Below are 57,316 nucleotides of genomic sequence, written 5' to 3'. Positions count from 1 at the left end.
AATGCGTTGAATCTTTCTGACCAGTTGATCACCAAAAGGCAGATCACACGAAGCCCTGTTTAACAGCTCGTTTGGAAGTACTGTTAGTTTTTCAAAGAGCAGCAGGATTGTGGGGTCGCAAATTTTAAAGGCTTTGCAGAATTTCTATAGGCTGGAAAGATGTTGATTCAGGCTTTTGGAACACAATTGAAACCAAAACACAAAATCTACAGGAGATGAGTGAAGTGTGATGCCAACAGTTTTATTGAACATACAAGATTAACAAAGATTTAGAAGAAAGAAAAGCCCACTAGGGTGTTCGCCATAAGTACATGCAGGCCAAACACCAATCAAGATAAATAAAGATGAAGACTCCCGGGACTCTTCTGAGGTCCTTTTACAAAACAACAGCTGGGTATCAACAGGTGTTCACATAACAGTAGTGCAAGCTATGTTAAAAATATGAATAATAAATGACCTAAGTATATGGGTCACAAACAATACGAGAACTTGAATCAACCGCCTAACATTGTCATTCCCTAAAATATTTCCTTTCCATCTACAAAGCACTTCCCATTAATGTCAATCTAGTGTATAAATTCATTAAAAAAAAAAAAATCCCAACAGGAGTTCTGGCAGTGTGCAAGTTAGCGAACAGTGTACAGTTAGTAAACTGTCTCATGCTTTAAACACCTTCAAACTGTGAACTTCAGAGAAAAAACTGATTTCAATAAAGGCTACCGCATGTACACGGGTAGTTTTTTTAAACTGATATTTCCAAGTGTGATTCTGAGAAATAGTTCTTTTATGTCAAGACCCAAAAATATCTCAAGCACTGTTGAGGCCATGCCAAAGAAAATGAAGAAACTTCAGTAAAGACAAAGCCCATAAACAATAAAAAATGATGTCAGAAAATGTGATAAAGGTGCAAACATTTCATGTTGCGAGACAAACACTTTTTCTTGTCCATGTGTGAAAAAAGAAACTGAGCTTCTGAAAACCTTTTCAAAATGAAGTTTTTTTTTTCCGAATGCTCATTTTTAAATGATCCAAACACTGTTTATGTGATCTGCCATCACCATTTTCTAAGAATGAAACTTAGCATGTAGGATGGTTTCCGAAATGCATTTTCAACTGTACTAAAGTAATACAGAATGTGGCTTCTCACCTGTGTGAATTCGCATGTGCATATTCAAGTGACTCTTCACAGTAAATCTTTTCCCACAGGTGCTACAGCAATGTGGCTTCTCACCTGTGTGAATTCGCATGTGCATATTCAACTCACTCTTGCTAGTAAATCTTTTCCCACAGGTGCTACAGCAATGTGGCTTTTCGCCTGTGTGAATTCGCATGTGCATATTCAAATGACCCTTCACAGTAAATCTTTTCCCACAGGTGCTACAGCAATGTGGCTTCTCGCCTGTGTGAATTCGCATGTGTGTTTTCAGATTTGATTTTACATGAAATCTTTTCCCACAACTACTACAGCAATGTGGCTTCTCACCTGTGTGAATTCGCATGTGTGTTTTCAAATTTGATTTTACAAGAAATCTTTTCCCACAGGTGCTACAGCAATGTGGTTTCTCACCAGTGTGACTTCGCATGTGTTTAGTTAAGTCTGACTTCCAAATAAATCTTTTCCCACAGGTTCTACATAACTTAGCTGTCTTGGAATTTTGAACTGACAAGCCTGATACGATTTGCTCCGACTTATTTCTGTGTGAGTTACCATCCTTGCTTTCATCCTCATCTGTGTCAGAAGAGTTGTGAGAAAGGCACTGGTCACAGCATGGTTCTGATTCACTGTGGTCACTTTTTTCACGAGATGGAAAATTTGCAGTCTCCTGCATTAGTACAAGCGGTTTTTCCTCTTCAGTGGTACTGAGTTCCTCCTGTTCCCCTTTAATCTGTGAAGGATCCTCCTGGCCTAAACTGGAGTTCTTCTCCTGGTTACAGACCTGCTGATTTGTGAGCCCCTCCACATCCTTACAGTCATGTTGTGGAAAATCTGAAGGGACAGATCAAAAAGCATACATTTTTTGCCTTAACCATTAGCAAATCTCCACATGGTAAGCATGTTGCTTAGATATACCAATGAAAATCATGTTGTGGGGAGAAACAGTTTTGCTGACTCAGTGAAAACCATTTTGGCTACTCATTTACAAACTCTACAAATAATATAAACAGACCATCTACGATGAGAAAATAAAGACGATATATAATCAAACAAAACAAAGTCGTATCCCTGAAAATTTTTAATCAAAGTGCACAAAACATTTAAAAGTTTATTTAAAATTAGTTAAAAACTTGTGAGTCTTCAACCTGGATTTAAATAAACTGAGTGTTTCAGCTGATCTGAGGCTTTCTGGGAGTTTGTTCCAGATATAAGGAGCATAAAAGCTGAATGCAGCTTCTCCGTGTCTGGTTCTGACTCTGAGAACTGATAAAAGACCGGATCCAGATGACCTGAGGGATCTGGAAGGTTCATACTGGGTTAGGAGGTCACTGATGTATTTTGGTCCTAAACCATTCAGAGCTTTATAGGCCAGCATCAGAACTTTAAAGTCTATCCTCTGACGGACAGGCAGCCAGTGTAAAGACCTCAGAGCTGGACTGATGTGGTCCACTTTTTTGGTCTTAGTGAGGACTCGAGCAGCAGAGTTCTGAATGAGCTGTAGTTGTCTGACTGATTTTTTAGGTAGACCTGTAAAGATGCTGTTACAGTAATCAAGCCTACTAAAAATGAATGCATGGACTAGTTTTTCCAGGTCCTGTTGAGACATCAGATCTTTTATCCTTGAAATATTCTTGAGGTGATAGTAAGCTGATTTTGTTATTGTCTTAATGTGTTTTTCTAAGTTTAGGTCTGCATCCATCACTACACCCAAATTTCTCGCCTGGTCTGTGGTTTTTAGATGTATAGATTGAAGTTCTCTGGTGACCTGTAATCGTTTTTCTTTGGCGCCAAAGACTATTGCTTCAGTTTTGTTTTTGTTTAGTTGGAGAAAATTGTGGCACAACCAGTCATTAATTTCCTCAATGCATTTACCAAGAGCCTGTACAGGGCCTCGGTCTCCTGGTGACATTGTGATATATATTTGTGTGTCATCTGCATAGCTGTGGTTGTTTATTTTGTTGTTCTTTATAATCTGTGCCAGTGGGAGCATGTAAATGTTAAACAGAGGGGGTCCCAAGATGGAACCTTGGGGAACTCCACATGTGATACTTGTCTGCTCGGATGTGAAGTTACCTATTGATACAAAGTATTTCCTGTTTTCTACGTATGTTTTGAACCAGTTTAGTACAGTTCCTGAGAGACCTGCCCAGTTCTCCAGTCGTTTGAGTAATATGTTGTGGTCAACTGTATCAAATGCTGCACTGAGATCCAGCAAAACTAGGACTGACATTTTTCCACTGTCTGTGTTCAGACATATGTCATTAAACACTTTTGTCAGAGCGGTTTCAGTGCTGTGGTTCTGTCTAAAACCTGACTGGAAGGCATCGTAGCAGTTATTCTGTTTTAAGAAGTAATTGAGCTGTTGAGAAACTGCTTTTTCAATGATCTTACTTAAAAATGGGAGATTTGAGATCGGCCTGTAGTTTTTCATTTGTGTCTTGTCAAGATTGTCCTTTTTCAGTATAGGTTTGATTACAGCAGTTTTTAGTGGTTCTGGAAACACACCTGACATTAAGGAAAAGTTGACGATCTGTAACAGGTCTGACTCTAAAGTCTTTGAGACCTTTTTGAAAAAACTTGTTGGCAGGACATCTAAACAGCAAGAGGAGGAGTTCAGTTGACCTAAGATGTCCTCCAGGTCTTTGCTGTTAATCGGGTGAAACTCTTTGATGGTGTTTAAACAGTTTTTCGGTGGACACAGTACATATCCTGGATCTGCTGTTGGTGTACCAACTGCTTGTCTAATCTTTTGGATTTTGTCTGTGAAGAATTTGGCAAAGTCATTGCAGGCCATGGTTGAATGAAGTTCAGCTGCCACTGGCACAGGAGGGTTTGTTAGCCTGTCAACTGTAGAAAATAAGACCCAAGCATTATGGCTGTTTTTAGTGATGATGTCAGAGAAGTAGGACCTTCTTGCACTCCTCAGTTGTAAATTATAATTGTGAAGTTTCTCTTTATAGATGTCATAATGAACCTGGAGGTTTGTTTTTCTCCATCTGCGCTCAGCTTTCCTACACTCTCTTTTTTCATTTTTCACTAGTGTGGAGTTTCTCCATGGAGACTTTTTCCTTCCAGAGATAACCTTCACCTTAATGGGGGCAATAGTATCCATTACATTTAACATTTTTGCATTGAAGCTATTGACGAGCTCATTGACTGAACCTTTGGACAGGTCAGGTGTTAATGGGAAGACCTGGTTAAAGATCTCACTACTGTCTTCAGTTATACACCGTTTTGTGATCACTGCTGTTGATATACAGTGGGGCAAAAAAGTATTTAGTCAGCCACCGATTGTGCAAGTTCCCCCACTTAAAATGATGACAGAGGTCAGTAATTTGCACCAGAGGTACACTTCAACTGTGAGAGACAGAATGTGAAAAAAAAATCCATGAATCCACATGGTAGGATTTGTAAAGAATTTCTTCGTAAATTAGGGTGGAAAATAAGTATTTGGTCACCTCAAACAAGGAAAATCTCTGGCTCTCACAGACCTGTAACGTCTTCTGTAAGAAGCTTTTCTGTCCCCCACTCGTTACCTGTATGAATGGCACCTGTTTGAACTCATCATCTGTATAAAAGACACCTGTCCACAGCCTCAAACAGTCAGACTCCAAACTGCGCCATGGCCAAGACCAAAGAGCTTTCGAAGGACACCAGGAAAAGTATTGTAGACTTGCACCAGACTGGGAAGAGTGAATCTACAATAGGCAAGCAGCTTGGTGTGAAAAAATCAACTGTGGGAGCAATCATCAGAAAATGGAAGACATACAAGACCACTGATAATCTCCCTCGATCTGGGGCTCCACGCAAGATCTCATCCCGTGGGGTCAAAATGATCATGAGAATGGTGAGCAAAGATCCCAGAACCACACGGGGGGACCTGGTGAATGACCTGCAGAGAGCTGGGACCAAAGTAACAAAGGTCACCATCAGTAACACACTACAACGGCAGGGAATCAAATCCCGCAGTGCCAGACGTGTTCCGCTGCTGAAGCCAGTGCATGTCCAGGCCCGTCTGAAGTTTGCCAGAGAGCACATGGATGATACAGCAGAGGATTGGGAGAATGTCATGTGGTCGGATGAAACCAAAGTAGAACTTTTTGGTATAAACTCAACTCGTCGTGTTTGGAGGAAGAAGAATACTGAGTTGCATCCCAAGAACACCATACCTACTGTGAAGCATGGGGGTGGAAACATCATGCTATGGGGCTGTTTTTCTGCCAAGGGGACAGGACGACTGATCCGTGTTAAGGACAGAATGAATGGGGCCATGTATCGTGAGATTTTGAGCCAAAACCTCCTTCCATCAGTGAGAACTTTGAAGATGAAACGAGGCTGGGTCTTCCAACATGACAATGATCCAAAACACACCGCCCGGGCAACAAAGGAGTGGCTCCGTAAGAAGCATTTGAAAGTCCTGGAGTGGCCTAGCCAGTCTCCAGACCTCAACCCCATAGAAAATCTGTGGCGGAAGTTGAAAGTCCGTGTTGCTCGGCGACAGCCCCAAAACATCACTGCTCTCGAGAAGATCTGCATGGAGGAATGGGCCAAAATACCAGCTACTGTGTGTGCAAACCTGGTAAAGACCTATAGTAAACGTTTGACCTCTGTTAATGCCAACAAAGGTTATGTTACAAAGTATTGAGTTGTATTTTTGTTATTGACCAAATACTTATTTTCCACCCTGATTTACCAATAAATTCTTTACAAATCCTACCATGTGGATTCATGGATTTTTTTTTCACATTCTGTCTCTCACAGTTGAAGTGTACCTCTGGTGCAAATTACTGACCTCTGTCATCATTTTAGGTGGGGGAACTTGCACGATTGGTGGCTGACTAAATACTTTTTTGCCCCACTGTATTTGTGTGGGCTGAGATTTTACTTTCAAAGAAAACACAGTAATGATCAGATAAGCCCACATCAGACACAGTAATGTTTGAAATGCTCAGGCTCTTGGAGATCAGTAGGTCAAGAGTGTGTCCTCTATTATGTGTGGCCTCTGTTACATGCTGAGTCAGCCCAAAGTTGCCCAGAGTGTTACTCAGGTCTTTAGTCCCTTTGTCCTGAGGGTTGTCCACATGGATGTTAAAATCCCCAACAATAATTACACAGTTGAAATCAACACAGATCACAGACAGCAGTTCACTGAGGTCATTAAAAAAGTCTGTGCAGTATTTGGGAGGCCTGTAAACATTAAGAAACACAACTTTGGACGGGGCCTTCAGCTGTAAAGCCACATATTCAAAAGACTGAAAACTTCCAGGAGATAGCTGCTTACATTGAAATGATTCATTAAATAAGACAGCAACCCCTCCTCCTCTCCTGCTCACCCTGGCCTCACTGATAAAACTGTAGTTAGGAGGGGTCGTCTCGATGAGAACAGCTCCACTAAGCGAGTCATGGACTAAAGTAAAACAGTATGTTGGATGTGCCATGCAATGCTCAATTACATGGGTGGGAACTAGTGTGTTAGCGCAGTTAGCTCGTTAACGTGTTGGCCGTCTAGCCCCATGCACGGGGCGATCGGTGGTAGCTCGTTAACGGAGATTTGCCGTGTTGTGGCGTTAAGGTCATTTCAACGAGATTAACCTGAAAGCACTAGTGGGAACACAACGACTATGACTGCACATTTACGCCGACATCATCCTAGTGCAAAGACAAAAACAACAAGCATGCTACTAACTATAGCCGAGTCATTTAGACAGCTGTTAGCACATGATTCTCCTTATGGGGACCTGATATGTTTAATATGCTGCTGAGAATATAGCCCAGAAGAAGCGGATAGTATAGCTTTTATTTTGGAAAGAGACATTTCTCTGTAATAAACTCTCTTTTCCAAAGATGAGTGATTCCTCAATCAGATACAGGGCTCGCAAAATCGCTAGCCCGACGTCCTGGGGCTAGCAATTTTTTCAGTCGGGCTACCAAAATCTATCTCTTCCCTGCCCGTCGGGCTATTGTAGGAAGGAAAAATATATGTCAATGCTTTTGCATTCTTTCAGAAATGTAGCTGGGTAATTATGTCATTGGCATCGGTGAGCCACTGTCAATATGTGACATATTGAAATCCCGTTTGAATTTGCGCTTGTTTTTTTGCTTTCACTTTGCAATCGTGCGAACTGTGTATAGAGAGCGACAGCACTGATCTGTGAGTGATGATAATTTGCGCACCAATTCCTCTGACATCGTCTTATTAATCGTTAGCTCACTATGCAAACATGACAAGTGAAATCTCCCGCAGCTTAAACATGTGAGAGGTTGATCGCGCAGAGAATCGCTGAGCTTATGTGAGTGCGTGTGTAAAAGCAGGAGGATATATATTTGACTACGATGACCTGGATGACTGAGAACCTTCACAGACAGATATATATTTTACTTCTGCTGAGCCAAATAAGACAGGTCAGGGTGAAGAAGTGACAGCCAAAGAAAAGCTTACCACAAAACGGAGAAGTTATGACAAATCAGACTATAAGGCAAAAAGAAAGTGCAGCTTTATGGTTTCATGGACAAAAGAATTTCTGTGGCTGCAATATGACGAGCTAAATAACCAGGGCTGCACATAAGTGGTCCGCAGGTGCGCATTCGCTGTCAAAATAAAAAACACGCACAAGGGTTAGGGTTAAATTTAAAAACTGTACTTTTGAGTTAAAATATATATTTATAATTTTAATAAATGACAAATTAAAAAGGCATGAACATTTTTTTTGTATCGAAAAAATATCGAACCGTGACACCAAAGTATCGAACCGAACCCAACCGTGAATTTTGTGTATCGTTGCACCCCTAATATATATATATATATATATATATACACACACACACACATTTATACACAGGTCACGGTGATAATTGAACAAAAAGCACAAAGATCAGATGTTGACTGGATTTGTTTTTGCTCCATCTCCCTTTCAAAAAAAAGCAATTCAAATCATCCACAATGCAGGTTATAGGGAACATACAAACTCACTATTTTTGCAGTCGGAAATATTGAAAGCACAACAAACAGCACAAATTCTATTCAAAAAATAAAGAACTGCCAAGTAATATTCAGAGTATGTTTGTTTTGAAAGAAGGAAATTATAATTTAAGAGGTTTTTGTAACTTCAAAACAGGGAATGTACATACTACAAGAAAGAGCTTTTGTTTTTCTGTTCATGGAGTGAAACTGTGGAACAGTCTGAATATGGAATTAAAGCAATCTCCAAACATAAAACAGTTCAAAAAGAGTTATAAAAATATGATCTTCTCGAGCTATAAAGAAAGGGAAAATATTGAAATTATGTGAACGTCCCTATTTAAAAAAGAAAAGAAAAGAAAAATCATGACGTGATAGTATAGGATATAGTATATAGTATATCAGAAATCTGTTCACTATTTTTATTACAAATTATATCAGTAAGGAAGCTGACTAAATATTAACTGATAATTTATGGCAAAGGGGTGGGATCAAATAAGTGTTTACTTCTTCCCACTCCCTTTCAACATGTAAATGAATCAGAATGGTAGCAATATTGAAATGTATTGATTTTCGTAGAGTATTTTTTTCCTCTCTTATTTTCTTTTCTAAATGTACCTGTATATTGTTAACATGTCTGAAATAAATAAATAAAATAAAATAAATATGTGCTTTTTTTCTATAGACCTGTATAGCACACATGAGAAAACACTGTAGCACTGGTATAAAATTATACACACATTCACATACCTTCATGTGGTTAATGTCGGTTATCGTATTGGGCTTCCTCTTTCTGTTGTCACCAATCGTCATGTCTTGGTGCCTTGAAGTTAAGACACACAGTCTTGGTTTTTTTAGGTGCATAAATTGTCAAGCAGACTGACACTTCCAAGCACTGAAGTGGAGAATACCTCTCGCTGTGCAGTGTCACAGGGAAGTAAAGGAACTGTCCGTCGTGACATTTCTCCCATCATCCAAAAATGCCTCCATCAGTTTCATGACCACGTTGTCTGCCAGCCTCTCTCCCTTCTGACGACTGGGGTCCTTTCCCAGGTAAGGAGATGCATTGGAGACATGTTTGGTCTCCAAATCTGTGGCCATCCAGAACTTGATCCCAAATTTGTCTGGCTCGGTTGCGATATACTGTGTGGATGGACAACGAACCTTGGTAGGGAACAGCTGTTCATCTATGGTCATGTGTTCTCCTGGAGTAAAACTCTTAGCACAGTTCTCGTTGAAGCGTGTCCAGATGTCGGAGATCGCCACAAATTTGTCTGTTTTCACCCGTTCTGCCTGCGTGTCCTTGTCATCAAATCAAAGGTGTTGCATAATTGAAATGAATCTGTCTCGGGGCTTTGATTACCAGCACCAGAAATCTTTCTTACCAGCAATCCACAATGGCACCAACGGGACACATGATTGCTCTTACAAACAGAACTGAAATGAATGCCATCAGTTCATGAATTGACAAATTCCAGTCCGGCTCTGTTCTGTGGGCTTGATGGACCGTACGCTCCCTGATGGTCTGCTGCATTCCCACGTCTAACAGCAAAAGGAAGCTTTGGAGCACACTTAATTTTGCGCTGTTGAAAGATAAACAAATAAATCTCCAAAAGTTGATTCTGTTCATCTGGACGTAGCGTTTTGTGGGAGAAACGTTTCGTCACTCATCCAAGTGACTTCTTCAGTCTCAGCTGACTGCAGGTTTCCCCAAATCTTATAAACAGTAAATTTGCATAATGACTGAAACCAGCCCACTGAAGGAACAATGGACTGGGAGGTCAGTTCCTTAATCATAATTATGCAAATTCTCATGACCATTGATCAACAACTACTGACCAAAACCCACTGATCAAAGACCACTGATCAATGGCCATGAGTACCATTCACAGAGAGTTGGGGAATGGCTGCAATCACAGCATTGTAAGATGGCAAAAGATGTACCCTTAGGCCCCCTCCTCGATTCAGAGATGGTCTTTCCCTTTTCACATAAATGGCCTCCTTGACTCCGCGCTCAAACCAGCGTTCCTCCCTGTCCAGGATGTATACATCCTCATCATTGAAAGAGTGTCCACTGGACTGCAGGTGTAAATAGACTGCAGAGTCCTGGCCTGACGAGGTAGCTCTTCTGTGTTGTGCTATCCGCTTCGCCAGAGGTTGTTTGGTTTCCCCGATGTATAAATCCTGGCAATCCTCCTGGCACTTAACGGCGTACACTATGTTACTCTGTGTCGGGGGACCCGATCCTTGGGGTGGACCAATTTTTGGCGCAGCGTGTTTTGGGGTTTAAAAGCCACAGAGACCCGGTGACACACATATGGGATCACTACAGATTTTCGCTTGGGCAGCGGTTGTCCTTCTCTACTGGGTCGGCTGGAGCTTTCTTTAGATGCCTTTCCAGCTTTGACAAAAGTCCAGCTGGGATAACCACATTTACTCAGGGCCTTCTTGATGTGCTGTTCTTCTGCCTCTCTGGCCGCTGTGTCAGTGGGGATGGTGTTCGCTCTGTGTTGTAGCGTCCTGATGACACCCAGTTTGTGCTCCAGTGGATGATGAGAGTCAAACCTTAGATACTGATCCGTATGTGCAGGTTTATGGTACACGTCAGCTTTTAGATGTCCCCCATTCCTGATGGAAATCTCGCAGTCTAAGAAGGCTAACCTGGCACTTTTCATATCCTCCCTGGTGAATTTGATGTGTCGGTCCACCGAGTTACTGTAATCCGTGAAATGTAGTACGTCCTGGGATTTGATTTTCACCCAGGTGTCATCCACATATCTGAACCAATGGTGTTCCAGGGTAGGATAGCAAAGCCCTCTTTTCCACTTGACCTCCCAGTCCAGTAGTGATGGGTCGTTCGCGAACGAAATGGCTCTTAGAGCCGGCTCTTTGACGTGAACGACGCGAGCCGGCTCCTTATCGCGAGCCGTCACGTGGTTTTTGTTTTTTTTTTTTCTTTCTCTCAGCCTCTCTCTCGCACTTTTTTTCCGCTTCACTCTGCACGCGAGCCTTGTGCTTTACGCTGGGCAGAGGGGGGAGGGGCGGTAGTTACACTCAGTAGCACAGGAACAGAGCCAGAGAGAGAGAAAGAGAGGCAGGGACAACAACATTAGAAAGGTATAGTAATCATCCACAACTATTTTCGGTTGCAGATGATAAAGGATTGAGAAAGTTTATTCATGCAGGTCCATATGACAGAGAATATGCATGTTCTTTTAGTTTTCATATTATAATTTATATTTAATTGTGTTGTGGTTTGCAGTGTTTTGTGTTCTTTTCACTTTAAATTTGTGAAAGGAAAAAGCTGAAAATTTAAATAGTTAAAACTTGAAATGTGAATAGTTGATTTTTGTATTATATGATTTATTTATTAAATTTTATGTGGAGTGAATAAATAAAAGTATATTTACGGTGGCCCCTAGAGACAAAGCACATACAAACTTCAAATCACGTACGAACTCTGAAGCATGTACAAACTCCAAAACACGTAAAAACACGTACAAACTCCAAAACACGTAAAAACTCCAAAACACGTAAAAACACGTACAAACTCCGAAGCATGTAAAAACTCAGAAGCATATAAAAACTCAGAAGCACATAAAAACTCAAAACACGTACAAAAGACAACAGAAGTGCTCCAGGATGCTGGGCACAGTGTTGAGCCTTTGTTATCTTGTGGCTACACAAGCCAGCAAGTACCAACGACCGGATTTGGTGTGTGGTAATAACAGGTAAATGAACTTTTTTTTAAATTATTTGAATATATATATGAGTGCCTGTGTATAAATACACAAACAATACACACATGCTTTCAATTGTGTGATTTAAGTGATCTAGTAGCTCTGCTTTGGAAGTTCAGTTCATGCTAGAAATGTGTTTTGGAGTTTATACGTGTTTTGTCTCTAGGGGCCACCGCATATATTTATATATAAACATATATAAATAAAACCACTTGTTTTTACGTTAGTGATTCCTTTTGTGCATAATTTTATATTATTGTTAATAATAAATTAATTAAAGCAACAAAACAACCTGAAGAGCCGGTTCGGAGCCGAAAGAGCCGGCTCTTTTTAGTGAGCCGAACCAAAAGAGCCGGAAATCCCATCACTACAGTCCAGTGTTCCTTCAGTGGGCTGGTTTCAGTGTGTGAATGTGTGTGTGAATGTGTGGATGACTGGATATGTAAAGCGCTTTGGGGTCCTTAGGGACTAGTAAAGCGCTATATAAATACAGGCCATTTACCATTATGCAAATTTACTGTTTATAAGATTTGGGGAAACCTGCAGTCAGCTGAGACTGAAGAAGTCACTTGGATGAGTGACGAAACGTTTCTCCCACAAAACGCTACGTCCAGATGAACAGAATCAACTTTTGGAGATTTACTTTCCTGGATGATTGAGAATGCATCAAGACATAAACAAATAGAGAATGGTAAATTTACATGAACCTCACTCTAAATGGCTTTATTTTAATTAAAAGACTTTTAGAACAGTTTGAAATCAGGAAAAACCTGGTGGGCTGGATTTTAGATTTTCTAACTGACAGGTCACAAAGAGTGAGAATAAATGGGGTTCTGTCTGACCCAGTGTTCTCCTCCACAGGTTCTCCTCAAGGCTGCGTCCTATCGCCCTTATTATTCACTCTCTATACAAACATGTGTCAGGGCAGACATGAAAACAGGGTCATTATTAAATATGCAGATGACTCTGTTATTGTCAGCTTACTGAAAGAGGGTGAAATTAACCACGGTCCAGTCATTGATGACTTTGTTCAGTGGTGTGAGGAGTCTTATCTCCAGCTGAACATATCTAAAACAAAAGACATGGTTGTTGATTTTAGGAAACAACAAAATGGGCACGGAGTCACTTTAATTAAAGGTCAGAAAATAGAGCAAGTACAATCATATAAATATCTTGGGACCATAATCAATGAAAAACTGAACTTTGATCAAAATTGCAAATCAGTTTGTAAAAAGGGTCACCAGCACCTTTATTGCCTTAGGAAACTTGTTCATTTCCACATTGACCAAAAAATTTTAACTTTGTTTTATCGTTCTTTTATTGAGTCCGTTTTATCCTTTTGTTTGGTGGCATGGTTTGGTCAGACCTCTGTCACAGAGAAAAACTCTCTAAATCAGATAGTGAGATGGTCCAGTCGTCTGATAGGTGAGCCACAGTCTTGTTTAGCCTCCCTGTACTCTAAGCAGGTACAGAGGATGGCTTTATCAATCCTTAAAAATGGTTCCCATCCTCTAAGGGGTGAATTTCAGCTTCTTCCCTCAGGACGGAGGTTTCTATTTCCAAGATGCAGGACAAAGCGTTATAAAAATAGCTTTGTCCCCGTTGCTGTCACTGAATTAAATAAGAACTGTTTTTGATTCGAAATATTAAAGTATGTGTCACAGTGAGTTTTATATATTTACTAGGTATGTGTGTTTTTAAGGGGATGTCAAATGCTGTCATTTTTCTGTAAAGCAAATTTACCTTGCCTTTAGGTATAAATAAAGTTACCTTACCTTACCTTACCTATAAATATCATACGTACTATTAGGGCTGCTCGATTATGGCAAAAATGATAATCACGATTATTTTCACTGAAATTGAGATCACGATTATTTGACGATATTTATTTAACCCTTTAAGACCTACTATAGAACCAAGTCCACCAGAGCTTATATTATTTTTTTTACATGCTGTAGTGCCATTTGTGGGAGCATTTCAAGTTGCTATACATCAATACAACTGTTATAGCCCATATTTTAATAATATGTATGCATTAAGTGCATAGTAATTACATAAATTGCAAAAAAGTGCAATAAACTACAAAAAAAATTGAAAATCGCTTTTGTTTTGTTTACATATATTTCTACTTGGAGAAATTTAAGAGGCTTATCCCTCAAAACTTTAAATACAATAAAGTTGCAAAAAATAGTTTCCCACCACAGGAAATTTATTTTGAGTGTCTTCATAGTTTTATTTTGGAGATACAGCAATTTTTATATACTGCAGGGAAAACAAAAAACAATCCTATGATGCAAATTTGCAAAGAAAACAGCATGTGCATCATTTCACTGTGGGAAGTGTTACGAACAGCTGATAGGAACGGCAAAGCGTGTTTCTGGAATATTATGTTTTTGTTCCTGCAAGCGCTTTTTATGCAATTTTTGCAAAGCTATATGTGGAACGAAACCGTGACCGAGGACAAGCTGATGGCATCAGATGTAAGTACAACTCCTCCGGTTTCATATGCAAAACAAATTATTGCGCTAGCTTACACGGTTCAGGTTCTACAGGGATTTAAAAATAGTTACGCAAAACGGAGCGTGCTGCTCTGACCGGCTTTAAAGGGTTAACAATGACTTTAAAAAAATAATATAAAATAGTGTGCAACACCACTGAAGTTTGTTTTTTTTTAAACTCTCTTTTCAACCAACGGCAGTCACTCTCCAAATAACTTCTGCTTAGCTTTCCGAGCTTCCCTCGGGTCCTCTTAATCAGCGGTCTCCAACCTTTTTTGTGCCACGGACCAGTTTATGCCCGACAATATTTTCACGGACCGGCCTTTAAGGTGTCGCGGATAAATTAGGGAGGGGCTAATAATCGGCTCAGTCATTTTTAATGATCGTTGAAAGCCCAGATCGTAATCATGATTAAAATTCGATTAATTGAGCAGCCCTACGTACTATGGCAATGACAGACCTTTGCAGACTCTGTGGGTCCAGCACGAGTGAAGCACGAGCGATTTGCTACTGCACTGGGCATTCCAATGTCCTCCTCTACCCACACAGTGCCGTCTTTTGCCGTGTGGCTCAGACTGGGCTTCCCAGTACCACGGTGCCTCTTCCATGGAGGCATGTTGGGTTCTTGTTCCGTCTCCTTTTTAGATTCTTCTGAGGAGGTATCAGTGGCCTGCTGGACAAATGAAACCTCTCCTCCATCAGATTCTGCTTCATCCATTTCCTGAAGCAAGGAAATGGATGCGCGCCTGTTGCGCGCAGATGTTCTTCCTGTGAGGCAGTGATACAGAGGCCATCCTGATGTGCGTTGTCAGAAATGCGAAGAAGAAATGATTCTCCAGCCTGGGCTGTCTGCTTTTATGCACAGCACTGTGCTGAAGTAATGCAATGCCACTCCCTCACATACACAGTCACAATGGAAGATCTGTGGTGAGAGTCAAGGAACTGCATTGCTGAATGCTGCAAACAGACTATGACACAGACAGACAGACTGTGTGGGAGAGTAACCTAAGACAAAAGGCAGAAAGATGAAGAGATGAACCAACCTGGAACTGAGGGACAGAATTAATTTTTTATGTTTTGCTATTTTTACATGAACAGGCAAAGGAGAGAACATGCAACGCTGGGGAGATCACACATGTCACTCATGTCATTGTATTAGCAACTTTTCATTCTGTTTTCACACAATTTTTTATAAATAAAACAGACTTGTGTTTCCATATATTGTGAATGTGTCTTACACATTTGCAGGTCAGTCAATGTGTGGGATATTTTGTATAGATACGGCAGGCATTTCTGAAGGTTGTAACACAGAGGTTTGGCCTGCCTTGGATCTGAGCTACTCTGAGTAAACAAATGCAAACTTCTCTATAGCTCGTAAACATGAAGCAAAGACAGCGCTTTGTATGTTGCAGACATTCATCAGCAGCTGCTTAAAACAAATCCTCCGTATCCAGTGGCCAGAGAGGATTACAAACTGTGGACAAGTACAAACCAGAAACCAATAGCAATACAGTTCTGAGAGAAAGTGGTGCTGGATTGGCCACACAATCAGGAAGTCCACCAATAACATCACTACACAGGCCTTGTGCTGGAATCCAAAGGGAAAGAAGAAGAAAGACCCAGAAACACATGGCACAAGGACACACCTATCATAGTGTTGTGTGGTTTGCTAAAAGCTTAGTTTCAAATCGATATATTTTATTTTTAAATTGATCGTTCAGTCCTCATGGGGATTGTTATGTTATCCACAAAAGGTTTAGTGGATGTACTCAGTCATAATGTACAGGGGCGGCTCCAGAATTTTTTCATATGGGTGGCCATATGGGGGCCACTGAAAACATTGAGATGGCACACCAAAAACATAATTTAAAGTTCTTTTTTTTGTTTTATTTTTTTATATGCTGTTGTCAAATATAGGTCACTTGAAAAATGTGGCCAAAAAAAGAAAGAAAAGTACATGCCTAGTTAATTTCCTGTTATTAAATTTGATATTCACTGTAAGTGTGCCTGCAGGTGCAGGGGCGCAGCACAGGTGAAGGAGTGACGACTGCAATTTGGAGGGACAAACAAAGTGACCATATGAATGACAAATATGAATATGGAGGAATAAATAACAAGCTGACGTTTCAACTCATTGTAGGGTGTCTTCCTCTCTCTTGTACTCAATTATTTTCAACATAAGACAGTCCTGACAGGGGCGACACTGGGAGGGCTAGACATTTTGGCTCTTAGAATATTACGTCAGTTTCCTTATTGCAGTCGGTCTTTAAATTCTTCATGTGCCTCTATAAAGTATATTGGAGGTCTGATTAGGACCCAACATGAGTTAGATTTCTTAATACAAAACTGAATCTATCTATTAAAGTTTTGCATACCTATTCTGTGCAACTTTACTTCAGGGTTCCACATGATGCCCAGCTCCTGCCCGGTCCAGATGATGATGCCTTTGGTTTCCTGCTTCAGTGCAAGCTGCTCTCCTTCCTGATTGGTGGAGATTTCCTCCTGTTCCTCTTTAGTCTGTGGAGGATCTGTGTTCTGCTGGTCCAGACTGGAGTTCCTTTCCTGGCTACAGACCTGCGGGTCATCCAGATCCTCATTTTCCTTACAATCATGTTGCTGTGGGAGGTCTTGATGGACAGAACACACAAGAAAAAAGTCACACTGTGAGCAGGTCTCTCAGATATGTGAGCGATATTTAAATATTCTCTCTCATGTAGCGAACAGAGAAGAATTCTGTTTACATGCAGAAAGTCATCATTTATGAGGCGTACAGCTCACTACTCCAACTTGGTCCTTGTGGCCAATAATCCACAGTTTTCATTGTCTCAACATTTTTCTACATTCTGCGTACAGTTCTGGGCTAACATGACTTAAATCTGAAACAGAAAACATGTCTCCAGTGAGGCAGTATCCCAGGCGGTAATGCACGCCATGTGTCTTTGTGACATTTTGTTATAAGTCATATTCATTTCTATATTATGAAATCTGCTTATTACACTTTTACATACCAAATCTGGTCAGCCGTGATCCAGGTTTCCACAACAAATCCAGCTGTTCTCCGGTCCAGACATTAATCCCTTCATCCTCCTGCTTCAGTGCAAGCTGCTCTCCTTCCTGATTGGTGGAGATTTCCTCCTGTTCCTCTTTAGTCTGTAGAGGCTCTGGGTCCTCCTGGTTGAGACTGGAGCTCCTCTCATGGTCACAGAACTGCTGATCATCCAGACCTTCGTGTTCAACAAAAGGACACAAGAAAATAGTGACTAATGTGATGATAAGAAAGCTCAAGAAGGATGAAAACGGTCACCTATTGAGAATTTAGCTTGCGTTTTATGTTGCCACAGAAACATTGACTGATAGTCATTTGTTCACTGGATGATGTTGATAACCTTACAGCTGTCTGGGGTCTGATTTTTAGATGTGACTGCCAGTGATCATCACACACTGTGAATAGAGAGTGATATTATACCCCTTTCGTCAAAAAAAGTGACAGGTTACTTCCGGAGCTCCGGAAGTAATTAAATTATTCATGAGCTCCGGAAGTCCGGAAGTAATTAAATTATTCATGAGCTCCGGAAGTAGGAAGTAATTAAGTAATAAAAATATGATATTCATAAAAATATGATATTCATAAAAATATGATATTCATAAAAATATAATTGATTATTTAGAAAGTTTCTTATATATCAAAATAGCATTCTTTTATTTCTTTAAGCAATTAAATTTTATTTTTATTTTTTTTTATGCTCAAAAAACGCCATCTGGTGGCGGGTCAGTGTGTGTGGGCACGCGGGGGCGCGCCCGTGTCTCCGGACCGTGCTCTCTCGGGCTCCGTGCTCATGTGTTTAAAAATGTATTAAACCATATTAAAATTGTTTAGTTAAACTTGTGCTTTTGTAACGTTCAGTATGGCCACAAACACATGCTGCATGCCTTGGGGGAAAACTTTATTTAGATTTATATGCATTTGTAGATTTAGAATAAAACTCATACTCAGAAAAAACTCGCGATCCCCTAACCCTCCTTAGATACATAAGCAGGGAAAACTCCTTAAAAAACCCTCCGCGATTTCTCCAAAACCCTACAATAACTTGTTAGGGTACCCCCTCTATTCCCAAAACCTTATATTCGATAACAGGGAAAATCCTGAAAAAATCCTTAGTCTTTTTTCTCAAATTCAGCGCCCCGCGGCTCCCTTCATGCTCAGCCAAACAAAGCCAAAACTCCTTTTAAAAATTTCTCCGCGATTTCTCCAAAACCCCTAGAATAACTTGTTAGCTACCCCTCTATTCCCAAAAACCTTATATTCGATAACAGGGAAAATCCTTATTCTTTTTTCCTTCAAAAACTTCCCTCTTACTAGCAAGCTCTAAAATTCAACCCACACTCTAAGTTCTACCTCGCTCTTAATCTCCGATCCACAACTTCTTGCAGAGCACAATTTTTTCCTGCTTGTTCGCTCCCCGCTCTGCTCCCTAATGCGCTGCTTACCTCGTTTGAAAATTCCCCCCTTAGACCAACTCCGCCTCACTGCGCCCCGCTGCCAATCACATAACCCTTGCACCGCTCCCTTCGCACCCCGGTTAGCCAATCCGCTCCAGGTCTGATTTTACGATCTCCCGCTGATGTTAAGACTATCTTCGAACCCCCAGAAGACATCTGACTTCAGACGTATCAACAACTGGAACCGCTCAGACTGCTTGCGAGCTCAACAGCCATGAAACCAGGGATCAACAACTACCTTCGCGTGCCCTATGTGCATATCACTCGGTAAGTGTTAATCTTCCTCTCTAACTACATTTTCGCATTTTCCTTTTTACCATTCTGTCAATCCTTTCATCTTCAAAAAAGCCATGCAAATAGGCTCTGTAACACTTGGAATACACTTTTTAAAACATATATAAGCTCCCCTCTAACACTCAGAGCTAAAAAGTGCGTTTGTAAGTTAAACTATAGCAGCGATCATGGCCTCATCAGGTACCTCATTTTTTCTCACTCTTGTTCATATAATGTTTATATTTTTACTGTTTTTTCCCCGTTTGTAAATACTCGATGTTATTTCTTTTCAGACTCTGAGATAAACCTGCTCAACTCCTCTTTTTTTGAGTCTCTCGATCGAATTGGTAGGTTTGGTTCATTCTTGTTCCCCTTCTTAACAGCTAATTGTACAAGAAAAAACAAAACATTTACCCTCTTTTTTCATTTTTATCAAACTTTCTAGATATCTCTGACTTGGACACCTTTATTGGTACGAGTTCCCCGAATTCTTCACCACCAGTGCTTGTGCGATCCACAGGAAAGAATATTCGTCTCTCCACACGGGACAGACAGCATTTGCTCTCTACGCTAGGTCTGGCCCCAGTTCCATTCCCGTCGGAGCTTGTTCTCTCCCGCAACCCTCTGGGAAAAACTTGCGCCTGTCCGCCGGGGACAGGCAAGATTTGCTCTCCGAGCTCACTCCCGATGCTCCGGCCGATCGGAGCCCCAGAAACGCTTCTTATTCTCCGCCATCAGACACACGAAATGCACAGCGCCTGCCTTTGAGACCCAATCACGGTCAGTCTCTCTAGGTTCTCGCTTTTTTCTCATTTCTTTTTTAAAATAAAAACTAACCCTTTTCTATTTAACTTTACTAACTGTTTGTATCTTACCCTCAAATTCTCAGGGCGTCTCAGAAGGAGGAGTAGCAGGACCCGCAGGATCGCAAGGACAACGAGGACAACGCGAACACGCACCCGAAGGCAGCTGGCTTCAATCGCTCTTCGCGCGGTATCTCTGTTCGCTGAATTAGTTCAGCTCATCTTATAAAAACTTTGTTTTTGATTTTTTTTTCATTTTGCTTTTCAAACATACTCTCTTTTGTGGTTTTTTGTTCTTTTAATATATTCCTGTTAAACAATAATAATAAAATAAATGGATAACCAGGAACAAGATATTACAGACCCATTTCTTGCTTTAGAAACAGCGTTAGCTAGGTTAAATGAAAATATACACCATTCTCAGATTACATATTCACAAAACAGTGAGCAACCTGAGGTGATCAATAATAATGATCCTTTAGAATTGCTTAATTTAGCTCTTGCCCGATTAGCACCCAATGAAAGTGCCTTTCAAAATAATTCTTTGAGTTTGGGATTGGATCATGATGAGATCCAAACAGAGTCAGACGCGGTTCATTCACAAATGAGTCTGACACAAAACATCTCCTCTTCTGATCCGTTTTTAGCAATTAATAGAGCTTTAGAAGCTTTGGCCCAAATACAAAATGAGGTTCAAATACCGTCAGAGTTATTGAGTCAAATAAACAGGCTAAATCAAAATCGTTTCATTGATTCTCAAAGCCAGCATTCGCTAGTCTTTTCCCCAGAAAATGCGTGTCCCCACGAACCGCTCAGCCGCAGCCCCCCGATACAGCTGTCAACCACTTTCAATGACTCTAATCCTCATCAATCACTCAGCTCTCCCGCAGACATTGTCTCTGCGAACGAGCCACTTAACCCAGTAAACCATGATCACTCCTTTCAACAAGGGGGTAATCCAGACCAGAGTTGCGCCAGTAATTCAGCACAACCCTCTATAGTTGTTAGAAATAAATTTAATAACGTTGAAATTAGAGAAATTTTGAATTTTCCTCCTCCAAACGATATACCCGACTATGCGCATTATTGTCAAGGCGTAATGTCTAGTGCACGTGAAATATTAAACAGGGTTTTCTCTCACGCACGTCCAGGTGATTATATCCAGTTAGAATTGATAGGCCAGCAGTTACAAAATAATGTTTCAGTGATTTTACGTGATAATCATGATTTATCTGAATTTGAAAATTTATTCTTGAGAGCGGTACAGTCAAACTGGTCAGTAATGTGTGATGGCTCGTTGGAGGTTGTAGCTCAGATTGTTACACCCCCAAATGGCAGTGGGAAAAGATTGCTTAAACACATACTCGACAGCGAAATTGTGAAAAAGAAAAGACGTTTTTTATACGTGGTCCATAACCCCTCGAATAAGTTGTGTTTTGCTACAAGTGTTGCCCACCTTCTGCAACCCGATTTTAATGACTATCAAGCACAAACATTAGCTAGAGAAATTCAACAAAAAGCTGGTCTAAATGATCAAACGCCTGTTGGGTTTAATCAAATAATTACATTTGAAAGGTTACTAGGATGTAAAATTATAGTATTTTACCGTAACGAGCATGATCGCACCCTTTGTAAATTTCAGACTAGTACAGTGAATAGCGCAAAAGCCTTGTGTTTATTTTTATTTGACAATCATTACTACGCTATCAAAAATCTTAAAGGATTTTTGGGCACAGCGTATTTGTGTACTCATTGTTACATAGGCTTTAACCATGTGTTATCCCATTTCTGCCCTGCTCGTTGCTCAGTCTGTATGCAGCCTGACTGCAACGATCATTTCCTCTCCCCTATTGTATGTACCGATTGTAATCGCACCTGTAGATCTCGTTATTGTTTTGAGAGCCATAAAAAACTCGTTGAGAGGCGTGAAAGGTCTGCCAGCAACTGTGACCTCTACAGGAAATGTATCAAGTGCTCAAGGCTATATTACTTAGCAGCACATGAAAAACCTCACAAATGCCAAAAGAGAAAATGCCAAATCTGTCGTCAGGAAATCTCTAGTGATCATCAAACACATCAGTGCTATATGCAGGTTTTACAACGCGAAACAAAACATAATAACAAGTTGATTTTTTATGATTTTGAAACTTTTGTTAACGAACACGGTGAGCACAGCCCTTTTCTGGTGTGTACAAAAACATCAGATGGTAAATCTTGGAGCTCTCAGGGCGAGCATTGCGTTGAAAACTTTCTTGCTCATTTTAGACGCCCCCTCTTCAAGGGCTCAATCTTTATCGCTCATAATGCAAAGGGTTTCGATGCGTACATTATCCTTCGCGGGTTAGTTATGCGAGGATTAAAACCAAACTTGATAATGCAAGGTTCCAAAGTGATCAGCTTTACAGACCCAGACTCGTCATGCTTCCTACCTATGCCATTGTCAGCTATCCCGAAAGCGATGGGATTTTCAGATAGTGTTAAAGGTTTTTTTCCTCATTCTTTCAGCTCCAAACAAAACCTAACTTATGTTGGACCGTACCCTCCCCCTTCCGCATTTAGTCTCGAGCGCATGACATCAGAAATTAGACAGGAATTTTACAAATGGTATGATTCAGTCAGCTCTGGCCCCTTCAATTTCATGAAACAGGCACTGTTATACTGTAAAAATGATGTTGAAATTCTAGCTCGGGGTTGCACATTGTTTAGAAACGGGTTTATTGAAGAGACAGGAGTAGATCCTTTCAGTCGCAACACGCTTGCAAGCGCTTGTCTTAAAATGTATTTGACAAACTTCATGCCTGCCAATTCTCTGGCCCTGCCCTGTCCTTTAAATTACCATAATCAGGTAAAATCATTTTCCTCATCCTCAATTCAATGGCTCGAATATCTCTCGTGTACGCAAGGTGTTTTTATCAGACATGCGCTCAATCAAGGAGAAAAACAACTCGGTAGTTATTATGTAGATGGATATTCCGAAAATAATGGTAAAACATACGCGTGGGAATTTTTGGGCTGCTACTTCCATGGATGTATTAAGTGTTTTTCCAATCAGTCCGATGTTAACCCCCTGGTAGGTTCCTCTTTTGCAGAGTTAAACAGCGCCACTCAAGACAGGCTCGCTAGATTGAGAGCTGAGCATAATGTCTCTCTTGTTATAATCTGGGAGCATGAGTGGACAGAGTTAAAACGTAGTGATGAGAGTGTAATCAGCTTTCTCAAACGTTATGATCCACCAGAGCCTTTGATCCCCCGCCATGCTCTCTGTGGAGGCCGTACAAGCCCAGCACAACTTCACTGTAGTGCTGAGGCCCCGTGAGAAAATCAACTATGTCGATGTCACATCCCTGTATCCATATGTAAATAGTACATGTAGTTACCCCTTAGGTCATCCTCAAATAATCTTTCGAAATTTTCAGCACCCTAAAAACTACTTTGGGTTTATCAAAGCCGTCGTTTACCCACCACGACGGCTCTATTTTTCCTCACTCCATCCGATGTGACCTTTTGATGCTAATATTCTACGCATTAGATATTCAGTGTTTCTCTCTTGATGAGGAAGCAAATCTTTTCTCACAGGTGCTACAAGAATACGGCTTCTCACCTGTGTGAATTCTCATGTGTCTTTTGAATGTTGATGAGGAAGCAAATCTTTTCTCACAGGTGCTACAAGAATATGGCTTCTCACCTGTGTGAATTCTCATGTGTGTTTTGAATGTTGATAAGTCAGCAAAACTTTTCCCACAGGTGCTACAAGAATACGGCTTTTCACCTGTGTGAATTCTCATGTGTTTTTTGAATGTTGATGAGGAAGCAAATCTTTTCTCACAGGTGCTACAAGAATACGGCTTTTCACCTGTGTGAATTCTCATGTGTTTTTTGAATGTTGATGAGGAAGCAAATCTTTTCTCACAGGTGCTACAAGAATATGGCTTCTCACCTGTGTGAATTCTCATGTGTTTTTTGAATGTTGATGAGGAAGCAAATCTTTTCTCACAGGTGCTACAAGAATACGGCTTCTCACCTGTGTGAACTCTCATGTGTGTTTTGAATGTTGATGAGGCAGCAAATCTTTTCCCACAGGTGCTACAGGAATACGGCTTTTCACCTGTGTGAACTCTTAGATGTGTAATCATATTGTATTCATCCTGTAAAGTTTTTCCACACACTTCACATTGTACAGACTTGTTCTTTGTGTCCGTTCTACTTTTACTCGATGACACAGGAAGGTTGTCTACTCTTTGACTGTGACGTCTCTCATTCAGCTCTGTATTTCTAGTAGTTCCTGAGACCACATGCTGACTTTTTTCATTATCTCGGGTCTCTGCTTCAGGAGAGCTGTGAGAAAGGAGCTGCTCACTGTTTGGTTCTGGTTTACTGTAGGCACTTTCCTCATAAGCGGGTGTCACCATGAAGGTATCAGCCTCCTGCTTCAGCCCAAGCTGCTCTCCCTTCTGACTGCTGCCAAGTTCCTCCTTTTCCTCTTTAATCTGCGGAGTCTCTGGGTCCTCTTGGTCCAGACTGGAGTTCCTCTCCTGGTTACAGACCTGCTGCTCATCCAGATCCTCCTCTTCCTTACAGTCATGTTGTTTTGGGAGGTCTTGAGGAATAAAGAAACACAAGAACAATAATCACTATTGTGTGATACAAAAACTATATATTTTTTATATTTAGTGATTGTTACGGCCCTAGCAGGGCCTCCTCCTGAAGGTGAGCTCTGGGCCAGAGTGCCATGTGAGTGGTTACAGCTAGTGAGCTGAGAGTTTGTGGTGTTTGCCGCTAGTGAGCTGTGTTATTGTGGTTTGCAGCTAGTGAGCTGCTCTTTCTTTTTGGCTTATGTTTTACTTTATTGACCAACGCCTGAGTTTTGTTTGTTTTCTTAAATGGTGATAGCGGCTCTTTTAGTTGAGCTACTTTAATAAAACTGTTTAATTTAACCCGTTTGCCTCCTTAACTCTTTTTCCTCACCCGGACACTTTTTGTTACTTCCCCCTCACCACCTAGACCCCTCAGGGGAACATAACAGTGATATAAAAACTAATATTTTTAAAAGCATGAATCAAAAACCAAGAAATGGTGATCAGCCTTTCATATGACCCATTACGAGCCCCACGCACACGCACGCTCAGGGAAATAGTTGTGCACACTCACAGCAAGGATCCTCACTGTGAGCAAAGACACAAAGTTCACCAAACTAAAATGCAATGTGACCACCATGAAAACATCAGTGTGTGTAAGGAAGAGGACTCCCTTACTGTATTTATTTATATTGTATTGTCTGTATAGCACTTTAGAGCACACCTTTCACTTTATTAAAAGCACCTTATCAAGCAATTTATGAGCATTGCACTTTAAGCATGGATTTGCACACAAGAAGTTTAAATATTTGTTGACTATTTATTGGGAATTTTAGGGTCAGTTGGTGGCCTTGTTTCAGATCCTGCACAGCTGTTCCTCGTCAAGGAATGTGGTGGTTGTCTGTCAGGAGAGAAGAATGGTGATTGAGATTGTGATTAAGGTTTACCAATAAGGAAAACTAAGGCAAATGTGTGTGTGAAATCTAGGGATAAAACTGGTGCAAATAAGTGTTTGTAAGTTAATGATTACTCACCTTTCTTGCCTGTGTCTTCTTCAAGGTGTTTGGGCAAATGTTTCCCCTGGGGTCCAGACACCATTTAAAGGTTCCGGGAGAGACCATTGGTAAAGAGAGTGTGGTGAATCTTTTTGTGCTTGGGTTTCTGGGTTTTTATAATATTGGGTTTGGGGTAACATTAAAGTGTGAAATATTTATTAATATGTAAATGTGAAAATGTATTTATGTATTTATTTATTCTTATTGATATATTGTGTACTGTGGTGGAAGGTTGGGATTTAAGAATTGACCTGAGAGTGGAATAATGGTTAAGTCTGTGACAGCTGAACATATTTAAGGCTGCCAGTTGTCATTAGAGGGTGGATTTTTTTTTGTGCTGTGCAGAAGCTCGACAAGTTAATTGTTGTAAGGAGAGCCATACAGCAAATAAATACTTTGTTCCACTACACTTGCCTTGGTCTGTCTCACTGTGTTTCCAGCCGCTAAGGGCTGCCCTGTTACAGTGTGTAAAATCCTTTTTTAAATGAAACTTCACTTCAACTTCAGAGAAGGCTGTTAACAACTTGTTAAATGTGTATTCCGCTGACATCTAACTATATTTTACTGCACAATCTCAGTGTTTACAGATGATCTAAAACACTAATGCCTGATGTACTCAACATTGGAATCTGTTAGAGAAAAAATTGAAATAAATAAATGAATTAAAATGTATTAAAACCTAACCTATCAGTGACCATCGACCTGCACCAGTTCAACATAGTCCATCACTGAACATTGAACTACAGCACTGATAAATTCAATTTATTTATTTATATAGCGCCAAATCACAACAACAGTCGCCTCAAGGCACTTTATATTGTACAGTGGATTCTACAATAACAAATACAGAGAAAAACCCAACAATCATATGACCCCCTTTGAGTGAGCACTTTGGCGACAGTAGGAAGGAAAAACTCCCTTTTAACAGGAAGAAACCGCCGGCAGAACCAGGCTCAGGGAGGGGCCGGGCCATCTGCTGCGACCGATTGGGATGAGCAAAGGATACCCAGTTTAACATATTCTAGTAAAGCTAATCATACTGAAGAATCTCAGCTTCAACAGCACATTGTTAAAAACATGTCCATACCTATGATGTGTGAGTTTCTGTCAGGTTTCCGGTTGATATCCTGTCTGCGTAGACGGTCTCCTCCTCATACTGGATGATGGTTTTTTGAACCTCTGAGAAGATTTCTTCATAAACAGCAGTTAGTCTCTCCTTGATGAACTCTCTCAGATACTGTACTGAACTCATTGCTGCTTCAACTGAGACTGGGCGGATCAATACAAGCATCAATAGAAGTGACACAGATGTTAATATTGGTATCAGATCCACACTAACTTGACGGGATCAATACTTTAGCTTCTGTCTCTTCTCTAGGTTCAGTCCGCTTCTTCAGCAGCAGCTATGTCTGCAAACACACTGCTCCACTACCACAGTAGTGCTGTCCTCCTCCCTTCTTCTTTGGGGGTTGATGGCGTTTGACATATCAGCTTACAGATGCATTTATCCCACCTTCTGGACTGGAGTGTGAACAGGAGAATAGCAGGGAAGACAATTATATTCTTTCATCAGTCTTATAATTCAATACTACAATTTTCCATTTACGCCTAGATTTCTGGGTTTAATGTTTTCCATAACACGTTGTATGCCTGTATTAACCCTTGTCTGGCCCTTAAAAATGCATCCTTTTACGGCCCTGGGGACCAAAAATGGTCCCGCCCCAAAAAGTGCAATAAAAAGATTATATATTCATATTTTTTTCCACTTTAAATTGGGCGAAGCCGCTGCTGCACGCCGGAAATGAGGCTTCATTTCCCGCCTGTCTGTGCAAGCGGCCCGCTGTTTTCCAGCAGGGATCAAATGTGGAGCAAGGGCGCCACCCGGTGGACAAATAAAAAAATTACAACTCTAAGGCCTCTTCTACAAAACAAAAACGAAACCTAAGCCGTCACCCAGATGTTAACGGTAATAATTCTGCAGTGAAAAATAGCGTTTATAATGGAAGTCAATGGGCCAAAAATGGTCCCTAGGGCTCTAAGGGGATGTGTATTGTTAGCTTAGCCACTGAAGCTAATTTAAGGAAGTCAGACTTGAATTTTGAAATGAAATTATGCCAAACTTTTTTTTAGAGAATTTGGCTATATTCCATTCAACACAGTGCAAATGGCTTGTAACCGAAAAACTAAAGGGACCAAAAATGGTCCCAGGGCCTAAGAAGGTCTCCCAACGTGCTTATTTATTGGTGTTGCTGCTGAATCTGGTTCCACTCACCAAACGACGGCCATTCTGGATTTTATGATCACTTGAAATCCCTCCTCCCGTTATCTTATTTCACCTCTACATCATCTCTCCCGCCATCTACTTCTGCTCTCCTTTCACTTCCGTCACATCACTTTCCCGCCTGCTGTCCAGTCACAGCCTAACCGGCCAACCGCGCCCCTCCCCCTCCACTCCTGCTCTGCTGTGAGTTGTTGTTGTGTGGCCAAGAGACTAAACAGACGCCTTTGTTTGTTTGTTTTTGGTTTACAAAACTTATAGAGACAGTGTAAACAGGTCCGTACAACAAACCTGCGACATTACCCACAAACTGAAAGGTTAAGAAATACACTTTATTAACCTTGTTATTGATACAGTATTTATTACAGGTGCTCCATGCATTCTCCTGCTGTATATCATTAAGCAGGGCTGCCCGTTTGTCACCTATTCTGTTCGTAATTATTTTTATGGACAGAATTTCTGGGCGTAGCCAAGTGGCGGAAGACTTTCACTTGGGTGGTCTCAAAATCTCATCTCTGCTTTTCGTAGTTGATGTGGTTCTTTGGCTTCGTCGAGTGATGGCCTCTGGCTCGCACTGGAACGGTTCGCAGCCGAGTGTGAAGCGGTGGGAATGAGAATCAGCACCAAATCTGAGGCCATGATCCTCAACAGGTGGTGTGCCAAAAAGTGATTGTCTGCCAGAAAGTTGCTTATAAAGCTGCAGCGCCCAGATTACGCACGTTGACAGCTACTTCCGTGCGACTGATTATGAAAAAACAACAACATTTATGCATTTGTTATTAGACACAGGTATGCAGTTATGAAACTTTAACGTTTCTTGTAACCGAATTATGACGCTTGTCAGAAGTTTGCTTTCAGTGTGTAGCGCAGTCACGAATAACTACACGCATGAAATAATTAATGCCTACAGGTTTAGTATATATACTCTCGTTTATTATATTTGTTTTAGTATTTTATATTTCATATGCATTCATTTTGTTTTCTTTGTTCTTTTTAAACATACTGTAAGAAGTTTGTAAGAATAAATCATTCCCATTGCCATACACGGGAGGTAACTCTAAAGGTGGTGGAAATTACGGCGGCTGGCTCGAGTACATAATGTCAGTGGCACAGGAAGGGCGACAGTATTGAGTGACCTCAAAGTGATAGTGCAGTAATGCGCCGAAAAGGATGCCAGTTGCCGTTAAGCACCGAAGAAGAAGGGGGGAAAAACACTCGAGTTGGTATGAAGGAGCAAAAATGTCGCGATTAAGAAATATTTTTTCTTATTCTAAATTGAAAGAAAACATGTCCAAAAGAACTCAAAGACAGAGAAAACTTTCCGGAAGCTATATAGAAGGGTAAAATGGCCTGGGTGTAGGACCAAGTTCGTCTAGAGCCTCTAAACAAGAGTAATTCACTTTTTTTAAATAAAAAAATGGCAACTTTGCTAAAGCTAAGTTTCGTCTTTGTGTTAATTATTTTTTTAATTATATTATAATTTAAAATTATTGTTTTTGATTGTCAAAAAGACTTCTGAATTATCAGTTGGTTTCTTTTTACTCAGTTCAACAAACTTCACTATTATTCATTAAAGTTCTGCATTCTACATTTATAAAATAACTTTTATCCTCAAAGTATGCAAGGTTTTATTGTTATTAATTATTATTTTGGGGGCGGGCGGGGGCTGAAAAACGCAACACTTTTGTACAAACACAAACACTGCAAGAAATCTACAGTGAGGGGAAAAAGTTTGACTGGAAGAACCTAACGCTAGAGTTGTAGAAATATCTTGGACTTCTACTATACATGGCTGTCATACGGCTACAGATATTTTGCTATGTATAACGTTAGTGTTTCTGAAAATCCTAAAAAAAATCTATTTATTAACAAAATAAACTAATAGACTTTATTATATTTTATAGTTTTAAAATTGGATAACAACTGACTTGAACATAATATGAAAAAATGTGTTTTCACCATGGGAACACTGGGAACATTGATTGCTTTAATAAAGTTATCTATATTTTTATTTTCGTACTTTCCATTTGTATTTAGATGGGGCGATGCATGGCAGATTCTCTGATGTTTCTCTGTTTCTACCTGTACTGATGCTAGCACGACTAAAACTAGCCAAGCAGCATTAAATATGTGAAGCAAGGCAGAAGGATATACTCATAAAATGAACAGAATCATGAGAATATAACACCACAACACTGCAAATGTAACAAAAATATGTCAGTATCAACTGGTATGTTATTTAAAATCTATATGAACACTCAACAGCTTATGCTCCGCGGCTGTTGAGTGACCCCTCATCTGGGACTCTCCTCAGCTCTTTCTGGGATAGTGGTGCTGCAGCCCCTCTTTTAGTCTTCCTTGGTCTCTTGTGTTCTGAGGGCCTCTGGATGTCTGGAGTTTTGATCTCCTCCATACCTGCTTCATGCCCTGGTGGACGGGGCTGTGGCCCCCCCACACCCTCTAACAGATCATTACATGGAACCTTTTAAATACAAGCGCGCTCATGCTCACAGGTGTACACACGGGTGCTCATACACACAAACTACACCCTTTTTGGCTCCTACCTTAAAGCACACTGTGCGCTGTCGATCTTACGTGCTGCACAGTAATGTTTAACATTTAGTATTTACTGTTATATTCCCATAGATCATCGTGATGTTGTTTATTCTATTGCTCTAGTCTTCTTCTGCTTCTTTTCTTTTTTCTTTCTCAACAGGTGATCCAGGAAAAGAAAAAGAGAAAAAAAAGGACACAAAGACAAAGGTGATGAAGCAGATTTTCATTGTCTTTTCTCTCTATCTCTTTTCTCCTTTTTCTTTCCCTCTCCTTCTGTTAACTTTCTTCTGAACTTTTCTTTTTGTTTTTCTTTCCCGTCCACGAGTCTGGCCTGATTACAATAACTTAGAATAAAAATAAGTAATAAAGATCAAATAAACTATGACAATCAAGTGGACCAGTATAGCAAAAGGCCCACTTGGGAAAGTAAATCTGTTGGGCATTTTTCTTGGCCTTCAGACAATAATTCTGATTGCTACAGTGCCAGACAGGACACACACACACACACACAAAAAAAAAGACTATGACATTAGAGGTTTTGTGCTTTGAAGTGATTGGTTACATGTCAATGGAACAGCCTTTGAGCTTTAAGTTATCTCATGTGATGCCATCACAAGCTTTTCTTTTGATGTGTGTTGATTGGAAGTATTGCAAAATAGTTGATTATATAATTATATAATTATAAAATAATAATTGTCCAGAAATAGGCTTTTAAAGGCTTTTATTTTTTTTAGTATATGCTGAATTAACAGTATAAGAGCCTCTCTACCAGAGTATCACTAAAATATAAAGCAAAATAAAACGTTTAAAGGAAAACATGAGGTTTAATAAATGCTTAGGGTTCCCCCCCCCCCCCCCCAATTGAATGCTTTCTTTTAATGACATCGTTAACATTTCTCAACAAAAACACATGAAAGTATCACGGATAATTCAACAATAAAATCGCTTCATGTTGTGGCCATCACACAATGTTTTCCAAAGTGATTCACGAGCTGAAAGTGCGCAGATTTAACGTATATAATCCTTTGTTAGGTTTATTATTTTCATTTCACACGTAAAACACATTTATAGATTCATCCACCACTCCACCACTGTTAGTTTTGGATGCGCTCGGCTCCAACCAATCAGACCAATTTATGCAGACGGCGCACTAATCCCGTAACTGCACACTACCCATAATCCTCAAACGCCGTTGCTATAGAAATGAAGATAACAACAGCTTGGTGCTACCCGTTATTCCTTTATTTACTCTAAAATAATAACCAGCGATAATACGAAAATAAACTGGCCCAGTGTTTAATTATGTAATTACAAATTGCAAATTTTATTTTTTTATTTTATTTTTTACAAATTGCAATATTTATCTACAGCGCGCCTTTAGTGACATGTCAACAGATCTTAAGCAAGGCGATTGGATGGTTTTTACTGCAATGCATCTTGGGAGTCGTAGTAAATGTATCTTTCAACTCACGGTCCTGCAGCGAATCTTTCGACTCGACACGAGGCAGATCCTAGCTAAGTAAGTTGTAATAAACTGTGGGTAATTTGCATGTTAAACTGATATTAAACTTGAAATGTTTTCACAGAGCAGTCTGTGTACCAAGAGAACTACTTCTGCAAAAGTTTATTTAATTTTTTTTGGTGATGTATTCTCATGTGTAAGACACTTGCTTGGCCACCCAGCTAATGTTAGTGCTGCTCGATTTTAGCAATGTATCTTTTCTGTAATCAATTCAGTTTTTTTTAACCCTATTCACGTAATTAACTCAATATTAACGACTTTAATCTCGTAATTGATTTTTTTTCTAAATATGGTGTAATACTGCCTCGTAATATAAGTTATTTCTTTGGTCATAAATTATTTTTGTAATCATTTCACCAAAACAGACCTGAAATAATCCCTACATGTTCCATTTTCATTTGCAGAAATGACAAAGCCAAAAACCAAACCATGCCCTTCCTGTCAGGCTCCAAACACCTGCAACAGGAAGACATGCAGTGGATGTCTGGGCAGCCTGAACGTAAAGGAGGGATTGAAAAAAAACAAGAACAGTTTAAAAACAGTAACTGGGCTGCCTCTGTTAAAAACAACAGAAATGCGAGCAGGGTGGTTAATTCAGCCCAGTTGTCAGTAAGTTTAAAAGTTCTGATCTAATAAGTGGTTGGTCTGCTAGACAATTCTTTATTAATCACAGTTGTCAATGTTTTCTTGTATATCATGAAGTAAGAAACTAACAAGGCATGTATATACGCATAAAATATTAATTTATAAAAGAGCATAAATAAAAAAGTTATTCACATCAGAATAACATCATCACACTAAAGACATCAAACTAGAAAAAACTTGTTAAAAACTATGAGGAGACGACAGGAACAGTCAAGCTAGGTCGCTTAATCCAGAGATGGAATCACTTCATCCTCTACCAGCTCTTCCAGGAGACACAGGAGCAGGAGGATCCACGGGCCTACAGGACGACCAGGAGTAGGTAAAACACATCGTTGTTGACCTGCATTCTTACTGGACACTGTCCCAGTCTTATCATTATGTTTGTTTATAAATGCAGAGTTTTCCTTCTGGTTTCTGAAACTGTGATTTGTGTTTGTGTTGCAGTTCTCTGGGCTCCTCTGGCGACTCTGTCATTAGAGAGCTGTTTTGTTCTGAAGTTGAGAACCGCAGCCCGTGTCTCTGTGGCATAGAAACAGTCTACTCCTCCCTCATGTTGCTGTTCAACATGCATTACCCTGACTCTCAAGGTGAGTCTGAGAGCACTGAGAGCATGGATATCTGTGACTGTGAATTACTCTGTCTTTGAAACTTGAACTATTAATGATTACATAATGGTTTGAATTAATTTAGTTTTTGAATGAGCAGAGGGAAATATCTGCTTGATTTGATGTATACACTGATATTCATTGTACTTTGACACTTCAGGAGAAAGAATAAAGGAGCACGACTTTGCTGAGATCCTGAAGAAAAGCATCTGCCTGCAGCAGAGATCTCACACATGGTGTGGAAACTGTGACAAGTATCATCCCACAGTGAGTTACAGCTTTCATTCACTCATAATGACAATTAATTTATGGTTGATTGTTACCTGTTGTGCAGGGTAATCATTTCTTTGTGTTACACTGTAGGTGCAGACACGCAACATTCGACGTCTCCCAGATGTTTTGGTGATAAACTGTGAGGTGAACAGCAGCAAAGAGGCCGAATTCTGGAAGGTTCAGGCCGAGGTAAGCCACTGATTCACTGTGTTTAAATACAGTTAAAAGAAAGTAATGATTTATCTGTTCATTATTTACATGATTGCCCATGTTTCTGTTTTTATTGTACACCTTCAACAAATCCATGCAGAAGACAGATCAGGATCAGCGTCACGTGTGGATCCCCGCCACTCTCAAGATGTCCCTCAGCAAAAGTCAGAGACTGGAGATCAGCAGCTGGCCTGAGGGCGAGGAGGTGAGGACTTTAGATTTTCAGCTGATCTTTGCACTTGAAGAAATAATTGAGTAACTTTTCATCACCAAGTTAAAATGTCACTTCAAGATTAAAACCATATTTCCAGGAGCAATATTTTTAAAACATTATTACACTAATCTGTAGATATTGAACTATAGGTTGGTTTTAGTGTTTTTGTTTCTGTAACACATGAATTTTGTGAAATGAAAAAGTTTATCTTACAATTATTTGCACTTTCTGTTACTAGTTAAGTGCTGCTGAACAGGCGGAGGGAGCTTCTCTGTATGACTTGGTGGCGACGGTGCCGCACATCCTGGACGCTGGCGCGGGTGGTAATATGGTCGCACACATCAAAGTGGGTGAGACCTACCATCAAAGAAAAGAGGTGAGCGACGCTTAGATAAGAAAAGTTTGACATCTGCTGACTACAAAAAGTTTCATTTTTAACATTCAAAATGATTTTATTATTTCAGGGAGTCTCTCGCCAGCAGTGGTACCTCTTCAATGACTTCCTCATTGAGCCGATTGAGCAGGTAAGGATCCTAGATAAGATTCCTGCTTGTTTATTCATGCTAACTTTAATGTGTGCAGTCATTTAAAAATGTTTCTCCTTTTGTTTTCAGACTGAGGCTGCACAGTTTGATGTGAGCTGGAAAGTGCCAGCCATCCTGTGTTACGCCAAGAGAAACTACCACACCAAATACGACCTCCGCAGTGAGTGTCAGCACAATCAGTCTGAAGTCAAATCCGACTTATATCGGACTGAGAAGCATAGCAAGACAGACGCCACTTTCATCCCACTCACAGTCAGTGAGATGCCGCAGGCTGGTGACCTGGTGGGGCTGGACGCTGAGTTTGTAAAGCTCAGTGAGGTAAGTCTGGCTATGATACCATCATTTATTATAATATAGGATCAAAAACAATTTTAAATATTCCTAGTACATATTTTCAGTAGTTCAGCTAATCTGACTCAAGTATTTAAAACAAATTTGACCCCTGAATGTGTGCGTTTGCAGGAGGAAGCAGTGCTGCATAGCGACGGCACCAAATCGACCATCACGCCCAGTCAGATGTCTGTGGCCAGGATCACCTGTGTGAGGGGTCAGGGGCCCAACGAGGGGGTCCCCTTCATCGATGATTACATCTCCACTCAGGAGCAGGTGAGAAGCTGCAGAGAGAAAAGACCACGATGACCTGAAAGAATGAATATATAATGTTTCAAGGATCCACCCGCTAACTTGTCAATTTGTTCTTCCAGGTGGTCGACTATTTGACAAAATACTCTGGAATCGAACCTGGAGACCTGGATGCCACAGTATCCTCTAAGCACGTGACCACGCTGAAGTCGACCTACCTGAAGCTACGCTTCCTCATCGATGCAGGAGTTCGCTTCGTCGGCCACGGCCGGCAGAATGACTTTCGTGTCATTAATTTAGTGGTACGTTATTTCATCAGTTTTAAATTTCAAATTAGTTCATATCGTTTAAAGATGTGATTTTTTTTTATAGATGTGCTTTGATTTTAATGTTTTTTATTTTCTGTTTCTTAAGGTTCCCAAAGATCAAGTTATCGACACCGTGCACCTCTTCCGATTGCCCTACAAGAGGATGATTTCTCTGAAATTCCTTGCTTGGTATTTTCTTGGTAAGTTAGTAGAAACAAAAAAAACAAAATCAAATCCAAATAATCCAAATATGAGTCTGTAATCGAATTAAATCACATTATTACAGCGAGAGGGATTAGGATCCAAATATGTAAACTGGATAATCCGCTCATATTACTGTCAGTATTAAGTTAAGTATTCAGTATTAAGTCAGTATAGTTCATGATGTTTTAGTTGTCATCAAACTCATCTTGGAATTAAATCTGAACAACAAAGTATTTAGAGGCTTTTTTGAGTTCATGCACTAAAGCGTACGTGTCAATTCCTCATATCCACACTGTAATCTGAAGCTGAACACTTTCATTTTAATCATTCCTGATCTTTTTTTCATGTCCACAGGCCTCAACATCCAGGGAGAAACCCACGACAGCACGGAGGACTCATGCACGGCCCTGAAGCTTTACAGGAAGTACCTGGAGCTGTATCAGGAAGGAGGGAATCATTACGTGACGAAAGTGCTCTACGAAGTCTACGACAAAGGCTTCCAGCTGAACTGGAAAGTCCCGGATTCAGACATGAGATAGTCCGTCTGAGTGGACTGAATGCGCTCTCCTTCCATCCACGGGTGCTGCTGTGCTTCCCTCTGTGATGGGACTGTGAGCAACACCATGACCTGAGGATGCTCGGGCTGCTTATTTTGTATCATATTTTATAGTTATTTGCTTTGAGTCAGTGACTCAGTTGTTTTTATCATATCTAAATATAAGCTTTTTATTTCAGAGAGGTTTACAGGGGGGAAAGTGATCATTCAAAATATGAATTTGAAGCATTTTGTTTTTGTTTTAAAGGAAAAAGTCAAACTTGTTGCATGTAAATGAAGTCATCCTGAGCACTGTAAAATGTTTGTTGTTTGATACCAGGAAGTGGAGAATGTGCACGAATCCATGAAAATCTTGATTAAAACAGATTCCAACCACAATGAATTTAGTTTTTTTTTTTTCACCAGATTCTGTGAAATCTGTTGCACTGTTCATTTTCCAGCTAACTTTTTGCAGCTTTCTCAGAATTCAGATCAACGTTCAATTTTTCAAAAGCTGTTATTTCTCTTCTATAAATGACACATTTAGCAAGTTTGAAAAAATTGTCCTCAATATTTCACCTCGACATCTTTAAAATGCTCTAACTGGTAAGGACTGTGCTTCAAGTGCAGAATTTACAGCCACCACCAAAAGTAGTAACTATACTTTAATAGACGTGCTTCATTTAATAAAGCTTTAAGTCACATTTGAACGATTTTTTGATATAATGGTGCCCTCTGCTGGATAATATGCACACTCTTACCGTTCACTCTTACAGTTGTTTTTAAAGGTTTATGTCATTATTTTCATTGTTTTTCGGCTTGTTTTGTTTTGGGAACCATAAAATGAAATTGTTTGAACTCCTTGTCTGGTCTTACCAACAACTCTACAAGTAAAACTAAACATACAGTTAGTAATGATCCAGGAGATATGTTAAAAAACTACACAACACAGTTATTTCAATGTTCCACGAAAGAATGTGTAAATCTACACAGAGTATAGTAATCCTGTTCAGCTGGATATGTGGAGGTCAGGGATGAATGTGTTGTGTAGTCTCAATAATATTAAAGCAATAGTGTGATCACAATACTGATAACTGGGAGGCTTAAAAACGAGCTATTACAGTCTCAGAAATATTGTAATATCGACAATAATACTAAAATAAATCAGTACGAATATTGTTGTCAATATGTGGCGAGTAAGACAGTCAAGGCCTTTGAACCAGTTCAAGGCTCCGAAATCAACAGATTCTGTGAGAGAGAGGAAGCATTTTTTCAGGGGTATAAAAGTCCAAAGAAAGTTGTAACCTTTTCCGTGCCAGAGTATTGTTTAAACTTAAAAGTCAGTCAGAAGTCACCAAACACTCGGGACTCTTCAGAAGATCGTGAAGTAGACTTATAACACTACGAATGGCTGGTGTGAAGCTGATATCCAGGTCCAGATTTAGTAAGTAGAAATTTCCTTGGGGTGATGCACAGTGCGCTAATTCATGTGATTCATATACGAAGATGTAAATATTTAATTTCAACAATTCCCAGCCAAACGCAGCGCAAAGCAGCGGCTTACACATGAGCACATCCGCATCCACAGCAACAACCAACATAACCACAAGTAACAGTAAATAATAAATATTGAATGTTACTGAGCAGCACACAAGTCCGACAACACACACCTGTGTGCGTGTAGATCCATATATTCACAAGGGTTCTCCGTGTAACTGTCTAATAGTAGGTGTGGGGAGCCCTGCCCCCCAGGACATGAAGCAGGAATGGAGGAGATCAAGGCCCCAGACATCTACAAGCCCCCCAGAGCACGAGAGCAGTGTAGCAAAGTAACTGCGCGAATTGCTCGTTATTTTCTGCAGGCTGTGTGAGGCTGTGTCTTACTGGAGTCTGACACCGACAAGGTCACACTAACAGCTGCATTTTGATATTTGAATATCGTGGTTATGTTTTGACTGAGAGAAGAAAAAAAAACGAAGTAGACGAAAATCGCTCCAATTTCAATTATGGGTCGATCTGTGTGAGGATATTAAAAAAGAAAAGTTCATCTCAGTTTTGCTGTTCCATAAAAGATCAGTATTATTTCTGAAGAGCAGAAACGGAGAGACAGAGAGGGAGCACAACATTTTGATCCCAACCCTCATATTTACCTATTAACAATTAAAGAATGCCTAATTGGGACCTGACTGAAAAGATGTTTAAATTGAGAAATGGACCCTTTCATTCAAAGCAGGACACAAATGTGTTCAGTTAGTCACAGCTAAACATAAAAGTACAATAACAAAAATATGAGCAAAGATTGATGCTTGACTTTAATGGCAACTTTGACAATTAATTCTCATGGATTTCTGTCAATTTGCAAATTATATGTACTATGTATAAAATTTGTCTGTTTAATAAAAACAATTTGTTTTATTGTGCATATCTATGAAATATAATGTGGATAAATGGGACAAAGGTTGAACTGAATCTTAACATTTATCAGATCACAGGTGAGGCTGTGTTAAAGCAGCAAGGAAAACATTTTTTGAGACACTAGAGGATGTTGAATTTCAGAGGTCCTAAATATGCATTATTTAAAGGTCTTAAAGGTCTTTTCTGAGTTTTTGCTTTTTGGTTGTGCAAACAAACTAAATACAGGTATGTCTGTGAAGGTTCTCAGTCATCCAGGTCATCATAGTCAAAGGAGCTTGCAAAGAAAAGCGTCTGGACTTCTTTAAGTTACTTGAAGACTGTGATGGCTGCACTTACAGCCACACAGTGGTAATACCCACCATGTTAGTGTAGAGGCTTATAAGTAACATTGCATTCACATTTCTTTCTTTAAATATAGGAATTTATTTACAGGACAATAAATAACTGGTTTTGGTTTAGTTAATTAATATATCCACATAACGCTGCATTCTAAAATAAGTGCACACATTTTAGTTTACACTGTTATGTATGATTAATCTTTTGTTTTCTGAGTTACCTTAGTTGCAGCTGTTCCAGTCCCTTGATTAAGGAGCCAAGAGGTGGAAAAGGGGCAGAGCGAGCTTTAAAGGAAGGCTACAAATTGGTTCACGCCATAACTCAGGACCATGGGGGGGGGGGGGGGGGGGGATTGGAGTTCATTATGTTTGGTTTAGTTAGGTTTTGTGTGTTTTACCCCTTTTCCTGTTTTTGTGGGCTGATCAGCCACTATTTAAGTTTCCCCTTTGTCTCATTAAGTTAGGTCAGTTTGTTTGAGTTATCAGTTGTGTTGTTAACTTTGAGTAGAGTTTTGTTAGTTTGACCTCTTTTATGGGCCCAAGATTTTGATTCTTTTTGCATGAGTTAACCAATTATGTTTTTTGGGTTAAATAAAAAATCTTTTTTTGGACTTTAACCTGTGCCTAAGTTTCCTTCACTGCTCGGTCCATCACAAAGACGTTGTAGCCGGTGTATCAGAAAAACTCAGGAGAGTTTTCTCCAAGCATGACATCCTGGTGCATTTCAGACCCAGCAACACGCTCAGACAAAAACTGGTTCACCCGAAAGACAAAACGCCAAAACATATGAGTGTACAATGTGGTGTATGCTGTACAGTGCAACGAGGAATGCCGAGACCTCTTCATTGGAGAGACCAAACAGCCACTTCACAAGCGCATGGCACAACATAGAAGAGCCACCTCCACAGGACAAGACTCAGCAGTCCATCTGCATCTTAAGGATAAAGGACACTCTTTCGAGGATGCCAATGTTCACAGTTTGGACAGAGAGGACAGATGGTTTGAAAGAGGAGTGAAAGAAGCCATCTATGTCCACTGTGAGCGACCATCTTTGAACAGAGGCGGGGGTTTACGACACCAACTCTCTGCCATCTATAATCCAGTTTTGAGATCCCTTCCCAGATGCGTTAACGCCCACTCACATCCTTTTTTATTTATTTATTTATTTTTTGTCCCGTTTGGATCTATAGCCATCAGAATTGTTGTCTTAATTGGCCTTAAGAAAGATGCCAAGCAGATTTATTTTACCAAGTGGATCATCATGGCCTTGCCATATTGGTCCATTTGATTGACCTTTATTATAATTATGAATTTATTTTATTTTCAGTTGCTACAAAAGGGACAGACATGACTGGGGGATAGGACAGGGAGAAAGAATGAAAGAAAGAGAGGGAGAGAAAGAAAACCAAAGGGGAGAAGAGACGGGGGGAAGAAAGAAAAAAAAACCCAAACAAACAAAAAAAAAAACACCTGGGTCACCTGTATGGAGAAAAAAAACAGAAGAGAAAGCAAACAACAAAGAGCAACATAATAAAAAAAAAAAGCACCATCACAATAAACTAGCTAGCAGTAGATATCAGTACTTACTAAATAATAAACGATAATGTGCAGCACGCAAGATAGAAAGCGCACAATGTGCTTTGAGGCAGCAGCCAAGAAAGCTGTAGTCCACGTCTGTGAATATCCAACACCCACTCACATCCTGGGCCATCTGATCTCAGGAATTCGCATGATAAGGTGGGGCCAGGTTTCACAATGAACTCACCCGAAACTCTGGCTGATTGGGACCCACACCCAGTTTCACACCTTGGCTCAGGCATTTAGAGGATCATCAGGGGGTCCTTTTGTCCCTCTGTGGGGGGTTAGTCCCACTAGGTTTATATCTGGGACTCTCCACCATTTGACCTTAGAACTGAAGAAGCTTCTCGGATGAGAGGTGAAACGTCTTCAAGCAACTTAAAGAAGTCCAGACGCTTTTCTTTGCAAGCTCCTTTGACTAAATACAGGTATGTTACTTTTCCTGGAGGGCAGCCATTTTTAAAAACAAGATGGCAGCTGAAGTGTAAGTCAGACTGTGTCAGACCTTCGTCCCGTAATGATTCTCTCCTTCCTGAAACAGTTCCAGGAACTTCCTGTAAAGCTTCAGGGCCGTGCATGAGTCCTCCGTGCTGTCATGGGTTTCTCCCTGGATGTTGAGGCCTGTGGACATGAAAAAGAATGATCAGAAATTATTCTCCTTTCTTTCTCTCTCAGTCTATCTTCCACAAGCTCTTCTGGAAGCTTTGCTGATTTCAAATAACCCTTATCTTCACCTTACACTCTCTTGTTCGTGAGCATGGAAGAGCCTTTGCCTGCCCTGGATCAATTGTTTGGTCTTTTTCACTTATTTTCCTAACTTAGTAGAGTTGAAATGCCTGCTCAACGAGAGAAAGGTAAGATGACATTTTTCTTGCAGACATGCTTGTGGCTCAAGAAAAAATGAGTATCTGTGTTGCATCATTTAGACATATAATGCTTATGAAACTACACATTGTGAATTCAAGAGGGAAATTTGTGTCACACGCTGAAGAGTATTTCATGGTTCTCATGGAGTGGTCACTTTTATCATGAAAGGCAAATGAAACTATGCGGAGAGCAGCATCTGATGAAGGCAGTAGATTCCATGTTGGTTGGTGGAGAAAGATCCTGAAAGACGTCCACTGTTAAAAATAAGCATAAGTGGAGAGACCTGAGTATGGTTTTCATCTAAAGCTAGTCCACCTTCCAGAGGTCGTCTAACTTCCAGGATTATTAATGGTAAACCAAATCAACAGTCAAGTATCTTTTGTCATTAAGTGTATTTTAAATGAAATTCAGCTTTCTGTTGGCTAAACAGCATATAGTACAATTCAGCACCTGGAAACACAACACTTACCAAAGAATCAGTACAGTGGTAGCTTAAGTCAAAGTGAGCCTGCTCAGCACATCTGTGAAACATCCAGCAAAAATCAGCAGCACAATCACATTCAGCCAAAGAAATATGTCTAGTATCTCGTGAACATGGTGGCAGAGTCTTTTTGGTGGCTGCCACTAATCTTTAGGATAACCTCCCCGATTAACATAAGAGCTGTCTGATCATTTTAAGACTCTGTTAGAAATCAGTTTACTCTGACTGGCTTTCAGCTTTAGCTGTTTCAGCTGTTTTATTGAGTGTTATGTTTTTATTGTGTATTTCTGTGCATGTTTGTTGATATAGTGATCATAAATGTACATTTTTTTATAGCCTGTACAGCAGGTATTTTAAATGAGCTTAAAAAATAACCCTAGTCTTGACTTCTCACTGAGTAACAAAGGCTTCCCCTTAGAGTTGTTTTTCCTGAGCAGTAAAACCTGGGCTGTAAAGAAAACATGGCAGGGAAAAAGAAAAGTGTCTGACTGCTGTCAAGTGCTTTGCAAAAAGTTTTATTATGACAAGTTTTATTCAGTTTAATCAGCAGCTGGATTGAAAACGTTATATTTGCTTGTAGGAGCTGCACTGAGATCAGAATAAACGCTGAATTTGTCTGTGTTGATGTGGTTTGGTCTTAGATTTTTCTTTCTAAGTTTTAAGAGGCGCTGATCTTGACTATTAAAATAATGCAAGAAGCTCTTTTTAGATACTGTTTTATTATATAATTTAATTTATGGTTGATTTTCACATTTGCTTCATTTAAAATGTAAGTGATTCTCTTGCTTCAGACGTTATATCGGTAACAATAATAGATCGTATTAAAGATGGATGTGTTTTAGGTTTTTAATAGTGAAGCTGACACAGAAGTGTCTTAAAGCTGCATTCTTTCTTATGCTACCAAGGGGCAATACCTGGCTGAAAGATTTGTTGTCCTGTCTGAAGTTGTTTGTTTGATGTTGTTTGAAGTTTCCAGATCCAGATGCTCCTTCAGTCCCCACAGTCAAAGCAACTGAGGCACCTCTGAGAGTTAAAAACGGTCTTTCAATGTGCAGCTGTTCTCAGAGGTGTTACAATAAGGACTTCACCAAGTTCAGTGGAGTTAGAAGTTCACATGAATTTAGCAAGTTAGTTTCAACCTAAATATGATAAACCATGTTCTAACTAAAATGTACAGCTCTACCCTCATCATACGACAGGGAGAAGACACCAAAAACCAATATCACTCACTCATGAAAGGGAACAGCCATGGAATTTATCCATCAGGGTCAACTTTATTTAGCATCAGTAGGAATTTGAATAATGGAGGAACCTTCATTTGATTTTAATGTTATTGAAACACAAAAACTCCCAGGGCTTATGTGGCTGGTAAATTAGCCAACTAAATTAGCCAACTATAAAATTATAGCTTGCAAAAATGATTGCTAGCTAAACCATATCCTTTTATTCTCTTAACTTGTGTTTTATGCAGTCACCAACACATTGAAAAAACACAAAAGTCTCCTTTCTGCAACGTTACAAGCTGTCAGGAGAGATATGTTGAATTTTAACATCCTCCTGGATGTCCAGCAGTTGGTTGTCCTGTCAACCGCAGCATAAACAATGTGGCCAAGAGAGGAAGCAGGAAAGAAAAAGAAAAAAAAAAAAAAAAAGGAAAGAAAAAACCCCACGTTGCATGTGACAACTTAGTTCAAGCTATGCTGCTTCTTCACAATACGGTTATCTTCAGAGAAGGGGAGATAGGAGAATTCACCTGTGTGAATTCTCATGTGTGTTTTGAATGTTGATGAGGAAGCAAATCTTTTCTCACAGGTGCTACAAGAATATGGCTTCTCACCTGTGTGAATTCTCATGTGTGTTTTGAATGTTGATGAGGTAGCAAATCTTTTCTCACAGGTGCTACAAGAATACGGCTTTTCACCTGTGTGAATTCTCATGTGTGTTTTGACCTTTGATAAGGTAGCAAATCTTTTCCCACAGGTACTACAAGGGTACGGCTTCTCACCTGTGTGAACTCTCATGTGTGTTTTGAATGTTGATGAGGTAGCAAATCTTTTCTCACAGGTGCTACAAGAATATGGCTTCTCACCTGTGTGAATTCTCATGTGTGTTTTGAATGTTGATAAGTCAGCAAAACTTTTCCCACAGGTACTACAAGGGTACGGCTTCTCACCTGTGTGAACTCTCATGTGTGTTTTGAATGTTGATGAGGCAGCAAATCTTTTCCCACAGGTGCTACAGGAATACGGCTTCTCACCTGTGTGAATTCTCGTGTGTTTTTTGACTTCTAATGAAGTAGCAAATGTTTTCCCACAGGTGCCACAAGAATACGGCTTCTCACCTTTGTGAATTCTCTTGTGTTTTTTGAATGTTGATAAGTCAGCAAATCTTTTCCCACAGGTGCTACAGGAATACGGCTTTTCACCTGTGTGAACTCTTAGATGTGTAATCATATTGTATTCATCCTGTAAAGTTTTTCCACACACTTCACATTGTACAGACTTGTTCTTTGTGTCCGTTCTACTTTTACTCGATGACACAGGAAGGTTGTCTACTCTTTGACTGTGACGTCTCTCATTCAGCTCTGTATTTCTAGTAGTTCCTGAGACCACATGCTGACTTTTTTCATTATCTCGGGTCTCTGCTTCAGGAGAGCTGTGAGAAAGGAGCTGCTCACTGTTTGGTTCTGGTTTACTGTAGGCACTTTCCTCATAAGCGGGTGTCACCATGAAGGTATCAGCCTCCTGCTTCAGCCCAAGCTGCTCTCCCTTCTGACTGCTGCCAAGTTCCTCCTTTTCCTCTTTAATCTGTGGATTCTCTGGTTTCTCCTGGTTCAGACTGGAGTTCCTCTCCTGGTTACAGACCTGCTGGTCTGTAAGAACTTCCTCTTCCTCAAAAGCATGCTGCTGTAGGGCATCTGAATGCACAAAGGGGAAAAGATGATAGTAAAACAAACATTTGAGAAAATATTTACTGGTCTGAACCATTAGCAGGTCTCTACATAGTGAGCCTGTTGCTCACATATACCACTAAAATTAAAGTCTACAAACGTGACAAATTATTTGGGCACTGATGCAAATGTTTAGTTCTGACACTCTTATTAGCAAATTTCAAAGTTCAGCTTCTTATGTCTTTGATATATAAAATAAATAGATGTTGTTTTTTGTTAAATGAATGTGGATGTCTGAATTGGCCGCAGTTACAAGAAGGCATGCTGGGGAAGAGCTCTCTTACACAGTAGTAACCGTTTTGGCTGTGCTTGAAATGCCATGAAAACACTCTTCTTGTCTAACAAATTTAACTTTAGAAACTCTGAATTCCATATTTTCCAAAACAGAATAGAAATATTTATTCATATTACCCAGACCTGTAAACTGTTCAAATTTACCATTTCCATGCTGCAGAGGAAACATAATTCTTTAACTTAAACTGATAACAGAACAAAATGAAACTTGTGTTGTTGACTTTGTGTCTCTGTGTAGATTTTGTCTGACCAGTGAGTGGAAATTTGAAACCCAGATGTTTCACGTCTTTCATTCTGGTGAATTTTTATGTACTAATTTTCACCGTTTTGCACAGGTTAATGGTGGAAATGTGTTTAAATAAAGAACAGAAAATCAGGCTGAAGAGATTCATTCATGTTGCTTATTACTTTTTGACCTTCAATTCTCTGACAGTTCATCAGTCTGTCGGAGGGTCAACACAGAAACACAGACAACTATTCACACTCATATTCACACCTATGAGCAATTTAAAATCACCAACTAACCTAACCCGGCTGTTCGTATGTCTCTGGATAGTGAACAAGGGGAGAACATGCAAACTCCACACAGAAAGGCTTGGCTACTTGGTAGAGTCAAACTCAGGACCTTGTTGCTGTGAGGCAACAGTGCTAACCACTGGTCCACTGAGCTGTCTGTGAGTTATATTCACTTTTATTAAATCAACATAGTTTTACATACCTATTCTGTGTAACTTTATCACAGGTTTCCAGATGGTCTCCAGCAGTCTGAGCTGCTTTTTATCAGTCCAGACAATAATGCCTTCAGCCTCCTGCTTCAGCCCAAGCTGCTCTCCCTTCTGACTGCTGCCAAGTTCCTCCTTTTCCTCTTTAATCTGCGGAGTCTCTGGGTCCTCTTGGTCCAGACTGGAGTTCCTCTCCTGGTTACAGACCTGCTGGTCTGTAACCAGTGTACAGTGTGTAGTGCATAATGTTGAAGTTCCAGTAGTGAAGCTGAGGTGTCTATGACGTGTTTTAACTTCCCGTTCAGTGTTCTCGTTTCTAAACACTACTTTACCCAGAGTTTGTACAAGGCTTCATTCTCACCCCCGAACAGTTAATAAGGTGATAACGAGCAAAAGAAGTTGATAGAAAAGTTAACATCATTTTATCCGTTAGTAAAAATCAGTGTGTTTGGACTCGCTGGCTGATATTTTAGGGAATCGAGCTCATTCGTTCCCTTGCAGAGAGCTCAGTGTGGTATCATTCATCAGTTCGAGCAGCCAGTTTGGTTCTAAAGAACATGCAGCTGACTGAATGAGGCGTTTCATGATATTTAACCCACCGACAGCATAAAACAGAGTCGTTAGCTGATGAGCAGACTCTGGATTTTCTGTTGTTTGAGACTCGGTCATAGCAGCGTTTCATGTTAAAGTAAAACATGTTAGACTGGACTGACCTTGACCTTTGAGAGGTCAAACTGAAGGAAGCCTTTGTGTTTTACCTTCATTTTTCTGTTTATGAACAAAGACACGAGTCTGCAGAACATATCGTCGATCAGGCCTCTGTTCCCTAGATTTAGACACATTTCACACCCCTTCAGTGAGTCTTGATCATTTCAGCTGTGTTCTGAAATGAGAAACTGAACCCTTGAACACATCAGGGAACTGTTCACAGAGGTCCCAGAGACCTCTATAGGGCCAGAAGTCTTTTACAGACGCAGGGGTCGCCCCCTGGTGGCCTGTAAATGGAGTACAGTTTTTTTGTTTTGTTGCTTCACTTTTCCAACCTGGCAGCTGTGTCAATGTTCTGATGTCTGTGGTCCTTTTTGGCAGTGACGTCATTCCCGAGTTTGTGCATTCCAGCAGGAAAGTCAGAAAAGCAAAGTAAGATGGGATTTATTTTAGCTGCAGCACGTTCATTGATAGAATGTGGTAAGTGCTTAGCATGTGGCTTATATCATGAGTCACAAATACAGGTGAGTGACAGAGCAGATTATGTTTATGTTCTCTGTCACCATCTTGGATTGTTGAGGCTGCCTGCTCTGACTTTCCAAGAAGGAAATACTAGTTGAGGGGGAGTTCCAGATGAAAATTACTACTGGGAGCTCAGGAATTCCGACTTCCGACTCAATCTGGAATGCACCGTAAGCCAAGGGCCAACAAGACAACAGCAGATATTTTGACGTCGCCCCCTGGTGACAGGACAAGGTTACAGCACCATTGTACAACCACACCGCTGCCTTCAGTGACCTTGCTTTTTAGGTGTAACCACTTTTCTGTATCTCTGTTGACACTTAATCGCAAAAAAAAATGTTGTTTGAAGTCAAAAATAGTCTGATAATTATGGGGCGCCGTTTGTAAACTGAAACATGCTGAAATTAACGGCAACATTTTTCCACATTTAGCTCAAAACCTTACAAAAACATGTTTTTTCGAGTAATTTTTTACAACATTTAGTAAAATATTTGTAACTTTTCATCAAATGTTAAATATTAAATCTAAATGTTAAATATTAAATCTAAATATTATATTTAAATCTAAATGTTAAATGTTAAACCTAAATGTTTAGGCTAATATGCAAATTTATTGTACGAATCAACGGAAATACCAAAATAAAAGCTTCCCGAAAACCTCCGGTGCAAAATTGTGTCTGTTCTCACCCCTCATTTCTCCCCGCCATGTGCTGCTTCACTTCTTGCCTACGAGCATGTCCAGCGATTTTGCTGGACATGCTTGAGGATTTTGTTTAAGTGTGGTAATGAGATGATGATTCTTTTTTCTGTATAGCTGAACAGGCTCTTGAGATCCTACATGTGCTGCCATCACTCTTCCCATCCACCTCTGCTCCTCCAAAGAGGGCACGGGATGCGAGTGAGGCTCTGGTGCATGTCCTTGAGGTGAGTTGTGTAAAATGTAGTAGTTGTTTTTTGTTTTTGTTCTTTTTGGGACAACAGTATTAAAAAATGCTTCTGATGAGTGCCAAAGTATTTTATATTCACATATTATATGTTCTAAGCCTTCAAAAGGCACCTAAAACACATTTTTGGAATGAGGGTTCTCACAGGTTAGATCTCTGTGACCAGTAAATACAAACATGGATGCATTACGTGGTAGCACATTTTTATCACCTCAATGATACCTAATTAAATGTAGCCTTGGTTTTCTGTTTTTCAGGAAGGCTAGACAGATGTGAACAGTAATTCCATCGAGAATAATTAAAAGTAGCAATTTCAGATGTGTTTTCTCAGAACCTCAACTTTTGTTGTAATTTAGCTTTAGTTATGTGTTTGAAACAAAAGTGCATCATCCTTACAAAAGTATGTCTGTGTTATGTGTTAAAGGACCAAGAAGACCCTAATACCTATCTGATGAAACGTCCTCTCTCCTGCCCAGTCCTGATTGTGAGTCCATCCAACTGCATCCTAGCGGTAGGAGATGTGCCAATAACCACATTTCCAAAAGACTTGGTTACCGAGGGTGCTTTATACCTTATGGCCTACTATTACACCCTTCACCTTACATACCCAAAGTGTGTAGCCACTCTGCTTTCCGTCATACAGACGGAGGTTCTCTTGGACAAAATCCATGAGAGAGATCTCACATCATCTTACAAGAAGAGCATGGCTGAGTGGACTGCTTTTATTGGCCAGTAAAGCCAATATGGTCAGATGGACTATAGGAAAGGACTTCCTCTCTCCTTCCACGGCTACTACAGTCCATGTTGGTTGTGATTGATTTTTGTTTGTAATTTGGCCAGGTTAGCCCAGTGTTATAATTAAGGGTGCACGATAATATTGGCTAACATGCCGACATTTTGTGTTTGGTTTGTGCAGTGCAGAGACAGCCTCGCTTTTAGTTAATTTTAAGATTTTTTTTTTTTTTAATCTTGAGTTTAGACAGAAGACTATTCAGAAAATAGGCTCTACTGTGAAAGAGTAAATTGACTAAGCTGAGACTGACTAGTTTGGTATAAAAGTAAGAATTGCTTTATTGGGTATTGGCTAGTACAACTGTAAAATATTGGATACATCCTTACTCAAACCTATAGACTGTTACCAGACAGAACCGCAGCTGAAATAACAAGGGAGAGTGAAAACTTCCCTTTATTCTTATGGTGTTTACCTAGCAAGAGTTGAAAAGTCCGACATGCGGCTTATTGTGATCTGGTCACCCTGTGTGCATGTCTGGTATGGCTGCTCAGCAGCCATACATTACAGGGAATGAAAAAATCTTTTCAATTTGTTATTGTTGCAATTGCATTCTCTTAATAAAACCCAGTATCTACAGTGCAGGCTCTCCTACTGAAAGTTTTTGAGATACATACATAAAATGTCCAGTTCACCAGCAGTTTAATGCTCTAAAGATTTATTTCAGTCCTTCATGTTCGAGACTCAGATGTTGACACATGGCAGTACTGCACTTTAAAGATTTTACGTGGACTCTGCTGACTCCATTGCTAATTTCAGAACATCTTCAAGTGGCAGGAAGTCACGAGGAAAGGTGTACTCAGTCAGGTTGGAAAGTCCGGACATCACACAGCAGCTCAAGTCTGTGCGGAAAATATCCATGTCGCACGCCTCATACCACTCATTGGTTAAAGCGGTGTAGTACTCGACGTCCGAAGTGGTGGTGAAGCCATTGAAACCCCCGACGACAAAGAGGCGATCATCAATTACCTCAATGCCAAAGTTGCTGCGGGGGGTCAGCATAGAGAACACGAGGTTCCACGTGTTGGTATGCGGGTTGTAAGCCTCAGCGGTGCGCAGATAGTTGTTTCCATCGAAGCCACCAACCTAAAAGTAAATACGTGGCTCAAATGATTGAATGTAAGTGTAACCAGCTTCACCGTACCCCTGTAAGAAAATGCACCTGCTATATGTCTTTAGCTGCTTTTGCACAGATACTCCAGAAAGTGACGGAAGAATTAAGTTGCAATATTGTCCAAAGTTGCCCTTAATATGTAGCAGATACAAGGAAATTGTTTACCTTAGGTGTGATCTGACTACTGGAAATACTCTGATTGGTTTAGGGTTTTACCTGGATAAAGCGAACAGCTACCTGACATATTCTCATGCTGTTATATGGAGTTTACACATAAAAGTTGTTTAAAAAAGGCCCATTAACGTCCCAGTATTTGCATTTTCACAGGCCCGCATTTGTTGGGAATGTCTAGAAAAGATCAGGGTGCAGTGGTGTGTGAAAATGACTTCTGAATTAAAAGGAGAAAGTAAAATAAAGTAGAAGCCAGCTGTTGTGGAAGTCTGTATGAGACCTTTTTTCACTCAAGCCTCAACTACAGCTATTAAAGTGCTGTTGTCTATTACACCACGCTATTATCAACAAAGATGAATAGCCCTCGACAAAAAGTATTTGTGTTTTCAGTATAAATGTCTTCACAGCTCTTTTGCCTTTAGTCCAAAAAGGAACACTGAGTTCCAGTCCTTTCTTCCTATAACAGATTAAAGTAGCCCTGACAGGCTATAAGTGCCTATAAGCCTGATCAAAGACCCTGAGGTCAGCACCAGGGTAAGGTCACTGCATTCTGCTGATGATAACTTTTCCTTTTTTTGAATAGAGACTTAGTCTGAATAGAAAATAAATACTAAACGGTAGCTAGCTAAATAAAGAAGTGTGTCTCAGAAGGTGAGACTAAAATCTTTGCTTTTTACCAAAGGGTGCAGCTGCAAAACAACTAAATAAGTGGTTTTAAGGCAAATAGCAAGATAAATTTACAGCTAAAAGGCCTACCGTCCCCAGAGGATGAGTTCTAATCACTTGGCTTATTCCCTCATTTTTCTAAAGGTATTGCAGGATAAGTTTGAAATTGTCTCTAACATATGTCCTCTATGGAACGATGAGGATGACAATGTTGGTTTTGAATAAGTATTTCTGTTGTACTGAGTGAAATGTGAAATCATCAAAGACACAACATTTTGGGAATGAGGCACATGAAAAAAAAAAGAGAGGCAGAAACATCACTAATCAGTTAAATTAATACATAGAATGAGTAAGAATGCCTTCTCTGAACCTGTGGTCAGGATAGGAATCTGATCATTGATAAATACAAAACAAAGTTAGCCAAATTCTGTGTCAGCCAAATCTGTGTTAAGCCTTGCTGATCAAAGCACATTACAGATTTGATTTGTATGTTACGTGAGTGTCAGCACTACTTTGTGGTCTTACTGCAAAGACATGATCCGCATATGCAATGACACCTATCCCGCTGCGGCGGCTGTTCATGGGACTGATCATCGTCCACTGGTTGCTCTCTGGGTTGTAATATTCAGCTGTCTGCAGACACTCGTTGCCATTGAGTCCACCACAAATGTAAATCTGAAAACAAAAAAGGGACATTAAAAATTTTTACATTTCTTAGATTTCAGTTGGAAACAATGTTACCTGTAAGTGAAATGTTTCCACATCATTTGTGAAGTAAGACCGATACTCAGTACCCAAGTGTCCAACTGAAAAATATGACAATTAACAAATGTGTGTGTTTTACAATTTTTTTAATATCTGTTATATTTTAGTTGACAAGTCAACTCAAATAAAGTACTGTACATAAATGCAAAGATGCACTTGTGATCAGTTAGAAACAAAATAGATATATATTAGTATATTTTTCAACTTTTTAAACTATACTTTTAAATTTGAAAACATGAACATAGAAACCAGTTTGTGACCTATCTTGCACCTCGCTTCACTGTAAAAATGTGTATTCCCTGACTGGTTGGCAAGTGGTTGCTGGAGGTTGATGGCTGTCACTACTGTGAAATTGTAACCAGGAAGGTTTTGCACCACAAGCCTCCTTGTGTTTCCTTTGGTCGTAAGCAGACTGTTGAGGTTTGCATGGAGTACTCTGACTTACTGCAAATACTCAAACTATTTGCTGTAGAAATCTGTAGAGTCTTTCATACAACCACTGCCTAACCAGCTGAGGAGTACACATTTTCCCCTAGCAACTGGTTGTTACCAAAGGTTGCTGACAGGTCTCTAGGCCTGTGTGCCTTAGACCCTACTCTATTTCTCTGCTACTGTTTTACTTCACCCACCCGGTTGTTAAGTGTTGTGCAGCTGGCGTGGCTCCTCTGTTCGTGCATCGGTGCAATAAGACTCCACTGGTTGATTTCAGGTTGATAGCGCTCTGCACTGCTGAGTCGTACATGCCCGTCGTGGCCTCCCAGGGCATAGATGAACCCGTTCAACACAGTCACGCTCACATAGCAGCGGCGGGAGTGCATGGGCGCCACCTCATTCCAGGCGTGAGTGGTCAGGTCAAACCTACGGACGCTGTTGAAATGCTCCACCCCGTCGAAGCCACCAACGGAGTAGACGTACCCGTTGAGGAAGGCGGCTCCATGATAAGCACGAGGACACTCGAGGTTGTTCGTTACGTTGACCCAGCGGTTAGCCCGGCAATCGTAGGCCTCGATGCCGTTAGTTGGCTCACCACCACTCCACCCCCCAATGGCCAGCAGGATGGAATGAGGCAGGCGGGGACGAGCAAGAGGGTGATACAAGGCAGACATGAAGGGTCTGCTTCCTAGATCATGTATGTCTAAGATGGCATTACTTATCATGGACAGGCACTCAGAATTGGCCTCCACCAGCTCACTAGACAGCACATTGTCCTTTAGGTAGTCTGACGTCATCAATCCCAGTCGGACCTATAGAGAGATGACAGAAGAGAATGTGACTATGAATTTCAACTACATCAGTTTTAGTAAACTCAAGCTTCTTTAGGATAATGCTCCTAATGTTGTTTAATTTTCTTATTGCTAGCAAGAGAGCGACCAAAGTCAGACACCATTAGCCTTTTCGTCAACAGGGACAGTTTTTAGTCATAGCCCTAGCAACTATACTTAATAAATATAATTTATTCTATAGTATGTGTGTAGAGATCTGATACGGTTTTAATGCTCTTGAAGAGAATTTCTTAAATGTGGTTTGGCTACACCTGAAAAGAGCAACATCTCAAGATATTAAAGCATCCTTATACCCAGATGGATCGACTCAATCTATGACTTAAATGCTGAAGATTTAAGTCCAAACTAAATGTAGTAATGAAAGTTTATAGACCTTGGACAACAGAGCGGTGAGGTGTTGTTTCCGTTGTACAGGTACATGGCTAATCCACTTTGTAAGCGCTTCATACAAAGTGGTCTCCCACACATTGAGGTCCTCTCTATCAAGGATGTCAGCAAGTTCCTCCACAGTTAGGTGCAGGAACTCCTCCTCAAGAACAACCTGCTCAAAGTTACTGATGATGTAGTGGTAGGCCTTGGTGCGTAGTTCGGGTGATAAGCATACTTTTGTGAACTGCCAAATGCCAACGCAGTTCTCTGGGCACAGTTGCTCCCCGAGGAAGTCAGAGCAGAGTTTCACAATGTCCATTGCATTGAATTGATCAGCTGCCATGAGAAGTTCCACTACATTTTCCCCCGTTATGGAAACTGAGCCGGTGTATGCAAAGTTAATGATGAGTGCCATCATCTCAGAAGACAAGCCAGGTATGTTGAAGACCTGTTTGTCTGGGTCGCTGCAGTGGGTGAAAAGAGCCCTGAGGGTAGAGATGGAGACAGAGTAGAGAATATTAAAAGGTGTGGAGGCAACAAGATAATAAACTATGTCATGCACAAGTACTCCAAGTAACTCCAAAACAGAGTTTGTACATGTTTAGTGCACTTGATTGTTGGGTTTTCAATGTCTTTATTACATTGGCAGCATGTTTATGAAGCTATTGCCAAACACAATGCAGTCCCACACCATGACAGAGCCTCCACCGTGCTTTAAAGTTAACTCTAAACACTCACTGTTGTACCTCTATGACAAATATTGAAATCAACTCCATAGGGCCAGTTTACCCTGATATTTAGTCTAGTTATTGCGTAATTTGGCATACCTCAGTCTGTTTCCTTTCCTTATGGAAGTTCCAGTGCATGTTGCTTAATTACAGTCTCTGTTTCCCTTCCACAACCATTTCTTTTCTTTTTTTTTCTTAACATTTATTTATTGGTTTTAACAGGTTTTACATGAACCATGAAACCATTTCTGATGAGGATGAGGAAACCATTCCTCTGAAAATGATCGGGTACAAGCACTGGACTAAAAAGGGTGAAAAATGTCCAAACCAAACCTTTATAAGTCTTCAAAAAAACACAGAACTATTGCTCAAGTGGACTTTTAAAAAATCATCTGTTTCAAAGCAAAATATAAAAAAATGAGAGGCAACTCAAAACTTTTGCTCAGTGTATAACTGTATAACACAGTTCAACCTTTTTAGTATCAGGAAGTCTGGTGTGTCTTACTGTCTCAATAACAGTGGGGAAGATATTAATGTAACTTAATAAAACACTTCAATTAGACTTCACACAATCACCAAGTGATTCACAGTGCTTTTTAAATGGCACATTTACTGAAGTGGAATCTGGAGCTCTGTGAAGGTAATGATGAAATCTGCAAATGTTTGCATTATGTTTTGGGTGTATCTGTCAGTTGACCGTGACAAAGTCTTTCTATCAGAAAAGTTTTATGATTCAACCTGTTCCTTTTGGTTGGCACTGTTTCACCAACTAAGACCATGAATTACATTTTTCACAGGTATAAATCAGTCAACTGTCCTTCACATTATCAGGTAAGCAACTCACCTGAAGTACGGCGTACAGTTACATAGGATGATCCTGTGGACCGGAAATTCAACATCCTCCACTTTGATGATTGCATCACAAAATTGTCCCTCCAAACAGAGTTCATTATTTACTGAGCTCGACTTGTATGGCAGCTGGCCTTCTTCACTCATCTTGAGTTTTGTGACTGCTTTTCTTAGTTTTTTTGTCTGCAGTTTGTCTTGAAGTGTTCAAAATCAAACCTAACTGTGGAATTTGGGGAATGGAGCCCATGACATCATCATGACTTGGCAACTGTTGCCATGAATTGTTTTGAAATGTATATTTACATTGCATAAAAAAAAAGCTTTGTTTTGATTTGATTTGGATTTAAGAAATTGCATATGAGCCTCACAGATAGCATACAGCATTTTGTATGTTTGCCTCACAGAGGTCACCTAGTAAAATAAGCACTTCAAAACACTCTTACGAATGGACTACAATATCATATTTAGCTCATATTTAACCTTAATAGGCCATTTTGTTTAATAAAATCACTTTGTAATATCCAAACACAGATATTACAAAGTGTGATTCATGGCTAAGCTGTTTTCTTGGGTTGTATTAGACTTTTATCTAGTTGGAAAAATGGGCTCCTGCACTTTACTGATGTACAATAGTAGTAAGAAAGAAAGAAACAAAACACATATATACACTGTATGTATAGTACAAGACTGTTATAATGACGGTGCTTGACAGTATTACCTCAGACAGGTGCAAGCAGTCACCTGTCTGAGCACAGACTGCAGATCTGTTGTTGAGCAATTTCTTTCCATTCATAGATAAATGCAGCATCCAGCTGCAATGGGTTCTGGTTGCCTCTAATGAACATGCCAGCCCAAAATTGCCCAGGCATATTCAGTGGGAGAGACATCAACACTAAATGCTGGCCAAGGAAGTGTCTGGATATGCTAGTGATCTTTGGCAATGTGGAGGCGACACGCAAACTGCCACAGGCCAGGTTGTTGTACAGGTTAGAGAACTTCATCTCGATAGCTCTGTCAAGTCACTTCCACCAAGAACAGTCAGATGGTCATGCAAGGGATCACGCGGGATCATGCGTCATGCATGCTCAGCCTGGCATCAGGATGCTTCAGTCAGTTGCAGCAGGGTGGCAGTGATGACAGTATAAGGCATAGGTGTCAAACTCTGGCCCGCAGGCCAAATTTGGCCCGCAGCCTAATTACATTTGGCCCGCGAAGCCATACCAAATTATTATTAGAGCTGGCCTACTGGTATTATACAACTAATATACATATTGTTTAGTATTAAACTTTGCTTGTTCCATATTCAGTTTTTCAGCAAAACTTGTTTGAGTCCATAAGAAGAGATTCATTCTTAAATCTGGAGGAAGATTTTTTTTTCAATAAATATTAATGTTAGCCCGCGACCTTGTTCCAGTTTTGAATTTTGGCCCACTGTGTATTTGAGTTTGACACCCCTGGTATAAGGCATACACCAGAGAAGTCATTCCTTTGTCACTATCAGTGGCTTCATCCACCTGCAGAGGAAAGCAGCTACCATGCACCTTATCATTAAGCACTCGATAGGCAACTTTACAGGGGTAGAGCACAGACGCAGTTTTAGCAGAGACACTGTTGAGCACGACGGTTTAGAAGTGTGTGTCTGAAAAAGCCCTCTGACTTGTCTTTGTGCTCTGGATGTTTGGCGTCTTAGCTTGTTAAGCTTTAAACTGTCACAAACTTGCACTTTAAGACAGACACGCTGCGGCCTCTCCTCATCACCCACCGCTGCGCAGGTATGCTTCATCTTATCTTCTTTGGTTTGGAAACTGTAAGAAACTCCATTCCGGGTTTCTCTGAGGCGTGGGCTTTCATCATCAGAGTTCATCCTCCTATAACAATTAAAATATTCTCAAGCATGATCAACGGTTAATTACGGCACCGGCCGGAGTACCGGGAGCAGTTTGGAAGAACAAAAAGACGCGGAGACTGTTCTAAATTGTCATCCCAAACTAACTCAAAGTTTATTCTTTGTGCAGCAGTTTTTATAGGCAGAAGGGTTTGTGTGTCAACAAGTTTCAAGTTACAACCATATAAGGAAGTTCCCCCTAGCTCTGAAAGGGGCCTTCTATAATCTCAACATACCTTTGAAAGGTCCGTTAAACACTAGACAGTTAGAATCCTTTAGTGATATAAGTTTGCACATGGTAGAATACTGCATGTAGTTATTTGCATTAGGAAATGTTTAACCATGTATACCCAGAGGCACATAATCAATTGTGTGTGATCCTTAGCAGGCTGCAAGCCTGGTGTGCACTCCAGGAATGCACCCCCACGTCCTGGGAGCATGAGAGCTTGCACCCCGTCCTATTGTTCCACGGCAGGATCAAGCAGCTATGCCTGTTCCAGTTTAAGTGCCTTCTTTACATATAGATGAACTGTTGGATTTTCCAGACCAGCAGGCCAAGGGAAGTCGCCCATGGGGTCACAGCAAGAGGAGATGAGGTTCAAACAAAGGGCATTGCAGAAACAGGGTCCTTTGTATAACATCATCAAAAACAATATCCTGTAAATGCTACCATGTAGAGCTGGGCGATATGAGATTTTTTCATATCACGATATGTTTTTTTCATTTCAGGCGATAACGATATCTATCACGATATAAGCCAAATAACTATATTTGTAAGATTTAAATGTGCCGTTGCTCACAAGTAAAATGTGAAATAATCAGCAGCTTGTTTTTATTTAAATATTTA

At 40.2% G+C, this 57,316-nt stretch overlaps 5 protein-coding genes and 1 long non-coding RNA gene across 7 annotated transcripts; 2 read left to right on the top strand and 4 right to left on the bottom strand.

Moving 5' to 3' along the window:
• Positions 1 to 229: 229 nt before the first annotated feature.
• Positions 230 to 17,647, bottom strand: LOC143414412 (uncharacterized). The gene is made up of 3 exons (XM_076878712.1): positions 17,361 to 17,647; positions 16,728 to 16,979; positions 230 to 1,987 (listed from the first exon to the last, which is right to left on the bottom strand). The coding sequence occupies exons 2-3, from the start codon at positions 16,759 to 16,761 to the stop codon at positions 1,119 to 1,121; spliced, it is 903 nt and encodes a 300-aa protein (XP_076734827.1). The 5' UTR covers positions 16,762 to 16,979; positions 17,361 to 17,647; the 3' UTR covers positions 230 to 1,118.
• A 504-nt stretch (positions 17,648 to 18,151) lies between these two features.
• Positions 18,152 to 21,003, top strand: LOC143414414 (uncharacterized). The gene is made up of 3 exons (XR_013095037.1): positions 18,152 to 19,472; positions 19,571 to 19,905; positions 20,015 to 21,003. It is a non-coding gene; the product is annotated as an uncharacterized LOC143414414 (long non-coding RNA).
• Positions 21,004 to 23,461: 2,458 nt separating this feature from the next.
• On the bottom strand, positions 23,462 to 25,663 carry LOC143414410 (uncharacterized). The gene is made up of 2 exons (XM_076878710.1): positions 25,537 to 25,663; positions 23,462 to 24,525 (listed from the first exon to the last, which is right to left on the bottom strand). Exons 1-2 carry the CDS (start codon positions 25,598 to 25,600, stop codon positions 23,462 to 23,464), a joined length of 1,128 nt encoding a protein of 375 aa, XP_076734825.1. The 5' UTR covers positions 25,601 to 25,663.
• A 6,656-nt stretch (positions 25,664 to 32,319) lies between these two features.
• Positions 32,320 to 36,038, top strand: LOC143414278 (PAN2-PAN3 deadenylation complex catalytic subunit PAN2-like). Its single transcript, XM_076878388.1, has 13 exons — positions 32,320 to 32,412; positions 32,729 to 32,877; positions 33,003 to 33,145; positions 33,324 to 33,430; positions 33,527 to 33,625; positions 33,747 to 33,851; positions 34,099 to 34,236; positions 34,325 to 34,384; positions 34,475 to 34,723; positions 34,868 to 35,011; positions 35,110 to 35,289; positions 35,402 to 35,495; positions 35,854 to 36,038. Exons 1-13 carry the CDS (start codon positions 32,320 to 32,322, stop codon positions 36,036 to 36,038), a joined length of 1,746 nt encoding a protein of 581 aa, XP_076734503.1.
• Positions 36,039 to 42,979: 6,941 nt separating this feature from the next.
• On the bottom strand, positions 42,980 to 44,557 carry LOC143414411 (uncharacterized). Its single transcript, XM_076878711.1, has one exon. It carries the CDS (start codon positions 44,437 to 44,439, stop codon positions 43,396 to 43,398), a length of 1,044 nt encoding a protein of 347 aa, XP_076734826.1. The 5' UTR covers positions 44,440 to 44,557; the 3' UTR covers positions 42,980 to 43,395.
• A 4,713-nt stretch (positions 44,558 to 49,270) lies between these two features.
• On the bottom strand, positions 49,271 to 54,811 carry LOC112434303 (kelch-like protein 10). Of its 2 annotated transcripts, none has more exons than XM_076878708.1 (5): positions 54,580 to 54,811; positions 53,012 to 53,492; positions 51,985 to 52,599; positions 51,116 to 51,265; positions 49,271 to 49,725 (listed from the first exon to the last, which is right to left on the bottom strand). In XM_076878708.1, exons 1-5 carry the CDS (start codon positions 54,729 to 54,731, stop codon positions 49,363 to 49,365), a joined length of 1,761 nt encoding a protein of 586 aa, XP_076734823.1. In that variant the 5' UTR covers positions 54,732 to 54,811; the 3' UTR covers positions 49,271 to 49,362. The 2 variants fall into 2 exon arrangements, with proteins under 2 accessions (XP_076734823.1, XP_076734824.1); XM_076878709.1 differs by having other exon boundaries at positions 53,243 to 53,492.
• Positions 54,812 to 57,316: the final 2,505 nt, after the last annotated feature.

Source organism: Maylandia zebra, linkage group LG20 (genome assembly GCF_041146795.1).
Source record: "Maylandia zebra isolate NMK-2024a linkage group LG20, Mzebra_GT3a, whole genome shotgun sequence".
In the NCBI taxonomy this organism is placed as follows: domain Eukaryota; kingdom Metazoa; phylum Chordata; class Actinopteri; order Cichliformes; family Cichlidae; genus Maylandia; species Maylandia zebra.
Note: the sequence above shows the minus strand (reverse complement) of the source record. Positions and strands in the feature narration are given on the sequence as shown.

Coding starts and splice junctions, on each gene's coding strand:
- LOC143414410 (XM_076878710.1), bottom strand. CDS start 25,600: ATGGTGTCTGGACCCCAGGGGAAACATTTGCCCAAACACCTTGAAGAA. Junction 24,526..25,536: donor AGAAGACACAGGCAAGAAAG/GTGAGTAATCAT, acceptor TTATTCCTCAAG/ACCTCCCAAAACAACATGAC.
- LOC143414411 (XM_076878711.1), bottom strand. CDS start 44,439: ATGGTGACACCCGCTTATGAGGAAAGTGCCTACAGTAAACCAGAACCA.
- LOC143414278 (XM_076878388.1), top strand. CDS start 32,320: ATGACAAAGCCAAAAACCAAACCATGCCCTTCCTGTCAGGCTCCAAAC. Junction 35,012..35,109: donor ACATCTCCACTCAGGAGCAG/GTGAGAAGCTGC, acceptor TTGTTCTTCCAG/GTGGTCGACTATTTGACAAA. Junction 35,496..35,853: donor CCTTGCTTGGTATTTTCTTG/GTAAGTTAGTAG, acceptor TCATGTCCACAG/GCCTCAACATCCAGGGAGAA.
- LOC143414412 (XM_076878712.1), bottom strand. CDS start 16,761: ATGTGGAACCCTGAAGTAAAGTTGCACAGAATAG. Junction 1,988..16,727: donor AGTAAAGTTGCACAGAATAG/GTATGCAAAACT, acceptor CTGTCCCTTCAG/ATTTTCCACAACATGACTGT.
- LOC112434303 (XM_076878708.1), bottom strand. CDS start 54,731: ATGAGTGAAGAAGGCCAGCTGCCATACAAGTCGAGCTCAGTAAATAAT. Junction 53,493..54,579: donor AACTGTACGCCGTACTTCAG/GTGAGTTGCTTA, acceptor CTCTACCCTCAG/GGCTCTTTTCACCCACTGCA. Junction 49,726..51,115: donor ATGCGGATCATGTCTTTGCA/GTAAGACCACAA, acceptor ATTTACTTTTAG/GTTGGTGGCTTCGATGGAAA.